The sequence below is a fragment of the Pinus tabuliformis genome, chromosome 3_1, assembly GCF_031772625.1.
Source record: "Pinus tabuliformis cultivar Carrire ecotype Pingquan chromosome 3_1, CPIR1, whole genome shotgun sequence".
NCBI lineage: Eukaryota > Viridiplantae > Streptophyta > Pinopsida > Pinales > Pinaceae > Pinus > Pinus tabuliformis.
Genome location: NC_142301.1, coordinates 563,389,730 through 563,461,818, shown reverse-complemented (window position 1 = coordinate 563,461,818; position 72,089 = coordinate 563,389,730). Strand labels below are relative to the sequence as shown.

Here is a 72,089-nt window from a genome sequence, read left to right as displayed (position 1 = left end):
GTTAAAACTATCGAAAATTCATCCCTTCTGTATTGTTTTATACTTTTTCGGACTTAAGGGATTAGATGACGAAAAAGGAACTTCGGAGTTATCTTTATGTACCTTTTTAGACTCTCTAAAATTGAAAAGGACCGAGTTATCTTTGTCGTTAGACTCGTTAAAATCATTAAATAGCGACAAACTTGTCTTTAGACGAGAACGAGTTTCCCTATCGCTAGGCTCGTTAAAACATAGCGATGGTCTTGCCCGAAGGGCAGGTTATAGAACAAGCATATGTTATCCTCCTCAAGCTTGACAAAAATAAAGAGGTACTGGTCAGAAATGACTGGGGAAAAATTGGGAGAAACAAGAAAACTTTGATGGTAGCAAGTCGCTCTTGAACATGACACTTTTCCTCCATACCACAATCGGGTTGGGTTGTTTCATTCACCGGTCACATCACCATGGTCTCGCCATACTATCCATATTTGGGGTAATGCTACCAATCCATCGCATCAGTGTCGCCATATGTTCAAGAGAAGTCGTTCAGAAGAGTCAACCGTGTCCCATCCACTACCATACATTATCCTTCATCCTTTCATGACCGCCACCCTGAATCATATGTCACAGATCGTTTTCACCTCATCAAAATCATTAGCTCCGTTCCGTGTCACTGATGTGGGATTCATTAAGGCCCTCCTTTGACGGATCGCTTCTTGTCGACATCAGCTCATTATCCAAGAAGTTGATCTAGGAACAAACCCTTCAGTACTTTGAAGCTTGCATGCCTCAATGGCAAGTTTCTCACTTCCGGCGACAGGTATACATCAACGACCTTCGACCGAAAGATTTTGCGTGGTGTTCGACGCCAAGTCCTGTATTCACACCACGTGAACTGTACTGCAGTACCTTGAGGGTCATCATCCTTATCGGTGATTCCTCTCGCGCTTGTTAACAGTTTACATCATTGACTGGTAATCAAGCGATGTCTTTCCATGTTCGACTTCAGAAAATTCTCACATGGATCGACTTGTACATCGAGTGAAGATCGAACGAGATTGAAGACCCTGGATCTAGTTTCATCCATCTGGGCTGCGATATATATTCAGGAAATAAAGACATTGACATGTACAGCATTGCAGCAGATAATCATCCTACAAAAAGGGATGATGATTTCATCAAAATCATTAGTCTACCATCAGACGATTGTCTGTTCTATGTACAGAAAAATGAATTTATAAAGCTGAGCATGGGAATGCCCGACTCAGCTAGATCATGAAAGCAGTATGAAAAATAATGTATTGTATTGTATTGTATTACAGGTCTCCTCCCGGCAATGAATGAACTTCGGATCCCCCTGATAAAGCATTTCGCCCGATAAACAGCCTCATACTTTAGGGGGCAACTGTTATAGACATTTTTGTGCCTTACAGCATTGACCATGAAATGTCCATAATCTAAGGGATCCAAATTCCCTAAACATGTTGTTCCTACCCCTAGAGGAACAAGGCTAACAAACTACAGCAATTCACAGAAGTTCTCCACCAGAAACTGCTCAAAAACAAGTCAATTCAGGATCATGTCAGTGGCTCCACTGACCATCTGCGCTGAATGTCAACTGCAACACTGGCTACCTACGTTGAATGTCAAAGGCAACACTGGCTACCTACGTTGAGCGAGAGTGGACATGTGGCAGGCTCATTCCTCAAGGTGTCAAAACCCAGGAAGCTTCCAAAATGACACTTGCCTCGGGGAATTCGACTGGTGATGAGTAAGAGGTTCCAAATCTCCAAGTGGGAGCAAGAACCTCCAAGTGGAATCAAGAACTGACAGAGAGAGAGGACACTAGTCAGATCTCAAGCTGACTCATCCTCTCTCCAAATATCTATATATGGATCTCTCCTCCATGAGATCTAGAGGGGGGAATGTTGTGATTGCAAAGAATTGCTGCTAGTTTGAGATTTGAATCATTGGGTGCTTAATGCTTTGAAGGGGGTGAAGATAGGAATTTCATTTGCTGGGAAGGAGGTGCTGGATTGGAGCCCTTTGGGTTGTATCTCTTCTCGAACCTTGTTATTCATCAATAAAGCTATCTTGTTTTCTCCTATATGCTGATGTATTCTTGATGTATGATTGCATTAGTGTATTTGATTTATTTCTAATCATGAATCATTTATGAATATGAATATCTGTCTTTGTGTTGTGTTCTTCTCTTGTCACAAGTAGCTGTTCTCTTGTCGCAAGTAGCTGTTATCTTGTGATCTCGCAGGAATCAAGTAGTTGTTCTCTTGAAGCTGGACGAGCGAGGAGGCAAGTAGCTGTGAACACCCAAAGAGAAGAGGATCTGGATCGAGGGACAAACGGAAGACATCGGTAAGTCTATTGATCTCTCTTCTTTCTCAATTCATAAAGGAAGAAATACTTGAATAGTTGTCTCTGTTTGTTGCTAAGGCACTGTCACACCTTAGGTGGATAGGATCGTCCTGCATAGGCATTTTTCCCCACAACACCCTCCTTGGAGGAAGTATTGGTATTTCCTCTAGAAATACATCTTTAAACTACTCCAATACAGGGTATTCATCCAATGATGGTTGCTTGTCATTTTCAAACAATTTTTGCACTTGAACTGTGAATAATTGGTAACCCTTCCTAACATTCTTCTTCATTTGTACAACAAAACTATGTCTGAACAAAAATTTTGTTCATATGCCTTGAATCGTGTATGCTTTTCCTCCATCATCCACGAAGTTAAAGGATTTATCTAGACAATTTAATATTACTTTTTTTGTTCTAACTAGTCCATTCCTATGAGGACATAATAGGATCCTAATGGTAAAATGTATAGGTTGAGGACAATTTGAATTCCATTAATATTTATAGTGTAGTATTTACTGATTTCAGATACTTTTCTTTTATTTCCTATGCCCAACTACACTAACCAAGGTTTATGTTGTTTTTCTCTTCTAACTTTACATTTCTCAATTACAACATGTGATATATAGCTTAAGGTAGATCTTGGATCTATAAGTATAGATACATTGTTGTCAAAGATCTTACCATTCACTTGTATCACCTTTGACTGATGATTTTCCTCCCTTCCATCTAAATTTGCATTGATCCTTGGTATATTATAGGCTACATCATTTATTGTTGAGGCTTCTTGTATTTGATTTAACACAACCTTTTTCTTTAATGGATTTTATGGAAAATCTCTCCACGGGTGACTCTCACCACAACCCCAACATTTTATGGGTGGCCTCACAGATTCAATGAAATTTTTGTTACTTGCAACAGTTCCTCCTTTATTTCCACTATTTTTCTGCTAATTATAATTACTGTTATAATTTCCATCTTGCATACTTTTTGTAACAATGAGATTTTTAAACCCCTTCTTCTTACTGTTGAATTTTTCTGATTTCTTGGACACCCATCCTTTATAGCTTTCTCCCTTTTTCGTACTCCAATTAAAGAATAGTTTTCCTTTCCTAATAGCCTCATCCATTATTTTTGGTTGATCAAATTCAATTATTTCTCTGTATGAGAGAGGTAGACAACTAATAAATAATTGGATTTTTTCTTTTTCTTCTTTCAAGTAAGGGACATACCTAAAGGGACTCATAAATTTATTGAAAAACTCATCAATTGTGAGTTGTTGTTGTTTCAACTCATGAAATTCTCTATCCTTTTCATCAAAGTATCTTTAATTCAAATACTTCTTAAATTCCTTCTTGAACGATTTCCAAGTTAGAATTTTGATTTTGATTACTTTAACAACTTTATTTTCTTCCCATCATAAGGTTTCTTTACCAGTAAATTGCTATGTGGCCAAACTTTCCTTAAGATTTCTTGTAAATTTGTACACTTCAAAATATTTGGACATATTAAGGAGTCACACCTTTGCTCCTTCTTTAGTTTCACCATCAAAATTTTGAGGTCGTATTTTCTTAAACTCTCCCTGTAACTGAGAATATGATTTTTTTTTTCTAGATGAGGAAGTGCTACTTCTTGATTATGTTCCTCTTGCTCACTTGTCTCATTGGTTTCACTACCACTAGAATTTTCTGAATTACTTCTATGTGTAGTGCTAACAAATTTACTTCTACATCTCTTCCTATGATTCTTTCTACTAGCCTTTTCCTTCTCCATTTTTCTTCACAAATACCCATTGATTTCTTCTAGGTCTTATCTTTCTTTAACCGGTCTTTATTGATTTGTTTTAATATCATCCAAGTAAATTTTCAAATTCCTTATTACTTGCAGAAATTTAATATGTTTCCCTTATGCATTACTTGTTCTGCCTCCAACCATTCCTATTTCAGTATCATATTTTGCTTCACTCTAGTTGATCCCACAGAGGTTTGACTGTTAAATTCCCCTGACATTTCTAGTTCTTTCATTCCTCAATACAATTTGTCCATGACAGGTGTAGTAGTTTTGTTTTCCTGGACCTAAGAAAGGCCCAATTTTGTAACTACATCTCTGATACCACTTGTAAAGACACTATAATAATAATAATAATATTTTATTATTATTATTATTATTATTATTATGTACAATTCAATTAGTTTCCATTTTGTTATTATGACTATTCAATGTACAATTCATTTTCATATCTTTAACTATTAAAAAATGCTCTACAATGGAATTTAAATTAATTTAAATTGACACTTTTGTCCAAATGAATACATGGTTTTTTTCGTAAATTAATACTTCACATTTTATTCCTATCATAAAAGTTATCTTCATCCAACTTATTTCATCACCGTGCTTATTTTAGCATTTCTTGCATATGGTATATTTATAAAAAATAAATACTTCCTTTGTTTATATATATATATGTGTGTGTGTGTGTGTGTGTGTGTGTGAAATCATGTCACATTAGATTTCTTATACCTTGTTCAATATAAAATTTTCTTTGTATCTAATACCTTTTTTCAGAGAGAAAAAAACCAATATAGCTTTATATTAAGAGTATATAAAGGTCATCATTACATAATCAAAAGTCAGATAAGGCATAGAAATGCCCAGAATCACTTTCAGAGATAGGATGCAGATAGGGAATTAAGGCAAAAAAGGCCTATCAGTCTTTGCAAAAATAGATGATAGATTAAACAGTTCCCAAAACAAAAAACTCGAATACCAGATACTATAGATGATCAAATACCTTGGATCTAATACCTTGTTCAATATAAAATTTTCATTTTACAAAGAAATTTGAGTTACAAACAATTGTATATTGTTGTTGTCATCGACCTTTCCAATGTTCCTTTTACTCATTTTAAAACGCTAGACCCTATTCCAATTATACAATATCATATACTAATGCAATGGTAATTTTTATTCCATCATTCGAATCTTTGCAAGGTATACATATAACACCCCTATCATGACATTTATCGTTCAATTATGCTTTGTCAATACTTTGGTCATATTTCTATGTGTTTTTCTCATTACATAATTTGGAACTTATATAAACATGGACCTTTATTTTTCCATTTCCAATATGGGATTATTTGGAGATATTATCTGGAATGTTCGACCACTAGACGGGAACTAGTTTCACATTGCCACGTATCCCTTCCTGTATTTTGACCTCATTGACAGTATGTATACATTGTTATCAAAGAACAATGTTCCGTTTGTTTAGGGTTTCCAAAGGAATGAATGGTTTTCAAGACTCGTTTCTCTCCCATTCATTATGCTTTTCTTGTTTGGTCATGTTGTTTCCCGCGGATATAATTTTGTTAGGGTTTCAATGGAACTTACATTCCCTTCGAGGATACATTAAAAATTGTAGTTTTGGGTCATTTTTGTTGGAAAAATGGCCTCTCAAATTTTACAGATTGATAATTGGCTTCAATACCTATTGATAAGAAAGATTCATTAGGGGAGTTTTGAGGTCTAAAATGGGACTCCTAAGGAAATTATAAAATAATAGTGGAAATAATAAAACAAGATTATATTACATCATCAAATTTTAGAGGGAAAAAAGAAAAACTATTTTTTTACTTGTATTTTCAACTTATCTCCCTATGGGTTTACTCAAATTTCAAGTGGAAACACTCGTTGCATGCATAATTTGATTCGTCATCCAAGGAGTACCCATGTTGCATACTTTCAATGGACCCTGCTACATGAAAAATGAGAAATACATGAAAAATGTGATTGCAATCACATTTTTTTCATGTATTTCTCATTTCTCATGTAGCAGGGTCCATCAAAAGTATGGAACATGGATATTCTTTGGATGAGGAATTACATTTTGCATCCAACAAGTACTCCTACTTGAAATTTGATTAAAACATTAGGAGATAAGTTGAAAATATGAGTTAAAAAAGTAGTTTTATTAATTTATTATTTTTTAATCTTTTTACTTTTTGACTCCAAAAATGGTGAATCACCCCCCATGGTTTACATCATCATCTTGAATCCTATTGGTTCTTATAAAGTTTATTTTGGTTATACATTTTTCTCAGGAGGCCCATTTTAGACCTCAAAATTCCCTAATGATGTGATTGTTAAACTCTAGAGCTCAATAACAGAGGTAAATTTATACTTTAAATAGACTCGCACCCATGTGGTATTCTGATTTTCTTCTATTATTCTAAATACTTGGTTTGAGAATATACTAAAGATTTTACATTTCCTTTCTATAGGTCTGTAGGGATATTTATTTGGGTATAACTGATGGAAAAGGATTATGGTTCCAAAACATATGCAACATGTAGGTAAGCAATGTGATTGAACATAAATGATTCTTGAAATTTATGCAACTTGTTCTAGATACAAAATACCCTAGTATTATTTTTGTAATTATGTTTCGCTTGGGGAAACCCTCATATCTGTTGCGTAATAAGTTTTGTATTATTTATAGTTTTCTCCCTGTTAGTGTTCATAGGGGATTTTTGTCTTTATCGAATCTTCTTTTATAGTATCTTACTGGTTGCAATAAATTTGTATGGACTTGGTTAGTTTTTTATATTATCTGAGTTGAATAGTTGAGTCACTAGTATTTTATGTCACTGAACCCTATGGGGTTTCATAGATGAATTGTGACTCTCCCAAACCCTAGGGTTATAAAATTATGACTAGCTATTGTTATTTATAAATATCTTTCTTCAGAGTGTAACTATCGCACGAAAGACAAATATAGTCTCTAGTTGTATATTTTTACTTTTAAGGGTCTGAGTAGTTGTTCTCGTTTTTATGTCTATGACTTGTATATATTATAGCAAAAAACCTTACCATTAACTCTAAAATTTTACAAAAGGTTTCTTTTTAGAATATTTAAGAGTCTTCCCCTCTCCTCTATTTTAGAGATTTTAAAATTGCGGAAGGTTTTTAATAATCCTATTGTCAAATTCTTTTATTTTTCTTCTAATCTATCACCAAAATTCTAATCTATCACCAAAATTCCTAAGTTGAAAAAGGTTATAATTCTAACATTTTTCTGCTTCAGTGACAAGACAAGCAGAACATTGGAGTAGTTTCTTGTATCTATTGGCATAACTTTGTCCCTGGTTTGTGGGTAAATAATATTCCTTATATTACTCTTTATCGTACATTAATTTAAAGATTTCTTGTTACTTGTTCTAGGTAATTGTATTTTTTCTCCTCCTGTGTTAAGTGACAACTTGATATTATGGGATTCCAAAGTTTTTAACACATCACTTCCTCTGCTTCCCAGTTGGCTTACTACACAGTATCTCTTGTGTGTTCCCGAGTGAGACAATTGTTATACAATATAGAAACATTTGTTGTATTTGTTAATCTCATTTTAGTTTCATTTTCTTCATGTCAAGTAATAGGGAAAATGTAATTTCCTTTGAGGAAAATTGTGCTTATGTTATAATACAAGAATTATTGCCTAACAAGGATTCTCTGTACAATTTGTATATAATATTGAATTATTTTTAAATTTTCCTTTTAGTAAGTTCTCCATTAACTGATTGTCTATGTATATTTTCCAATATAACTTATATATGTTTTGTAGATATTCTTCAGTAAGACATAGTTGTGTTACAAGTTGTTAAACCAAATTACTTAATGTATATGCATTCTACACACATATTTAACTTCATTGTCTTTCTTTCTTTCGACTGAATGATTAATTTTCTTACTTTGTCTAATATTGTTGAAGAGATAGAAGTTTACTCTTATTTAAACACCATACCAGTTCCTTTCTTTGTGCTATATAATTGCACTCATAAAAAAAAATTTCTTCTCTTTGTTTTTTTGTTTTAATGTTAGAAATATAATAATATATATATGATTGCATTCCAATGGTTATAACACATCAATATGATTAGAATATATCACTATGTGAGTAAATGTATTTATACAATCTATACTTTCTAGCTGTAGAACAAAGTGTAGATATGATTGTATATCTATCATGAATTATTTATTTTCTTTACATATTCTGGTTTTTTTTTTTAAAACACAAAATGGAGGATGTATCATCCACTTATAAATGCTCCTCTAAACATTATTTTTCTCTTAGCAACAACATTATAAACATAACTACTATTTACTACTTTAATTACAACATTTCAACTTTGTAGTACCACGATGGAATAATCCTTTGCAAGGTTATTTGTGCCTTTAGGTTAATAATTTACTAATAATATCATTTCAATACAATATTTTCTTTTAGAATTCAAAATCCAAATGTCATAATTAGAAACTTAAAAAAATAACCTTCACAATCCCATCTAAAAAACTAATCATTTGTTTTCAATGAACTTGGGACAACAAACACAAATTAACATATGAAAAAGTTGAACATAAAAATTTTCTGAAACATAAAAGTATAAGGTGAGAAGCACCGACTTGAAATAACTCTCCCAACCTTGACACAACAAAATATTCTTGTCCCCCTATGCAATTTAGGTCTGCAAACTTTTTTTTGTATGTCTATTCTCCATTCTTCTCTTTAGTCTCTCCTATTCCATTCTCAAAAAACTTGAGAGAAAAATAGGAGAATTCTTAGATAATATCCATCTGCCACTATTTGGGTGGTTATTAACTTCCTCCACCTCACCAACATGTGGTAGGTAGTTAACTGCACATTTATGAGATTTTGTTTCCCACTTCTGGAGACAACATCTCCTCTTTTAGGAAACATGAAATTGACCAGTAAAATAATTTCATAAATAAATATAATCACCCATATTAGATTCGTAGGACTTTAACAGACAATAACAATTTTTCCAAAATAAAATTGCATCTTTTTTCCTCTTTCATTCATTTGTACTTAGTCATTATGATGCAGGAGCATCCAACTCACCATGACCGGGTGAAGTCTCTGCTAGGTTGGAAGGTTATTTGAGTATCTAGATTGTTTTTTTTTAATTAGTTTATGAGGTCATGAGATAGGATTTTATTTTATTTTTCTCTTAGTTGCTATGTTGGTCAAAGTTAAATGTCAGTTAGGGTTGTTATGGTTCAACAGTAATAAACAGTAGTTTAGAAATTGATCTGTCAACTTAGAAAAGAAAAGAAAAAATTATCTAAATGCATATCTTGTAATGACAACCGAATTGTAGTTACACAACCATATCATTTCTATTCAACTGACAAACAATTGCAGTTTCAATTAACTGTAAATCAACGATGTATAAATATTGCAATGTAAGACAGGGAAAAGGTTCAACAATTTCATAATAAAGAAATAAAACAAAGACAGATCTTATTTCTAACTGTCCATCTGTATCATTGCCTATTTACTGTAATACTGTACTTTTCATTTATCGAATTGTAAGGAACAGTGCTAACAAACAGTGAACGACCACTGTAAGGTCGTGTTTTCTTTGTGTTCTCGTCAAACAAACAAACCACAGCAAATGCATGCAAATGTCCAAATACAGAGCGAAGGACCAACGAGTTGAGCCACAGTCCGAACAGTGAAATACAGTAAGACGACCGAGAGGAAAAAGAACCGGAAACAGAGTGCCGGAGAACCAAAACCACAACAGAGGTATTTCCGAACAATTCTTCATAATTTTCATAAGTAAAAAAATGGATATAACAGAACTATGTTCTCGTTGCTATTGACCAATATATAGATGTGTTACATTCATTCATTCATAACTAAAAACAAGTGTTGCATCCAGAGTGGACAAACCCTAGCCTAGGGTTTGGTAACAGCAACCCCCATAATCCAAATGAACAGTTAACCAGAACAGGAAATACAACCAGACCGAAGCTCCATCTTTGAAAGAGACACAGATCACATACGAAAAGCAAAAACGATAAGCTACAATCCTACAGAAAAACTCAAGACCCTAACAGTGCATCGACGGATTCAAGCACCAGAGCCTACCGACAGAGAGTTGCTGAAAACTGAAACCAGAAGGAGCCCGCATACCCAGGTTGAGCCATTGACCTGCACACATAAACAGAGCACTATCAATACCTTTGTATAGTGATGAACTGAAGTCGAAGCAAACATAGAAACATGTGGGTTCTACACATTACCTGAGTAAGCCAGACCAAGGGTTCGAGGAGCAGAGCCGGTGACAAATCGACAGGGCTGAGACAGAAGGAGCATTTCTGGTCAGTATCAATGCCAGAAAGAGGTCGAATTGAATCAGGGAGAGGATCAATTACCTGTTCTGAGCCGCAAAAGTCTATTATCTTGCTACCTGAATCCAAAGACATCAGAAGTTAAGCCATTTCACACGCAGAACAGAGACCCGAGGCAACGATAATAATAGCAGACGCAACCATACAATAGCAGAGGCAATAAAACAATAACAAGGAGCGATTATCGGATGAGAGACCAGACTCTAAACCCAAACCGTAGCAGAACGACAGGACGAGACCAAAGGAGCTTACCGTGCGAACAGAGTTCGAGCGAGCGCACCTCCAGAGCGAGAATAGATTCGAGCCACAGGAGAAAACCACAAGTAAACACATAACCAAGTTCGGAAGGCTGGTATTCACCCACAGTCATACCCGGAGGAGAACCAGATATTTCCATATTCGCCAAAGCCAGAACCATACAGTATACCCAACAAACCCTCGCAGAAACCTCACAGCGAGACAGAACAATCGCGAATGACCGGGAAGCCAAAGTGTTTTGGCCAAAGAACAAACGGAGGAACCAGGCCCGAGGTTCGTAGGTGGAAATTGAATGCAGCATTAACTACTCCCAGTTGCCAAACAAATATCTACTGACCACATTGCATGCAACCGCCGAACACAATCACCCAAATCTAACACGTCATAAAGTCCAACAATAGGTGTAAAGCCGAGAACTCATGGAAGTGTGGGCCAATGTGGGCTGGGTTACGTCACATTAATTTCCAATTATCCTTTATAAATATATATATATATAATAAATACAAATTCAGTCTTTTCGACATCAACTATACCTCAATCCTTATCAGTAGGTTACTCATAACCAAATATGTCTATCTTTCTAATGTAGTATACTAACTTAAAAATTAAACTTATATATACATATAAATATAATTAAGTTTTTAAGCGGAGGAATATCACACGAAGAGACCCTTTACTGAGAGTTCATATCACTATCTCTAGGTTTTACTCATGGCATGCTCATAAAGGTTGAATAATGACATACAAAATTATTTTTAGACATTTTGACACATTTAGAGATAGACCAAAGGTTTTCAAGAATATTAGAGAAATTCCAAGATAATTCATTGTATATTGCAAGGTTGGTGAGATGCACTTTTCAACATAAGAGGAAGAGGAATGCATGCATTTATTGGAAAAAAAATGTTCATGATTCCTAGATATTTTGAGCATTTGGATGAAAAATTATGAATGCATGATATCCTATTTTGAATCATTTCCATGAAGTAATAACTTTTTAAGAGCTTTTTTAGTTTTTCCATAACTTAATAACCATCTATTCCTAATTTTCCAAGTTGGTTGGCATGCTTTGATTGTTTAAACTGAGTTCACATTTTTTCCCTTTTTATCTTTTTTGCATGCAAGTCACTCAATCAACCAACTCCACTGCATAAAAAAATTGGATAATAACTACCCAAGTTTCCACATGTATAAAACATGAAACATTAGGCATTACTAGAACACCTATATCCAAACAAATGAAATATGCAAAGAATTCCATTCAATGATATAAGCATTTCAAGTGACTGAATGAAACTTATCCCTCCCTTTTTCATTTTCTAGTTGCTTCAAACTAAAATACTACTTATTAAAATGAGATTCATACATATTTCCCACCTATCTTGAGATGGAAGTTATATAGTAACTACTTGGTCTAGTCTCACTGGCATTACTTTGGTGTCCCATTAATTTTAGACTAATCTTTCACCTATTTTTAAGGAAAAGGCATCCTATCCTTTGATTTTCAAGCTCGATCAAGGGATATTTCCAGGTTTTTGAAGGCATTATTTCCGTCTTCTAGGTTTTCATTGATAACTATATTAATGTGATTTTACAATTATATTACTTGATTACAATAACAATGGTGCAAGAATTTTAGTTTCAATATATATTTCTAATTCCATAATGGCAAGAATTGTAGAACAAGTGTGATTCTTTGCTGACCTTTTGTATGTTACAGACTTCTTCATCTCACTTTGTATGATGTGCCAAAACTATAGATATTACCTTCTCAAATGCCTTGGGGATATTATCTATATCAATCTGTAATATCCTTCCAAGAGGTATTAAGTTGAAATTTTTTATTGCAATGGACAGTGTCGAAGCATATGGCTTGAACCACAACGTCACTTTCACTATGAAAAAATGTCATCAATTAATGCATGCACATGACAAAATCCATCGGAACCTTCAAACGGTTAACAAATACCCGCTATCCCTGATAGTTTTCATTCTAAAACTACTCTTTGCATGATGTTTGATATGCATTTTTTCCCATCAATTAACTATTAACTAATATATTTGTTTTTGCTAATTATTGTGAATAGAAGAGTAACATACATGTTGGAATTATTATCTTCAGTCTATCTTCACCATTTTTTTTATTCTTTCCCTATATATGGTGTCCAAAACATATACACAAGGATTTTCTTAGCAATAGTTCATATAAACTAAACATGCATTTTCAACTTAATATTTCGTAATAGAAGCTTTCATATGTGTGAATAATCATAAATCTAATAAAATAGATGTTGTTTTATGATTAGTAAGCTTATGCAAACTTGATTTTGGAAAATAATTTTAGACATTTCATCTTAATATTAAGAGTATGAGGATGAGGTGAGTGGGATATTAGGAAAATCTAATATTTTCTCCCACCCTCACATCACATCATATTTGGTAGATATGTTTTTCCTAATATTTTTCTATCACCACACTCTATAATATGTTTTATTCAGTATTTCTCCTACCTTACCATCATATATGGTAAATATGTTTTAATCAATATTTCTCTAATATTTCTTCCTATCCTAAATTGCATCGGTACTCTCATACAAAAATAATACTATATCAAAGCACATAAACACCAAACTTTAAGAATAAATATAAAATTTAATAAAAACTATATACTTATTTAATGTTTTAAATAATTTTAAAAATGATTTCCATAATTTTAATAATAAAGAGAAGCCAAATTTCAAAAACTCCATTTTGCAAATAAAGACTCTATATTCTAGAAATTTGAAATACATATTCCATCTAAGTCATTAAACCTATTAAACTTATTGATTAAAAGGATTGTCGAAACACTAAAATGAAATAAAAAGAAATAACATATATATAATTAAAAAAATGAATGGTTAATTAGGATTATATTGAGTGGTTGGTGAGAATGGATATTATCTTTCTTATCTAAAGTCAAATCCCCACTAATAAGATAATGAAACTCAAATCGCCACTAATAACATAACGAAACTTAAATCCCCACTAGCAATAAGATGAGATATATAAAAATCAAAAGATTAGTTTTTCTTTGTGATAAAAGATTGATAAATAAAGTTTAAATGTTCTGTTATTTTTTCTAAATTGATTGAGTGTTGCCCTTACTCAGTTTGGGATAGTAATCATTCCTCTTTTTTATATTCATGCTAATTAGGAATAGTGAAAGGTGTATTTTGTTTTTCCTTATCAAACCTTCTCGTTAAAATATGGACGACCACTTATTAAAAGTCAGCCTATGACTAGGCACTTAAGGTTACATAACAACACTCATGTTACATTACAAAATAATTTAATATAAAAGATAAGATATTTCTAATATTGTTTTGAATTCCAATAAAAGTTAATTAATATTTAAGAAAAAAAGGCATAAAAATACTCACTCGTAGTTAAACCATTGAAAAAATAGAAGACCAATTAAAAAAAATGATATTATTAAAATATTTTTACAACTAAATTTTAAACGAAATTGTAATCCAACTAAAAAAGAAAAAAGTTAAAATATTATTAAAAATATATTTAATCGCAATAGAAAACATAATTTTCCATCAATTAGAAATCCTTTAAAAACCAAAATCAACATTCATAAAATAAAAATCCTTATAATTTATTTTTTTAAAGTTGTTTTTGGATGGTAATAGAAAAGATTTATTTACTCTTTCTTGTGTCCCACATTGGAAACCAAACATTAAAGTTAGAAGAGGATTTAGAAAAAATAGAGATCAAAACCATTTGTTGCCCCACTCGAGGGAGACCAACAACCATAGACAAAAACTAATCAATGAGTAGTTCAAAGGTATTTTCTTCTTTTTTCCTTGTGAATGTCAATCCATCCCAAGAAGTTGTTGGGAGCATCTCATATGGAGACAATTGTTGCATTTCCATTAGGAATTTCTATTCTAGGAGGATATGCAATAATGGCTACTTCCGTATTGCTATCCAAGTGATCTGATTCATGATTCATGATGATGTTTATGTCCACTTGTGGATGAAGCCAAGATCATAGTTGTATCTCTCACTTCTCTATCCAAAGGATTAGAATGAAAGTGGGGAAATGGAAAAGGAGGAGTGATCACAGTGTTTGTGGGATGAATTGGCACTACGAGTGTTTAAGCTAAGGTCGAAGAGTTAAATTTGGTTGCAATTTCTTTTTATTGTTGCATGTTATCATGTGTGTGAGATGACTAATTCTTATATCCTTTTGGGTCTTTCCATCTTAATATTTTTCTTGGCATCAAGGGGATGAGAATGCCCTTTAGAAGAAGGAAAATCATTATGGATATGACCTGGTTGTTGACGACGAGACCCATAGCATGAAGTTGTGTTTTTACAATCCATAGGCTATGAAAATGTTATGTCAGTCAAATTGATAAAGATCTTATTAGAAAACCCTTTGCTAAGATCTATTTACAGTTGTGTGTAAAGGTTACAATACCCCTCTCAATCTTATTATTATCTATCTTAATAAAATGACCTAGAGAGTTTCCTATAAAAGCTAAGATATCCAAAGTTAACAAATGAATGGGCATATTAGGAAGTCTTACCCAAATTAGAGTGGCGAGAGCTATCATGGATAAAGGGTTGAATTCATCAAAACATTACTAAAAGGAGAGCCTAGAGCAACTTGAAAACCAAGGTATTTGATAAAAAATCTTTGACGACCCTTCAAAGTTTTGAAATAAATAAAAAAGAATCCTTTTGAATAGAAATATAAATCTATATTTCGGGACTAGGTTTGATTCATCCATTCCTAGAGTTCGGATTTTTATGGCCATAGCCCATTAAAACGACATATTATGGCATTTTTCTCATAGGATAAGCTAAAAATATTGGATTTTGGGTCTTCAACCTCTAGTTCTAGAATATCTTCCTCTTGTTCTACAATGAGGGATGACCTTGTGATAACTTTGGGAGTCTATTGCAAGAGCCCTAGCTTTAGAGCAACTTTAAAGGATCATGGCTCAGAGGAAGAGGTAACACCCTAGCCTTCGGCTCCTACATTCAATGTTGAGACTAATGGGATTAAGATGTCCTTAGCTATACCATAATATTTGAGCAAAATCCCTTCTTGAAGTTGCCTACCCCCATGTAGGAAACACATTGAGATGGAACATATTCCTCTGCGAGAATGTTGGTGGTGCCCACCTGTAGACAAAAGGTTCCCCCTGAGAGAAGTCCCCTTGGAAACCAAAAAGATCAAGTGATCTAAAGCTGTGACATCACCTTAAAGGAGGGAGAACCTTGCTACAAAAAAAAATTTGCTTACAATATAATGGATGTGCATTGTGGAGCTATGGCGACACAATGAGGGAGCTCCTAACCAAGGAAAAACTCATGAAGATGAAAAACCCCCAAAAATAAGGTGGCAACCAAAGACTTTAGTGTTTCCATCATGAAATATGTCGAATTGCCAAAGCTCCCACCAACAAATAGAGGGTACCCCTTAGAGAAAGCCTCACGAAAATAAAAAAGATCGAGTGATCTAAAGTGATGGCATCACCTTAAAGGAGAGAAACACCCTGTTACAAAAAAAATACTCATATTTTAATGGATGTACATTGTGAAGCTATAGCGACATAATAAAGGAGCTTATAACTAAGGAAAAACTCATGAAAATGGAAATCCCTCGGCAACCACCCACCCCCCAAAAAAGAAGGGGAGTTGTCTTTAGTGGGACTTTCCGATGCTCGAATCCAGCAGAAAAAATTGAGGTGAAATCTTGATTTGTGTTATTTAAACTGGTTTTTTTGACTATATATATGGATTCAGCACCCTTAAAAACCCCTAAGGCTCTTCGATTGTGTAGGAGTTACCTATGAAACTTGTGATTTCAATAAGTTCCTGCCAGATTTTAGAGAAAATAGACTAGAAAAACTCACCGAAAAAGCTTCCAAAAAATCACACTAAAAACAACTCAAAAAAAATTTACCAACCAAAAACTTTAGTGTTTCCATCACGGAATATCTTAAATCCCCATGATAATTAAAGTCTTACCCTAAGTGTATTTAGTAATAACAATACCTCTTATAATTTACATAATTGCAAATGACAATATCATAAAATATAATAAGAAAATGTATATATGCATAGACATCATTTATTGAGTCAAAAAAATTAAATAATCCCATTTAATGTTTTTATCTCCACACGTTAATTTAGTGTTAATATCAATTGAAAATGATCCGTTTCATATTTGGTCTCTACACCTCGATTTAGTTTTAATATCAATTTATTATTAATAGATGAAAGTTTATCTTAAATGGTAATAATCGAGGATGACCTTTTTACCTCGGGATCACGGAGAAACTCTCGAGATAATCATAATTATAATTGCAACTTGATGATGACGTAAACCCCTTTTTGCCCTTCCGGGCCCACCGGAACAGACACTACGGAGCCAAAAGTAGATTCCTTGCATGTTGTGAATGATTGCAGCAACTTAGACCGTCGGACGATAGAAATTCCCCTGTTTATATACATCTTAACTTTCAAGATTAGGCAGATATATCTAAGATTGTCAATCCTGCGTGCATTGTATTCCCCTGGATCTAACAGACGCTACAAACTCCGCTTTGTTTAGATGCATATTAGCTTCCAAGATTAGGCAGATTTATTTAGGATTCTCAATCCTGCGTGCATGGTCTTCCCTTGATTCTAAGAGTAAGGTGCGGCTTCCTAAAAATTGGTGGAACAATGGAAAAGGTTGGCTATGGCAAATGGGCCATTTGGATGGCGATCACCGTGCTGTTGAGTTTATTGGCTGATAATGTTATTGCTCAACCAGGTGATTTAAGACTCCACACCAGCACGCTCTTACCGGCAATTTCTGTTTAGTTTCGTTTTGAATTGTCATTGAACGTTTTGTTTTTCAAAGATGCATCACTGATTTGGTGTTCCTACTATTCTTTGGTCGACAAGATATTTCTTTGTATTAATTGAATATTTGGGTGGTAGCAGGATTTCTGAGTGTTGATTGCGCAGGAAAAGAAAATTACACTGACGAAAACAAAATCTCATGGGTCACCGATGCTAATTACATAGACGTCGGTGAGACAGCAGTCACCGGGAACGCAACCTTGCCATCTTACCTGCAAAGACTAAGATTCTTCCCAAAGCCTCTCAACAAGTCTTGCTATCGTTTGCCTGTATCCCCCAATGTGCCTTACCTCTTACGATTATCCTTCGCTCTTGGAAATTACAGTAGATTCTCCGGCTCCTACCCTGAATTTAATCTCAGTATTGAGACATCTGGTATGCTGATTGATTTGGAGTTATCGAATCCCATTCCAGATCCATATATTCATGAAGGAATCTATGTTAGTTCTGGGGAAGTGCTATATGTTTGTTTAATCAGAAGCCGGGACGCGGATGATCCCTTTATCAATGCTATTGAGTTGAGAACCCTCCAAAATGGCATGTATAGCCAAGCGAAATCAGGCACAATGTTGTTTAAGCAAGAAAGGGCAGATCTTGGTGGAAATTCGATAGTGAGGTGAGCATTTTGAGCATTAGACTTTTTACATACTGAAACGAGTTGTTCTATAGTTCAATCTATATACTGCTTGAAGCTCAGTTATCACTTCGTAGAACGGCTTTTTGTGTTTTCCTTTATGGTTTTCATATAATTGATAGAAAGGATTATATGAGATTAAGTGAAACCTCTCACACCGTTACCAAATATGCCTAAAACAAGCGTGATGTAGGTAAGCCAATTTTGATGCACTAATATTGTGCTTTGTACGGTTACTCAAGCAGATATCCTCGAGACAACTTCGACCGCATCTGGAAACCAGATAGGGATTCAAGTGTCGTACGGAATGTAAGTTCGAAAGAGCCCATTTTCTCAGACAGTACCAAAAACCATCCTCCAACTGCTGTCATGCAAACGGCATGGGTCATGAATATCGACGACTTTTGGTTTAAAGTACCAACAGCCCCTTGGGCCAAGTCATTACTGCTGCTATATTTAGCGGAGCTCGAGACGCTCAATACATCCGAATCTACATCTTTTTACGTCACCATAAATGGGGAATACAGGTCTGAAATCATTGTGAGCAATTATTCTGCGTTAGAGCTAGCATTCATATCCAATGAAGCAAACGAGTTCATATTTCACCTCGTGAAGGATCCTAGCTCCACGAATCGTCCTATAATTAACGCTTTTGAGTATTACACGATACATCCTACGCACACGGCAACAAATTCACAGGACAGTAAGTGCCCTCACTAAACTTCTACTCCTAGAATTACTTGTACCATAATTCAACGTGTAACCAAATAGTTCTTATTCTGCAGTTGAAGCTCTTGACGCTATAAAAAGTAAGTATGGCATAAAAGGCTGGATTTCCGATCCTTGTTATTTGATTCCGTGGAATGGATTGGGCTGTGATTACAGTTCTCAGGCCAATAAAATTTCGGAAATGTAAGTTTAATTCTTCGATTTGTTTATAGCTGAAATTGCAGTAGAACTGAAAACTTCTAAGTCAAAATTGCAAGACCTTACAGTAATCCTCCATGTCGCCAGAAATTTGTCGGGAAGGAATCTTAGAGGATCCGTACCAGAGGAAATTTTAGTCAACGTGTAAGTAGACTTTAATTTTGTGTGTAACTCTTCCATCCTGAAATCCTTATACTGAAAAGTTGCAGGGTAACAAATGCAATTATGATACTTAGCCATGTCCTCCTTTGTCCAATAAAGGTAAAGTAAGTTTAAAATTTTATATTTTCAATATATATATATTAGTAGAAACCTCAACAAAGGATTTTGAAACCTTGATTGAAAATATTTGTGCAAAAATTAAAATTGATGTATGTGTGAAGTTCAAAATTTGACAGAAGACTCGTTCATGTGCACCTAATTAGTTGAAATGTGTCCTACCATTCTTCATTTTGTTTTAAAAACTATTAACGGTTCATAAATCTCCCTCCCACCTGTGATTGTGTAAAAAATAGAGTTTGATGGTGCGGCTAGGCAGCATCGCTAGCAATTTGAATATTATATTGGTATGGCATTCACCCATTTGTGTTTGAAAATAAGCAGGTCACTTGAAAATAATAATCTGATCGGACCCTTGCCAGATTTGTCCGGTTTAACCATGTTGGAGAGATTGTAAGTAATTCTTTTAAACAGAAACCCTCCCTGTAAGTCTTTTGTTCTTAACTCAGATAGATTGTCATTTTAAGAGGCTTGGTTCGTTTGTTGTGCAGACATTTACAAAACAACAGCTTGAACGGTAGTCTTCCAAAGTGGTTATTCAACCTCAACAACCTTACAGAATTGTATATCCCGATCCTGCTTCATTTGCCAGTTCCTCTTTAAAATTAACATTAACTGTAATTTCTAATATCGTATAGCCATCATTTGTACCATTATAACAGGTTTATCCAGAACAACAATTTCAGCGGGAGAATTCCAGCGGAATTGTTCGACAAGAATTCATTGAATGTCAAGTAATCAAATATCTTATATTTTACTTCTTTTATTCACCGTAGATTCCCATTCGTATATTTTGAAGTAGTGATTTTTCAGTATTTTCTTTACCAGCAATGCGATACCTCATATCTAGCCTTACTGCTTAAAGTTCATAGTTCACTGCAAATCGTTTTGATTTGTTGCAGATTCACTGGGAACAACTACCTCTGCATTTATAAGGCGGGGGAATGTGTCCAACAAATTCAGGAAACCGGAAGCAATTCAAAGCGTGTTAATCTCGGAATTATCCTCGGAATAACTATAAGTGGAGGTTTAATTGCTTTAGCGATGGGGGCTATTGCCGTATACCGGAGAAAATTGAGGAAAAGACAGCGCCACAATAAAGGTCAGGCAGGAATTTGCAATTTTACGAATATTGTCATATGAGACGTCCTTGGAAACCCGTAGGAGAAATTGTGTAAGACACTGCTTTTATAATTTGTATATTTATCTGGATTGCAGATGACAGTGTAAAGGTGCCACAGCTCGAAAAGTATCCCCGCTTTACGGTTAAGGATATGGCGGAAGCCACAGAAGACTTTAGTCGAGAAATTGGACAAGGGAACTCGGGAAAGGTATTCTATGGTAAGTTGCGGGATGGGAGAGATGTAGCAGTTAAAATGTTCTCAACATTTCAGCAGTTCCTGAATGAGGTACATAATACAAGTTCTGCATTGTCTAATTATACTGACAATAATTTGGTTGCACCCAAAAAATGTACACTAAAATTCATGTGGGTGGCTTTCTTTTATTAACAGGCTGATGTTCTTTCTAGAGCCCAGAATAAGAACTTGATGCCTTTACACGGTTACTGTAGTGAATCAAAATATCTTATGCTTATCTACGAGCACATGTCAGGAGGATCCCTATCGGACAAGCTTCATGGTAAAGATGTTTCGTTGAGTTGCTGAAGTTTAACATTAATTACTACGACAGAATTTTAGAAAAATACTTTAGATTTGATTTTAAATTTATCGTCCAGGTGCCGTTGCAGGAGATTCGAACCTTGATTGGAAAACAAGGCTGAACATAGCTTTAAATGTGGCGCAGGGTAACTTTTTCAGTAATTTAACGCACAGTTATTATTTGTGATTTAAACGCTGTTACAAAAGACAAATCATGTCTAACAATATACATCATCTATTTCTGTGCAAAGGACTCGAATTCATGCACTTGGGTTGCACCCCAAAGATAATTCACAGGGATGTCAAGACCGCCAACATCCTTCTAGACAACAATATGAATGCAAAACTGGCCGATTTTGGTATTTCGAGGATAGCAATGGATGGGGAGGCTTCACATGCTACAACATCTATGGCAAAGGGAACGCCTGGATACATCGATCCAGAGTATATCACACATATAACTTCCACTTTCTTTCAAATATTCTTCTTCACGATTAAAATTATTCGATTACTTAATGAGAGAAGAAGCAATTTCAATTTTGTTTGGGGATGTTTTACAGGTATCTACGCACTAACAAGGTGACTGAGAAGAGTGATGTATATAGCTTTGGAGTCGTTTTGTTTGAAATGATATGCGGCAGAAAAGCCGCAGAAGAGGAATTTAAGCTCGTTAATTGGGTAATCTGAACAACATAAAATAACATTCAATTGCGTATCTCATACTAAGCTTATGTTATGTGAGACTCGTAATAATTATATTTGGATGTATTTACAGGTGACACCTTACGTGAAGGATGAAAAAGCAGGCCCAAAAATCATACACGAAAGGTTGGCCGGAAATTACAACTTGGAATCAATTGATCGTGTTGCAAAACTGGCGCTGAGATGTGTTGACGATACACCAAGCTTGAGGCCAAGCATGACCGATGTAGTGGGAGAGATAAAAGATGCTATCACGCTTGAGAATGAGAATAATGCTCAATTTCCAGATCTGGAGGAGAATGGTATCCAATATGGAGATTCTCAAGCCAGCCCTGCCCGTTCGCGGCACGATTCAGGTAAATCCGAAGATATGGAATGGGTTGACGACAGCTCCGAAGTGCGTCTAGTCTATTAACGTAAGATGAGTGCAAGCTCATTGATAACCATTCAACCAATTGCGTTGACCGGTAAAGCCTGTCGAATCAATCTTCACTTGTTTGCTTTGGCATTTTGCTTCTTTAATGAAGTACGCGCTTGCTAATCTACCCTGATAGTCTACTCCGTAAACAAGAATGTAGAAATTAGCTTGTCATTATTGTAATACGTCCATTTACCGCGTAAACCAGATCAGCATGTACGACTTGAGTTTTTGGTGATGAAGATGCTCTACTAGAACCAAAATTATACCATAGACATTTTCTTCAATAATATTTGTTGAATATTTTATGCAAAATATTTTATACAAATGTCAGTTATGGCAGATGAGGTTGCTTTTGTTTTCGTCTGCCTATTTTAAAGAAAACATTTATCTTAGAAGTTTGTACTGTTTTCCATTTTACAAACCATAAAAGAAAATTCAAAATTTTATTAATGCCAAAATGCAAAGATTGTGCTTTGTTATTCAAAATTTTATTAATGCCAAAATGCAAAGATTGTGCTTTGTTCTCGATTGTGGAGGGAGTATAAGTTGTTTGTATAAATGCCTAGTTTCATTGTCAATGGTTGTATTATCCGTTTTGCTAATTGACATCTTTCTCATTGTTCCACAGAAATTGATATCTTTTTCATTGTTTCACAGAATTATTAAGTAAATATATAGCATATCAACTATGAAAAAATATATCCAGGGACCTAGATGTTTCAAACTCTAGTTGTGTAAATTAAAGTTACCTCATTAATCGACTCAAGTTATGCATATGTAGTGTTAAAAACATGTAACAAATCTATTTATATGTACAAAACAGAATTATTGTTAAAAATTATTCATTTGCATTGAGGAAATGCGAGAAATTGAATTAGATATTAGAACACTTCTCCAGTAGATGCTTTCTTTAGAAAATACACATTGAAAGAATTAATTTTTGTGGTTCAAATAACTATAACCCCAATGCTTGATTAACAATAGCCTCAAGTTTTCTCAGTTCAATTAGTTTTTTAGAAGTTTGTGGAATTGTGAAAATAAGGCCACCCAGGTTTAAATCCCTTTTGGCCATCCTGGTTTATATAGGAGAACATAGTGTAGAAGTTTACCATAGTTACTTGTCTCATAGACTATTAAGTTTTTATGGGATTAAAAAAAAGAAACAATACCCTCAAATTCAATGCTAAGAGTTTTTCTTCTTAATATTGTCTAAATTAAATTAGAATAATGAGAGGTCTCAACTATCCCAACAATAATCAAGAGGGTTGAGGCACAAAAACAAACTAGATAAGAGAGACAGCAAATCTTTGGCAGCAGTTCGTGTAACATGCAATAGCTACATCTATATGAGTCTTAAAGAGTAAGCACTATTCAAGTCAACATATGTCTTTGTCTATTATACCTAAGTACTTTATAAGTAAGTACATCATGAAAGAGGGTTAAAATGTACTACATAACAAGATTGCTACAACTGAGTAAGCATTGTCCAAGTCAACATATTTCTATGTCTATTATATGTAAGTACTTTATAAGTAAGTACATAATGAAAGACGGTTAAAATGGATTACATAACAGGGTTGCTACAACTGCATCATTAAGAAGAATAGAATGAAAGAAACAAAGTAGGACTTGAAACAGGATTAATAGCTAAGTTTTGTGTAAAAAAACAAATTCCATGCGACATACTCAGTTTACCCCTTTATATATTTCAGCATAGTAATTTTACGTATAATGCAAAAAGGAAGAAAACTTCTCTAATTGAGGGATTGTCCTTTGATTCACAACTTTAGAGCTAGAGCTGGGAAAAAAAAATGTGGTGTGCATGTATTTGTTAGGAAGGTGTTATGGTTTTAAGTTTTTGGTTTCACTTGAATTTCTAGGTATTACAAATATGAAAAAGTCTAGAGCTTGACAAACAAGCATGATAAGAAAAATGTCAAATATCCAATATTATTAAGTAAGATTATCATAAAGTGTTAAAGTGTGAATGTATGAAGAAGGAAAAATGTTAGAAAACAAAAAACTACACATAATAAAAAGAATAATGTTAAACAATGTTTATCTCACATAAATAAGTATATTTATTAAAACAAGGTTAAAACAATGTGAAGAGATAACAAAAAGAATGTTTAAATTCATGTTATGAAGGTTAGCGTTGGTACTATGACATATGATAATATTTCAAGTATTAAAGAAGAATAGAAATAATGAGAGGAGAAAATAATTGTAGGAATAAGGGTAGTGATTTTTTCTCTCTATAATAAGTTTTAATTTTTTTGAAAGATAAAACAAAATAGGTATATGATTATTTGTTGTAAAGTTAAATTTAGGTGCAAGATAGCATGAATTGTATGATCACTCTAATATGCATCTAAGAAACATACTTGGATAGAGATTTGTCCAAATATGGTGTATTTGAGATTCTAAGTTTGGAGTGTAATTGTATGTCAATTCTTGCTTGTCCAAACATGGTGTATTTGAGATTTGAGTTTGGAGTGTAATTGTATGTCAATTCTTCCAAGTGAATTAATTATGTATATTCAATTAGTTGCTTTGTTCTTTGACTATTTTGACTATTTGAATAGATGTCAACATTGAAATTACCAATAATAATCACTACTTGTAATTTGGTTATTGCTATCATTTCATTTATTATAAGGACAACAGTAAAAGGAGCAACATATATGTTATAAATCAAATTGGTTGTATTATATAGATATCTCACATTACAAACTCAACTTTTGCATTGCAAAGGTTTTTTGTTTCAAATATGATTATGCGTTTTTTGCAAGGAAGGAAATCAGAACAAAGTATGATGCATTCAAATTGAATATTGTCAATTAGATAGGAAATGTCCGTGTATCTGTTGGTTGCAAATAACCATATTGCTCATAATGTCTTCATCTTTTTGAATATAGTCAAGATGGGCGTGCAAGCTACATGGTAAAGGACACTAATGTAAGTTTATTGGTAATTGCAAAATAATTACAAACAAGATCAACGTTCCATGATGCATTTTCAACCAAGTGTTTCATTTACGTGTCTATTATTTTGCAAAAATGGAAGTTGTGGTGTGTTAATCTCTGAAGCAAGAATAATGAATCCATGGTTTTTCACTTGTGAAAGATATTTGTACACTAAACCATGTGTTCTAAAGTCACTTGGGTCAAATGCAAGTTTTTCTAAAGTCAAATCTCATGCTCTATGCATTATCCTAGTGCATGCTAGTTGTACTTGAAATTGTCTTCTTATCATGCAATGGCTTTTCTAACTAAATGATGGTAATAGCTTTACAACAAGAAGCATCTTTTCCATTTTCTCCAATTGAATAAGCTTTCAATGCTCCATCATCACCATTAATAATGCCATCATTGATGTCATAGTTTCCACCATATAATTCAAAGAGAATATTTAGTTTTACTAGTATTCTCAATAGTAGTATGGTTGTTGTTTCATAAGATACAAAATTTGTTTGATGCTTTCAACCTTGTCAAATGCTTCAAGAACTATTAACTTTGTAGCCACATGTAACAACATTTTTTGATAGTATGATTGCATCTTTATTACAATAAAATAGATATGGAAAAGTGGATCAATTGGTGGTGGCCTATAAGAATGATGATTGATGAATTTTATGTTAACATTTGACTAGGCTTTCAATCTCATTTTGTTTAAAATTAATGAAGAGTTTATTTCTTTTTGATGGATTGGAATATTCAAAAGATAGCATTTTACATTTTCTTGCCAAAAAATATATGGCACTCTCACCTCGTTCAACATTGAGTGTTCAAAGACCATAGTGTCTTTGAGGGGTGCATGATACAATTCACCACACATTATTAAATCTACATTTCTAAAGTATTTTATAGGGGTATGTTTTATTTAAGGAAATTGTTTATCAAGATGGTACAAAAGTGTAGAACCAACAAGATAAACCTTATCCATCAAAGTGTTTCAACAATGTATCTATATTTTCATTATCAAAGGAAAGTTTTCATATTTGTTAAAAGGCATGGGAAAGGCAAAGTGCGATGTGACAACACCAACATTGAAATCTACTTTTCTTGTACACGCTATTATGACTCCTTTCAATGTAAGTGGATCTTATTCAATTCTATTATTGCATATGTACACAAGAGATTCAAAAATTTCTCTTGTAATAAACATATTTCTAGTGTCTACATCTCAAGTAAAAAAAGATATATTGGTTCCTTCCCTTTCCTTTTTTACTCAAGATGTATTTTACTATTGTTGCGTTTTCTTTGTTCCATTGTCTTTTTATGCTATAGAATTCTTTTTCCTCTATATATATATATATATGGTTGTTTTAAAATATGATAGAGTTGATCAACTATGTTTTTATGTGTTTCATTCTATGAAATTAGTGAAGCTTATCATCAATAACATACTCTTCATATTGTCTACTTTTGTTCAAGAAGATGCCATTGGAAATTGAATTTTTTTCTTCCATTACATCTCTATTGAAATCTCCACAATCATTGAGCTCACAATGTTTGGTGTGTCATCAAGGTCACCCCATGCTTTACAACCTATATAAGTGAAGCTTTATTCGTTTTGTCTTATGGTTTATTTTACGCTCAAATAGACAATAATCCAAGTAGAGTACATACGATTAAAATCGTATTCATCAAGCCTATATGGGACATATAAAATCAATTTTTCTCACTAACATGTGTCTCCGTCATTATGTTTGTTATATCTTATGAATATTATAACATCTCGCACATCGTCATGTTTTCATTTCTTTCCCCTTTTTGTATAGCTTGATCTGAACTTTGCTAAAAAAATGTGTTCAATCATTGAATTATGTTCCAAGTAACAATCATTTATTTAAGTGTAGAACACATTCTCTAAATCATCTACTTATTGCTGTAATTTAATAGACACCAATTATTAGGAAAAATATTGATGAACATACATTTTCCTGAAATAGGAGACGAAGGAAGGGACAAAAAATATACACAACCTGGTGTGCAAACATTTTCTGCAAGTTTAGTGAATCTTTTCCAAGTGAGACAATTGTTTGCACAATATCCAAGTATTTTTTATATATTTTTCTCATATATGTTTAAAATTTTCTATCATGGTTTTATTGAGTTTTGTCATATAAGAGCTATAGTATTTGGTTGTTTCATCATAATCAACCACAATTTGATCATCTATGTTTGTTCTGCACATTTTTAGAATATAACGAAAATAATTATTGTCCATATGTCAGTTGCCTTTCTTTTCAGTAAAATCATTGTTCATTTTAAACTAGATTTTATGGCATCAATGTATTTATGCTTTTCAAACTCAAATCTCTCAAAACTATGTCAAATATATATGTTTCAATTTATCTGGTATGTTCAAGTGTTTCAAAAATAAGTTTTCCAATTTTTTTTTTTTTGTAATCTTTAAACTCAGTTGGTTCAAGCATAATTATTTTTTTTTATTTGGGAATGGGAAAAACGAACCTACAATGAACATTTTCTTTCCTAAAATACATTCTATAATGATGATGTTAAATTGTTTTAAGATCATTTGCAACAATCCGTGAATCATTAGCTAATATCTATGTGGAAAGTCCTCTATCTCAACATTTTTATTTTTGCGATAGACCAATGCATTCTTTATCCATAGCAATGGGTGGTGATATTGGCTTCCTATGTTTTGGAGTTTTCTTAAAAAAACTATCTTATAATTTACGAAGATACTTTTTATCATTGGAAACTAGTTGTCATGGGCACCCATTCTATTATTATAGTAACATGATCATGTTAGTGGATCATTTATTAGTAAGGTTTCAAGAATGCTTTTTGTTTTCTCATTGTTAGTGGAACGGTCATTTTTTTCCTTTAGATGTTGTATTGCATTTACTAAAGGTTTCCAATGGTGCTCACCACAACTAAAGGAGACAAAAGAATGTCTACGTTGGACCCAATTGTCATGTCATTGCATAGAAATTCCTACTTAAACCAAGAAAGTAATTTGGGAATGGGTGGGTTTTTCTTAAATCCATGTAGCCAACATCTAATTTAAGAATGTGTCCTAGATTTGTCTTTGAATTAATAGGTTTTGTTAGTAGTTTTCCTCCATTTAGTTCTCCTTTTCTTATGCTTACCCAAATAAAATTGATAACTTGCCTAATTATAATGCATATTTCCTTGTAAAACAAATTTGTGATGTGATATGCAAACTCATGGTCCTTGTGAAATATTCCCCATTGTATAGTTTTTTGAAATATAATTTTTTGCATAATATCATGTAGGTGCTTTTATACATAAAAAAGTGCCATAAAGCTCATTTCCTATGAATATTTGTCGTGGAAATTTTCCAATGCATATAGCCCTCACTAGGGGAAGTTTTTAATTAATTACTTTTAAGATCATAAATACTATGTCATTCTGTGAACCCATGCAATAATGTTTTTGTCACTCGATATTAATTGTTTTCATTGATGTCACTTTCTATTTCAATAATTATCTCAAGTGCAATTTTATCTGTAGCCTTCATAAAAAATCTCCTTCCAATTTCCTTTTATGACAATCATCTCCATCTAATAAATCATGGTTTTGTGTAAGCGATGCAATTCTTTCATGACTAGATGCACCCAAACATAACCATAAGCATAAGTGTTTTTATAACACAACTTTTTTGTATCACCACAACAATTGTATTAGTTCCTTTTATATCACTTGGAAGGGCATGTTGAATCCGAGACATGTTAATGGGAACATTCATTATACTTCTAGTATGGAACATTTGTTGACCTCTATACTTTTGTTCCAACTCCAAAATTTGCATGAAAGGTAAGCACATTGATACTAGTCATTTTTTTAGCTCAATTAGTTTGTTGAAGATGTGGATACACTTATTGCATCTAAATTCTCGAGGGCATGAAAACTTGGGAATTTGACCATGGTCCAAAGACTTTTTATTTGGCTTGCAAATGTATTCATTTTCGAGATTGATATTGTTGTAGTCTTTCAGATGCATGCCTTTAGTTGCAACATGATTTTTTTGTAAATCAACTTGCTAATTTTTTATAACACCCTTTCTAAAGAAAGTTCGATAACAACATGAGAAATCATAGATATGCATATCAACGATTGTTTTTTCAAAGTTTTGTTTAGTGAATGTGATAATGTTGTTTAATGGATACTTCCTCTTCTTATGATGAACTCTAACTACTTTCGCTTTTCCATTGATGTTTTTTTGGTTTAATAAATTAAATTATTGTGTTACAAAACTACCATGCTCTTTGATGTGTTTTTTCCTATAAACATTAATAGGAAGTGTAATCATTTTTGGTTTCGCTCAATGTTGTTTCTAACAATATTTATTTATTTTATTTATTATTTATTTATTTATTTCTCGAAGGGAATTGTCTTCTATTCCATACAATTTGTATTTGTTGAAAGGAATGGTATGCTATTCATAGATATAGTTCCTCTGTGTTCTAATGGTTCAAAATGATATTGCACCAAATTTTATGATTTTAAATAACATTAAATGTGCCTAACTTGGAGTTGTCTAAGTTAAATCAAGTCAAAATGTCTCTTGTGTCTACAGGCCACACACAAATGTGTAGCCCCATAACATAATCCATCTAGGAAAAAAAACTCCACCTTCTATGTATCTTTTGTCGTATTGGAGATACAAAAGAAAAGTATAACCCTTCCAATCCGAAACTCTTGTTTTATTCTTTTAAGTTAAGTTTGAAAAAGTGGTCTATGAATTTAACGTAAAAGAATCATTTAAAAAAAATACGTTTGAGAAAGTCTAGGCCATAATGAGATGCAAGCAAGATACATCATATTCATGTTACGTTAAATGAAAAATTAATTGAAATGAGCTTTCACCACAAGAACCATTGATATTCTATATTTGTTGAAGTCATTGTGATAACATATTGGCCTTTATTTCTGCCCATTGTTGTTTGATGAATGCATGATGCAAATCATATAGATTTCCTGTAGGACTATTTTTTATCAGCCTAATTTTTTTCCCTAGAGTTTGTATTCATCAATCCTTTTACTATTGACCACTTGCTTGAGCTTTGACCTTTATTTTGACCTATTTTTTCCCATAATTGTTGCAACCTGGTGTCTAATAGAGGGATCGTAGCCTTAGGGTCACATGGTGCACCCTAACATCATAGTCATGGCGGTCAAAGTTTCTTAGTTCAATCCCTGCAACCCTAACTCATGTTTTAGAGGTTTACTTTCCTTAAGAGATCAATTCTAAGGCATATGGTATCTATAACCATCCCTTCCCACATTTACACAAATTCACAATCTAATGAGGGTAAACATGAGACGAATATCACTATGACCTGAAGTGAGGTAATAGTGTAGCTATGTACCACTCCTTATGTTGTTCATCTGAAATATGAAGATTAACATGGCTTAGTAAACACTTGAGTTGCTGATCTATATCCCATGAAAACTCGTTAACTCTCTTCTTGATCTCCTTTATTTCGGTCACATACTGAGCTTGCAACTTTGGCTTCCTAAATTCTATATTCAGCACATCCTTCGTCTCAGCTAACGAAGCAACGATTTGAGTCATACTATAGTTGATGTACGAGGTAAGCGTTCTTTCCTGTAGCGTTGTAACTAATTGCACTTTCTTCATTTCATCATCGTTAACCCACTATGCCTTCCACACAACTTCTGCGACGAACCAAAAATGATTGGGATCCTCTAATTCCTGACCTTGAATATAGGAATTTTTATTGTATTCATCATATTGAATAGTGGAGTTGGAGGTGGAGGTGGAGGTGTATCTATATGAGGCAGAGGTGAAGGCAAAGATGGAGTGGAAGGATGTGGAATTCGAGAAGTATCTTGATCTAGTGTCTGCATCACACCTCTGGGTGTACTAGAGCTATTGACTCGAGGGGGCTTAGACCCAGGTTCAGAGTTAGTTGCACTAATTAACAAAACCCTACACTATCGGCCCTTTCAAAAACAACTCGCTTAGCGTAGGCTGTAGCCTCACCTGAGGTAGTATTGGGGGATGCTAGAACCAATTTTTTACATCCAAAAGGCTATGTGATGTGGGGGTCAGGCGTTTCTTAAGTTTGAGACTTGATCTTACCTTTAGCGAACCCTTATCGTCAAAATCCCCAAACTTAAGCAATTTCCAATTAAACAGAGTTATGACTTTCGCCTGAGGGTCTTCATGCATAAATAACATATAACAATACATCCATATCTTTGAGGTGTAATTAAGGCAATCTTAGAGATAAATGGTATTCAACTGAGCATAAATATAGAAAACACATAAGTATATAGTTTGGACATAAAATTGTTTCAAATACTCTTTATTATTCCAAATCTTCAATACATATACTTTTCAGACCCTATGAACTGAACTGCAGAGTTACCAAGGTCTCCACACACACAACACTAGGAGCCTTCCCCTTCACCTCAATACAGAAAAGAACAGTTCAGATTCTAAGCATCAACCATAACATTTAAGCTTAACACTAAGGGACCCCATCCCAACACCTCTTAAAGAAGATAGATAAGATGTAGACCAAAGCTTGTCAAGTTGAGAATGTTAATGTCGAAAATATTTGAAAATTAATTGTATAATACTTGCATGAAAAATAAATTATAGTAATGAGTACATTGTGTGAAATGATGTAAGTTTAAAAAAATAGAATACTATGTGGAATATATCAAAGAATAAATATCTTCATGGAAGATTGTTGGAATGAACCTGATATGTGTGTTTAGAAAGAAGGACTTGTATTAGAAAATTAATAAGTACAAAAATTAAACTACAATTGAAATTGAAAATCATGTAATGGTTTTCCATGGACTTAATATAAATAGTTATAAATACAGTTTGTAAATCACACTCTAAAAGAAGGACTTTACAATAAGGTTGAAATTCCACAAATTATAAATCAATATATGAAAAACATGGATGAATTTAAAAAACCCCATTACCAAGTACAGTTAGCCATACAACCCTGTAATCTAAGGCATAAAATAAAAAACCATGATGCACTTGACCTCAAAACTACTTTTAGAAGAACAAATAAAAATATACTCAATCCTATACACTTAAATCTCTCGACTGGAGTTCTAAAAAATACAAAGGAAACAATACACATTTTACTAAAAACTTTGGTAGTCGAACTGGGTATTAAAGTGCCAAATAGAAGAATTAAAATATCAAAAGAGAATAACCTCTAAAAAAAATCCTTATTATTCCTTGTCTTCGGCATAGCAAGGACTTTAGCGATCGATAGACGTTGATGCAACATTAATTCTCTTTGACCAGCCACTATTTTTAGGTTTAAAAAGGTTTAAATCAGTTTTGTAAAGGAACCATGAGCTTAAACAAATTTTAATGCAAAGTCTCAATTTCGACCTCTTATTGTGGGTAAAAGGGCATGATTTTCTCGATTTTTATTAAAACTTAGGATAATAACTTATAAATTTGAAATCAATGTTAGTTTAATGCTAGTTTGCAACTAGCATTACTTTGAAATCATTTAATGTTAAAGGGAACTTGTGCACCTATACATATCCAAAGTTTTGAAACTTATATGTTTGAAATTGCCACGGTTCAACAACAAGCCACCTGTCTTTCTTCTTGTCGTTTTTCACCTATTCTATGCTCCTACCTCTTCTTCAAGTTTATTCCACCGCCCTCCTGCCCTCTCTTCAATTCTTCAATCCATCACAGGAATTTTACCCCTTCCCCCTCTTCAAGTTCATTCAACCGCCCTCCTTCCCCCTCTTCAATCCATCACAAGGAAGGAATTTTGCAGAAAACCTACACTGGGGAATTTTGGAGAAAACCCGCATACCTACATCGCAATTTTCCATCACATGGAATTTTTCCCTTCCCTCCTCTTCAAGTTCATTCCACCGCCCTCGTGCCCCCTCTTCAATTCTTCTATTTTTTCCCCTTCCCCCTCTTCAAGTTCATTCCACCGCCTTCCTTCCCCCTCTTCAATCCATCACAAGGAGGGAATTTTGCAGAAAAGTACACGGGGGAATTTTGGAGAAAACCTGGATACCTGCATCGCATCGCAATTTTGCAGAAAACTTGCATCAACAAATCTTATTTTTTGCAGAAAACCTACACAGGGGATAATTTTGGAGAAAACCTGCTTACCTGCAATGCAATTTTGCAGAAAACTTGCATCAACAAATCTTATTTGCATACAAAAATGCAGACAAGTGCTAGCCAACTGCTTCAATCAGGTATGATATTTTGTTCAGTGTTGTTCTGAAGGGCCTAGGCTGTAGTAGGAACAAAATTCAATTAACAATACATTATTCCATTCTTCTTTTCATTTAAATAAATGACCCTATCATAAAGTATTTAATTTGAAATGAGACCTAGAATATTTTACATTTCATCATAGTAAACTCTTTGATAGGAATGAAAGTAAGGAACATAACAAAAAATACTTTAAATATTTTATTCCTTCAAAAAAACAAACAGAGAATTAACTGAACATTATTAATCTCTAGAACTATAGCGCTAAACAATATCAATTTAAGCATAAAGGAAATTCTCGGAATTTGAGGCAAAGAATATTTTAGTTCGTTCTCCAAAATTACATTGAGGGCCAGCGCAATTTGAACTTCAACAACACCTAGATCTAGAATATTATGGGTTTGAAGGGCCAACTGTTCCCTCATCACCAGAGGCAGATACATTTTCATAAGTGCCTTCACTTCTTTCCTCTTCCTTTTCGTTGCCTTCTCCATCCTGTTGAGAAGAAAAACTTCCTAGCTTCCTGTATAGAAGACAATATTCTAAAACATGAAGCCAATTAGAAGCAATTAATTATCAAATAAAACTTAAATAACATATATTTGACATGTGCCAATGTTGTAGTTCTTGAATTAATATAGGTATTGTTTTACTGCGCTAGTGCAACTAATAAAATTATATGCGTCCTCGGCATCTAAAACTTTCAATTCAAGGGAATGGTAAAGTAGTTATCTGCATAATAGAGGGTATTATTTTACTACAGTAGTGCAACTAATAAAATTTATGTGTGCCTTTTGTGTCTAAACCTTTCAATTTATAGGAATGCTAAACTAGATGAAAATTTTAGATATGTTGGACCAGTAATTCAAATATATTCACTAGATTTGCAGATGTTGCCTAGATATAGTATGTAACCAAGGAACTTCACATGCAATCTTCACCCTTTCTCCTGTCATCAAGTCCCGGAAGTTGCCCTCATCGCGCAAACAAAGGTGAGCTAGGACGACCTTGCATGCTTTTTACCTTGTTAGCCTTCAGCTGCCCAACCCATAGAAAAGGTAAATTCTCTTCCAACTTTATCACATCATTATCCTTCTAGTGTTGCGCTTCTGACTAGTGCAAATTTGACTCTAAAATTTTTTCAGTCCAATCAATCTTTCAGAGAGAAAATGATCTTGTTTCTCTCCAAAATCCAGAGATAAAATGATCTTGTTTCCTACCAAAATCCGAACCCTAAAGGTTAATATACTGCAATGGTTTTACAGAAGTGAGAAAACCCCTATTTACCTATTCGAATGGTTTCGTATCAATCACATCAACAAAGGTATCTGTTCCCCATGGTAGTGCTATTAATTCTATCTGCCTGTTGTTTAGTCCCAATTGGTATTGGAAATGATTATTGAAAGTTGTTAGACGTAAACAACAACTATTCATCCAAAACAAGCTTTCTTATTAAAGAGAAAAGGGAGTCGGTTCAAACAACTGATTACCACACAATATCGATTTCGTAGGGGGAGAATTCCTATGATCGCTTTAATAAATAAATAGATTGGGAAAGATGAAACAAAACAATCCCACTCACGTAGATATATTTTCCATACTCAAGGCTTTTCCAACCATGACCCCCTTCTTGTTAATTTTTAATTGCAGCGCTCTTCTCCATTGGAAAATTCTTCTTCTCATTTGGAATGCCCTCAATCAACTTATTTACTGTACCTAAAAAATAAATAAAGAATATTCCTCTACGCTCTTTGTCCAGCCTAAGCCCTCTGTCCTACCTAAGCCGCCTCTAATTGCCTTGTCTTCATTAAGCCTTCTTCCTACAGATAAACCGAGCCTAGGATCTATAGATGCCCATGCTAGAGCATAAGCAACAACAGCTAGTTGCAACCTCTAGTTTCAACTGACAACTCCATTGTATACGTGTTTTTCTAATAGAATGTCTAATTGCATGTCAAACATATGGTGTGTTACATGGATTTTTCGGCTTTAACAAGGATTTTTCGGTTTTAATACTTGAGCACTATTTTTTCTTGTTGTTGTATTTTCCAATAATAACATAGATTAATCAAATTTCATTAATTTAAATATTAATTAATTTCAGAGAACTATGTAACTACAATACAAGAATTTTCACATTTTACCAATATATACCGGTACCATCTGAACTCCTATCTACTACAATACAAGAATTTTCACATTTTACCAATATGTACTGGTACTCTCCGAACTCCTATCTACTCCTATCATCTCGCGAATCTGATCCTAACCCAAACACTGCATGGGGCCTTAAGAGTGAAAGTATAGATCTAACTAGATGTTCTTTACATTTACATTGTACATACTTACATCATTTTTATCTTGCCATCTCTCGTTTTAAAAATCTTTGCTAATTTAATTCGTTCTTTCTTCTTGTATTTCTTATTTCTAAATCAATAATTGGTAAATGAGGCAACCCATTAAAGCTATGAATGTGAGTGATGGGTCTCCAATCTTATATAAGTGTGGCAACTACAATTACAAAATAGGAAAGAGAGCATCCAACCTGAATAGTAGGGCAGGCTAAAGGTTGATTCTACCAGCTCCGGATGATTATTTATGAACAACGCTTCTCATGGCATAGAAGCTCGGTAATAGATTGCTGGTAATAAGTGCATATTATAGAACTTATTACTGTCATAGGAAAAAACATCAAAAAAGTACACACTTAGGAATGGGACTGGCTTGGATTCATTCCACTCCCATTGAAATGCTCTAGAACTTACTATTGTTACAATATTAAAAAAACAACACATTTGGGAATGGGGACTCACTGATTCATTAGCATAAATGGTGTTGCTTTTCAGTGATGATGAGATGCACTGTTCAAAGAAAGCTACTTTGTTGGAGAAAGCGCCAGGGTAGTTCTATTGCCCCAAGTGGTGATCTGCATGATGTACACATGAAACTGAGGAGAGTGGTTTAGAGAGCCCACAGGATTTATTTTCCATTGATTTTTGCTTTAAAGATTTCATCATTCCTTTTCCACAAGAAACAAACCCATCGTTGTTTCTGAGGTCAACAGGCGTCCGTAGCCACAACATGCTACTGATAGGTTGTGCAAACAGAGCACACACGGTAGGTTTGATTTTCTGAAGCACAGAGGCAACGATTTATGTTTTAAAAGCGCTATCCAATATGTACACTTTTATCCACAGGAAATTCACAATTTCAACTTATTCACTATAGGCTTTGTTTAATTATTTTTTGTTTTTTGGCATTACAATTATGAGTGAGATTTTGATTTTGTTTATTTTTTTTTCTAAGTAATACTAAACTATTATATTACAGCAAGAGCAGAGTTACATTGTGAAAATTACAACGGGGCCGCGGCCCTGTAAAATTTGTCCGTGGACAGACAATAGACACTTGAGAATTCTTGCTAGAATTGCATAGGACACATGGACAGAGGACACATGGATAAAGACTTAGGGCCACATTCATGCAGCTGACACATGGACATAAACACTTGCAGAACATCGACACAGAACAGAGATAACATAAAACCGACACAATTACATAGAGACAGAGTGACAGACTCATATATAACCGCATAGGAAGCAGACTGAGAAAAATTCTTGCTGTAGAACCTGGAGTGCGAGCTGGGCATGTCAATCTTCGTCAGTGGTCTGCGGCTCATCTTCTGCCTTGCAGCGTGGAGGCTGTAGGATAGCCTTGCCAAGGTTGCGCGCTCCACGGTCGCTTGGGCCAACGCCTGAGTCACCAACAGGCTCTCTCAGGCTCGCTCCCGGGTCATGTAAGGGCCGCATCATCTCAACAGCAGGGAATTCCATATCCACCATGGGAACGATCCCAGGAACACGCGGAGGGTTGGCCCGAGGGTTGTCGTCCTCATCTTCCCAGGGATTGCTACAATGCTCAACAGAGACAATCACAAAGAAAGTAGAATTGGCTAAGGTGCAGGGGAGGCGGTATCTCACCATTGGGTGTTCCGTGTGCCCACAATCCATGCGCGCAGGAGGTTCCCCCAATCTGCCTCTGCCTGGGGGCCTACCCCTCGGCCTTCTGCATTCAGAGGTTTCCTCAATTGAGGAAGAAGTCGAGGGGACTCTGCCACTATATCCACCCCTGCCGCCGCTGCCTCTTCCCCGAGTGCGATGCATGCTGGTCTTATGAGCAGAGCGCTCAATTCCACAGTGAAACAGTGTTGTCGGCCTAGAAATACTGCCAGACCAGGTCTGAGTTTCCCAATTGCCGAGAGCAGTGGCAGCAGAGCCTTGACCCTCTTTCTTAATGTTTGATTGAGAGCTGAGACTCTGTGCCTCCACACCTTCTAACGAAGCCAGAACAGGACCTAACAATGGACGCGGATACGAGCTGAAGCTCTGAGTCCCCTCACCTTCTAACGAAGCCAGAGCAGGAGCTAACGAAAGACGCATACAGAGAGGTGTTACCAAATTCTCAGAGGCGCAATTGGCATGCTTGTGAGCTTGCCAATTGCCCCACTCTTCCGCAGCAACACACCCATATTCACAATCAAAGTTCAGAACCTCCGTCACCTCCGGCGAGAACGAAACAGTTGCAGGAAGGAATGGCGGAAGAATGTCTGGGAGAATGCTGTTATGAAGCGCCATGATGCGCTTCTCAAGACTCGCCTTGAATGTCGACAGGACTCCTCTGTCAACCTTCTTTACTCCCCTCCTTAAATGCTGCAGGGTGGTGGAGTGAATGCGTGTCCTTCCGTCATGCTTGGCTCGTCCGGGCGGACACCTGCCCTTTGGACGAGCCTTGTGTGCCACATGTCTAGCGATCACCCGCATCCGGGGGATTTTGATTTTGTTTATTGACAAACACATTTTGAAGTAAATAAGTAGACTCACTATTTTGAGAAATCCTTAAAATATTTAAATTTTGTAAAATACATAATTTAAATTCTTAATTCGGTTAAGAAAACCAAAACTTAAAAGTGAAACAAATAAGTACACCTTCAGAATTTCAAGGAGGCCAATTGATGATTAGGGACATTCATTCATGGTTTATCCCGTGGATGCATATAGTACTTGTTGTTTAGCCAAAATGGACCATATTAGTGGAAGCATCAAAACGATGCTTTGGTCAAGTGGAGACATGCACAAATCCCAAAAGCCAACTTATAGAGCACATAATCCTGGTTGAGGACCCACATGTGCATGATGTTATTTGAACTCTTCATTTTCAAAGTGGTTGATTGTGAGCTATGTTTCAAAAGTAGTTTATATGGATTCATAAAAAAAAATAAAGATGATATCTTCAAAAACTTTAATCAAATACAATAAAGAATTAATTATTTAAACATATCTCTTACATTATATATAACTCCAAAATTACATTCACGAATTAGTTATTTAAATAATAGGTCTCTTACTTTATATATGTAATTTCCAAAATTGAAACAAATAATTATTTTAGTTTAGGTATGTTTTTACCTTCTAATTATGTATTCGGAAGGTAGCCTCCATTGTTTTTTTTTCTTACCTTCTCATATATGAAACTTTCTTTTATATAAATTTCTAACTTTCCTTTATATAAATTTCTATATAAAATAGTAAGGAAAAACATAATCTTTACACTAATAAACAACCATTTTGGCGTCAACGCTAGTAAAAAAAGACATTATATTTACACTAATAAGTAACCAATCTAACCGTCAACACTAACAGGAATAAACATAATAATTTTCCATGTGTGATCTTGTTGCCTAATGTATTCGTAGTTTTCCATGTGTCACCTTGTTGCCTAACTTGTTTATAAACAACTTTACTAATTATGAAAACAAATATAAACATTCTCCCAACCCGAGAGATTTGCATGCAGCCATATGCCAAGTATTTCCCACTGGCTTTATATCCCTATCCTAATCCCATTCTATAATTTATTCGTGTTGGACAGCTAGCTTTAGTTGATAATTTATTGTTATCAACTAGCGGGGTCAATCCTATATTAAAATGATCTCCCTATCCTAATCCCATTCTATAATTTGTTCGTGTTGAACAGCTAGCTTTAGTTGATAATTTATTGTTATTAACTAGCAGGGTCAATCCTATTTTAAAATTTATTCCCATTCGAGACGACACTTTATCAACTTAGTCTATCACAAACTCCACTCTATGTTGGCTACTATAAGCAGGGACTCCCCACTACATGCAACCCTTGTTTAATATAAATCGAACAAACCCTAATATGGTTTCTAGAAAAAAAACGTTCAAGAAAATGGGTATGGGGACTTTGACTAAAGGAGCCATAAAAAGAAATAAACCCTCATCACTAATTTTTGATATTAGAGAAAACTCAGATATATTCCCAAACAAAAATGTTGTGCGAAAATCCAACCTTTCAAATAAACCCTAATCACTTTCTCAAACTTCATGGAAAACAAGGTAATATTATCATCCCATAATAGTAAGAAAGTAAATAACCCCGTGAGTATAATAAGGGAGCCACTGTCATAGCAGTAGTCCCTACCGGGGTTGAGAAACCATACCTACATAGGTGCACAACTACAACACTAAGTGGGCCCATCTGTCAACAACTCGTCCATAGTGAAATACATCAACATGCATGTTTACCAGATGTAACCAGATGTCACACTTCAACATTTGTTCATATTACCTCATGGCGCGGACACTTGCATTGCATGCATATATAAGAAAATTCAAATTTCTGTCACTGATGATAGAAGAAGGTGTTTCGAGATGAACTGTAACCAGATGCACGAGTATTCAAAAGAGCTATAAAATTATTATACACCAAAAAGTTGCTGAAATTTTTTAATATTGATTGCATGTGTGACTCTTGTGCGGCCTCATCTCTGGATAGATTCAGTGTTATTTGAAACAAATCAAGGACTATTCTGCCCACTAATTAGGGTAGTTCTGAGACATTTACAACAAATATCCATGATCGTAGTGGCATGGTCACGGTGGAGTTAAAGGCTTGATACCAATTGTCTTCTGTGCAAAAATCTTGTGACTGGTATTCTTCCAACCTCCTTTGAAGATTGAGTAGAAGTGATTAAAGGAAAACTTCATAACAGTGCGGCATTATTTTCTAATCTCTGTAGTCATGAATATTCATCCTTGGAGGCCTTCTATCTGAAGCATTTGGCATTGCATTCTCCAGTATTTTGAATTCACGAAGTCTTGAAGGTACAACAGTGAAGTTTTGCTTGTTAAGACATTGTGATCACCCTAAAGCAGTAGCTCTTCTTGAAGTCCAAAATTCTGAGCATAAGGACCTAATTAATTAACCTCTATGGCAATCTTTAGGGCATATATATATTTCTTCCTGTACATGCATCTATTTTTGTGTAGAGTTGACCTCTGGGCATCAATGGAGCAATAAACTTGTTGCCTGTGGTTTGAAGCCTTGAATCAGCAATGCCTACTTGAATATCAGCGTCACTGTTGACAAGGATCTTGGTATCATTTGGGATTGCACACCTCAGATAGGAGTAACTTAACACATGTACGTTTTAATGATCTGAATCATGCTTCTTATGCCCTAGATATTAATGCTTAGAGCTAGGGCTATACATTCCTCCTTGTCATAATTTCTCTTGCATTAATGTAGTTTTATTACATATTGATTTCTTTTACTGCCTATTTGAAGTTCAAAAATCTTGGTGTTATGGGACAAGCTTGGAATAAACTTCGAACCAACTAAATCTGAGAGGTATAACATGTATTACTCCAATGACAAAATTAATGTCATGATTACAATGAATAGATTTTGGTTAGTTAAATGAAGGAATATGCTAATTTTAACGCCAGCATTAAAACCTAACATTTTTTGTTAAATACTTTCCGCATAGGTGCATAACTACAACACTAAGTGGGCTCATCTATCAACCACTCATCCACAGTGAAATAAATCAACATGCATGTTTACCAGATGTAACCAGATGTCTCCAACACGGTTCAAACAGACTTCAACATTTGTTCATATTACCTCATGGCGCGGACACTTGCATTGCATGCATATATAAGAAAATTCAAATTTCTGAGAAAGCCAAAGAAGGAGCTGAAGGCTGATTGCCATTTTTATGGCAGTGATTTCTCGCAAGATAGTTTGTCGAGCGGCCCCTTCGGGTATTTCGACAGTTTGTTTCGAAAAGACGGTATGCTGAGCCTCTATGGCTCTTCGTTGAATTATTCGGATAATGGAGTGCAGTAGGACTGTAAGGCTTTGAAGACATCACCCACGGCTTCCAACGCAGTTAATTGCAGAGAGATCCCCGTGAAGGAAACCCATAGGGTTGTTCGTACCGAGGTATGCTCCCTTTGCTATTTTTGAATAATTGTGCGCATGGAAGGCATTACATGATTTCATCTATGTCCCGTTCATTCGAGTCTTCAGTATTTTATCCTGATCGGTTGCAAGAAAAAGTATCAGTGAAAAACTTGTCCTCGCTCATATTTGTAAACTATGTTTGTTTGCGAATAAAAACATTTTTCTTCTGCAAGTGTTTCAAGAAACATGAACCAAAGGAATGTAAGGAGCAGGCTTCTGCCAATATCACGGGCACCATACAACTAAATCAGTGGATTAGAAAGGGAACTACTATTTTTGAAACTAGGGAAACAAACACAATAAACTCTGAAAGTTGAACTCTAGATCACAAGGGTCTTCTGATAGAACATTTTCGTTAAAATAAAACTTTCATGTAGTACAAAAGAAAGAGAAATTTCCTGAAAATGTGAAGAATGAAAACCTAGGCCTAGAGTCTCCAAACTGTAGTAAATTCAACAACAGATTAGAAGGGTTTTAGATGCAGCATGCCTGGAATACAGGGCCATGCAATGATATGCAATTCAAGCAATGGATTAGTATTATTTGAATTCCTATATCTGAATAGAACCATGAAGACATTTGTAACTGTGCATGAACATGGTAACCACCTGGAGAATGAAAAATCCTGCCCAAGCAAGGCATGAGGCAATTATCAAGAGAGAGCCCTTAGTTCAGTCTTTGCCAGGGACAGCTGAGGCAGACTTTACATATTTGGTATTCCGTTCTGAGTAACAGGTTTCCATAAGTCTCTGAAGACTTACTCCTCTTGTCATACTTCATTTTGGTAAGTCCATTTGAATTAAGTAATTAAGAAATTACAGTTTAACTGAATTTCGAAATTCAAAATTGTTTTTTGAAGAAGCATAACAAAAACAAGCTGCTGTAATCATTTTTATAACTTGTTTAACTGAATTTCGAAATTCAAAATTATTTTTTGAAGAAGCATAGCAAAAAAAACCTACTGTAATCATTTTTATAATGAAAAGTTATGGTTTTTTTAGGTTGATGAAAAGAAATAATTGAATTTCGAAATTGTACCTCTAGGCACAGATTAACCGGATAAGATAGGCGTTGGATGAAGCCGTGGATCGATGAAAAAGTGCAAATTAACTAAAGAAGTGTTCGGTGAAACAGTGGATCAACAAAGAAGTGTAATTAGGCTCTTGTCTTTCTCTGCTTTTCTTTTGCGAATTGAACTGGCTGGCTCTTATGCGAATTGAATTGAACCAACTGTGCTCTGATGTAAATTGAACTTCCTGGCTCTGATGCGAATTGAATTGAACCGATTGTATACAATGTGTTGTAAGCCACACGAGGACACCTCTATCAATGTGACTACATGCAAAAAGACTCACAGACGGTCACCACCTATCTCGTCATGCAGTTCACTACTCTGAACAATCATGTCAGCACGCAACGGTGACAAGTGTAAGCTAGATAAGTTACAAAAACTTTGCATAAAATAACTTCCCGGAACCTTATTACTTTGCATAAAATAACTTGATCGGCCTTTGTTTTAAAACACTTAGGATAAAATAACTTGCACTCACTAAAATCACATGGAGGCAAGAAAAAACTTAGGATAAAATAACTTTCCCTCACTAAAATCACATCGGGGCAAGAGATGCTTGCAATAAGAGGGTGAAATCGAAAGTTTGGTTAAAATTTTTTGGAGCCAAATCACCAGCAATAAAATTTGCTTAAAATTGCTTAAACACTGAAAATTTATGGTCAACAAAAGAACCGATACCTGGTCAACGCTCGATCAAATGCTATAGTCCCTGCTATGCCGGAGTGAGGGACTAATAACCAGTAAAAGAGGAATAGATTAGAAGTACCGGATTTAAGAGTTGGTTCTTCTATAGATTCATACTTGGATTGCTGAAGGAGGTAACCCAGTCAGATGTTACCCTCCTAAAGTTTATGGATATAGAACCCCATAAAAGGGATTGAATAGAAGAATCCTTAGAAAACTTGTTCATGAAGAATAATAGCCTTTGCAAACCTGCACAAATGATGAAAATTGAGGTATCAAGAAAAAAAATCAATTGTAAAGGAAAAACTCAATTTTCAACTGTTGCGGGAATAACATTTAAAGAGAATTACCTTTGTTGAAATGGCTTGACCTCAAGAGGTGGAAGCCAATCAATTTGATAGAAGAAGAGTGAACAAACTCATATCACTAAAGGAAAATAAAATGTCAAACGGAAAGGAAAATATAATTGCTAGAAAGGGTTCATTATTTGTGATTCCAAGAACCCTAGCTGCAAATAGGCAGAATCAATGGAAAACTTCAACAAAATGAATGTTATAAAGAAAAATAGAATATATTCATTAGTAAATCAATGAAAACCCTAATGCTATCCCTATCATCTATAGAACAATTGGTCTGAACCATTAAATTGGGTTAGGTCAATGTGGTTTACGTGGCAATGAAAACGAGCTTCTCGCTCAGGTGTGGAACACTCTAGAATAATTTTCATTGAATTCGATATAAATGTTTTATGTGTGAGTCCAAATAGTACCACATTCAAAATCTTATAAAACACAACACCATTCATACAGCTATGTCTACATTGGGTCAAAGAAACAAGTCGTACTTCATGAGGTTATAAGGTCAGAACTATTAAATATTATAGGTATGGTAGTAGGGTAGGTATAGGAGCTTTTAAATAATCAGCAAGTTCATTTACATTTGCATTTAAATATGTTTACGGACTAATTTACATAGTTTATATAGAAGGTCATGATGTATAATATATTTTCCAAAAAATATCCCACATATAGCAAAAAAATATATAAATAATTGCAAGAAACAACAAATTGATACCCAATTATGATGATGGTATAAATACACAAATATTAACAAATTGATACCCAATTATGATGATGGTATAAATACACAAATATTATATAGTTGAAGAAATAACAATCTGATACCCAATTGTGATGATGGTATAAATACACAAACATTATATAGTCGAGTGCCAAAATCTTGGGTCATATTTGAATATGAAGGAAATGGGAAACAAAAAATATTGACATAACAAACCTATGTGACCTATGTGAGTAATCTTTGGTAAAGGAGACCATTGGTAAGATGTGAAAGGATAAAATGGAAACAAAAAATATTGGCGTAACAAACCTATGTGAGTAATTTTCGGTAAAGGAGACCATTGGTAAGATGTGAAAGGATAAAATCTTTAGTAATGATTTTGAAATAATAGTTACCATATAAACCAAAAGGGTTATAATAAGAATAATGAGAAGAAATACCTTATGGTGTTATGGTGTTCCTAATTACCATATGTATAAACCAATAACCATTAGAGACCATATAAATGTGGAGTTACAATAATGGTTACAACAAATAATTGATGGATTAACTACAAAAATCTAAGATGGGGATATCTCTTTTAGGTATAAGTGAGGGTCTTTATAAGTGGTATCAAACTTGTTGTTACAACCTTGGGCCTCTTATGGGTCCTAAAGTTAAACTAGTGATACCTGTCATGAAGAGGTTACATAAAAGGAACTAAAGAAATTGAAGTATGACTAAAGAATTTAATGGACAACCCTCTATAGGATCGCCAAGGGGTGATGTGGAACATTACATCAAATTAGGAATGGTTGGTGGTGGAGCTAGAAATACATAAACAAATGATTTTGAAACAATTACAAATAAAATACTTACAATATAAATGATGCGTAAACTAATGTGGATATTCCACTAGAAAGTTCGTCACAACATATCTAATAATATTATATTAAAACTCTGAAAATTCTATGTTATTACAGTTTATTAAACTTTAAGATCCGTGGATTTAACTGTAATTAGCACATGCATGCAAATGGAAATTATGCATAAAAGTAGAGAATGACAAAATAAGCACACACACACACACACAAGACACAATATATGATCTATGGGAAACCGTTTCGAGAGAAACCCCACTTGGAAGGTCTGGTCGATTCACTCTCTTTCTATGTATGGAAATATGGTTGCAGGTACAAAGAAGTAATTCTCGTCGCTCATGGGATGCTACAGTTCACACATCCTCTTTGAGTGCTCTACCTCATATCTCTCTTGTCTATCTTTTCTCAGCTATCGAGCAAAATTCTCTTGAAAGAATGAAATGCATCTTCCTCTTAGTGGCCCGGTTATAACATAACTTGGTAACCTACTAGTGGTTAATTTTGACTACAATAACTCTTAACTAGAGTTACAATATAGACTCTTCTAGAGTCCTTTACATCATAGTCATGTGGCTAGCCCATTTTACATGAATAATGGGGGCTAACCGGACATCCTCCCAAATTATAGGTGTGAAAACAGGAAGGTCAACAAGTAAGTGGTATAAATTTGGCATACAAACTCTCATTGATGCGCTTCTTGCGCTGTTGGAAAGATATTTATGTGTATAATATCTTGAGAGGGTGGCACACTAAATAAGAAAATTCTTACCCCAAAAAAACGTTTTTTGGTGCCTCAAATTTCTCGTGGAAGGTTTAAGACCCCGTTTCACCAAATTGTGTCCCGCTAGTAAAAACGGTCATGTGAGCGGATTCTTCCACTTTTTCCAATCCAAATGCATTGATATGGATGAAAAGAAATATAATGATAAAATTTGGATCACACCTCCCTATTTTGGGAGGATTTTGGTCCCCAAAAGCGTTTACTGAATGAGGTGAGGAATCTTTTCCTCCGCCTTCTCTTTGGTATAACATTTAGCTTTGCCTCAAAGTTGTCCCTTCAACCCAGTATTCCAAATGTCATGTTCCCCTTGTATTCTAGTTCTTGACCTCATCTACAAAATTGTATCTTTTGTCACCTCTACCTAAGCACCTGGTGCGAAATCCTCCAAAGAAGGTAGTACTTGTTCCTCTTCTTAATCTAGCATGGAAGACTCATAGAGTTTAAAATTCTCTACATTCACAACTAAGTAAATTTTCATATGGAGTGTTAGTTCCATATAATACTAGTGATTTCCTCATTACTATTGTCATTGTAGCCCTAATTGTTATTGTTGTGCCCTATTGTCCCCATATTGTTATTATTGTGCCCCATACAAGCCCACTATTGTTATTGTTGTGCCCTTATATTATTATTGTTAGGTTGACTTCGATTATATTGTGACCCCTTAGACTCCTATATATAGAAAGGAGTTTTAGTCATTTGTATCATCCAAGAATTGTTCATTTGTGTAATATAAATGAGGTTCCCCCCTCGAAGAGCCTGATTTGTAAGGCATTGATCTTTATTTTCTATATTTTTGTTAGTTGGTTTCATAACATTTGGTATGTGAGATTTGGATTTTAGGTTTTTGCTGCTCCAAATAGGTAATCATGGAATTTTCACTATAATGTTTTTTCTGTGACATTTCAGAAGTTAAAAAAAACCCATTTGAGTCGAAATCGTTCTAAATCTCGGGTCTGAATTTTAGATCTTGTCTCATTATATTTTCGGAGATATGATCTGAGGAAAGTCATCATAACTTTCTCTTTGAGAATCAGATTGAAATTTTGTAAGAAGTTACAGAAAGAGGATGGATTTTAGTTTTTTGTGTATCTTTTTTAGATCCGAAGGACAAAACAGTGACACGTGGCACATTGTACAAGTTCACTCTACTGAAAAATTATATAATCAGGTCATCTTGGGAGATTCAGCATAACTCTTTCTTGGAGAATCCAATTTTGATCAGACTGGTGGCATTGGAAATAGGACTGAGAGGGCTACCGTAGGAAATAATTTCAAACCTTGGAGATCCGCAATTACAAAGATACATCAAATTCAATATTGAGCATCTACAAAGCGAAAAAAGGTGTGTAGTCTTTTTAAAATTTTTGCATAATTTTGGGTTGGAAAATTAGTTTGAAGTTCAAAGGGCATAGTGAAGCATAATTATAATTAACGAATGCCCCGAAGAAAGAAAATGAAAACACCTAGTAAGCAACCTGAAAGCTCTAGCATGACTCATGAAGAAGATGAAGAAATGCAACATGATATATCAAAATTATGATACCAAGTGCAACAAATTTCACTCTCACAAAAGGTAACGGAAGCTAAGATTGATGGTTTAAAGAAAGATGCGGAAGCTAAGATGAATGGTGTGGAAGCTAATATGAATGGCATGCATGTTAGGATGGATGGCGTGGAAGTTAAGATGGATGGCATGGAAGCTAAGATAGATGTCATGGAAGCTAATATGAATGGCATGGATGCAAAAATGGATGGTATAAAAGAAAAACTAAAAGGCGACATGGAAGATTTGAACATAGATTTGACTAAGTTGCTACAAGAAATGCTTACTAATGGTGAAAGGGTAGTAAAGGAAACTCATGATGAGAACAAAAGAAATGTTAATCATGATTTCATAGACTCTAATGTTGGATTGAAGATCCACCATGTTCCAAAGATTGATATGAGGAAGTTTTATGGCAAGGATCCTGTAACATGGATACTACAAATGGAGAAATATTTCGATCTCCATAATGTGCAAAACACACAAAAGGTATGCATTGCAACTTTATATTTGGAACCAAATCATTTTGTATGGTATCGATGGCTTTGCTCTCATAAACAAATTTTCACTTGGGAAATTTTTACGGAAGAAATGATAGCACATTATGAGGATACAAAAAGCAACACTTTTTTAGCCAAATGATAAACCTCAAACAAAAGGGTTCAATGATGGATCACATTGAGGACTCCAAAAATTGAATATAAGAGTAAAATATATTCAAGAGGAGCATAGGATTGATGTGTTCATAGGGACTTTAAAGGATAACATCCAACATGAGGTTCACCTTTGGGAATCTAACTCATTGGAGAAGGCATTCAGGTTGGCAAGAAAAATGGAAAGAAAAATTATGGAAACAAGGAAGCCTACCACTCACAAGTATAAGGATGGAATTGTTGTTTCCCCTAGCCTTCCAGAACCTACAAGGTTGGTAGCCCAACAATTGGAAGAAAAAAGAGAAAAAGGGATTTGTTACAGTTGTGATAGAAAATACACTAAAGGTCATAATTGTGCTAAGAAGAAATTATTTTACATATATTATGAAGAGGAGGAAGAAAAGGAATAAGAAACATCAAAAGAAGAGGATATACACCAAGAACAAACCCTAGAGAAAGAATAAATGGATCCGACCATATCTTGTAATGCATTGGACAAAATTACCACTTCTTAAACTATCAAAATAGAAGGACATATCAAGAAGAAAAAAGTAATAGTTGATTGATTCGGGTAGTACCCATAATTTTATTCATTGTAAGATAGCCAAGGAATTGAATTGCTTCCTATATCCAGCACTAGAGTGTCAAGTGATGGTTGCAAGTGGAGGAACCATAAATTTCTCTAGAAAGTGCCACAATATCAAGCTATCCATGGGAGTATATGTATTGAATAGCCCAATTCTTTCCATTCCAATGGGTGGTGTTGATGTTGTACTAGGAGTCCAATGGCTGCAATCACTGGGTACAATAGCTTTTAATTTTCAAGAACCTTTCATGAAATTTTCTTCAGAAGGAAAGCAAGTTGAATTAAGAGGTATTGTAGGGAAACCATGAAAGATAATGAGCTCTAATGGAATCAAAATTCTTCTAAAGAAAGAACAACGAGGCTTAATTGCACAATTATGTTCGCTATAGGTTCCCACATCGAAATAATCTATTTCTCCATATCTCCAAAAAGCCTTGGGCAAACATTCCAAGGTATTTGAGACTCCCAAAGTTCTAACACCTATTCGTGATCATGATCATGCTATTCATTTTATTCCAGGAAGTGTTCCTCCAAAAATCATGCCTTACAGATATCCCTATGCCCAAAAGAGTGAAATTGAACGTATGGTTGTAGAAATGCTAGAGGCTGGTATAATTCAACCTAGTTAAAGTTCTTTCTCTGCTCTAGTAGTATTGGTGCACGAGAAGGATGGATCATGGCACATGTGTCCAGATTATAGGGAGCTCAACAAGCTCACTATTAAAGATAAATTTCTCATTCCTCTCATTGATGAACTATTGGATGAATTGCATGGATCAATTTACTTCACCATCTTGGATCTTTGTTTAGGATATCATCAAATCAGAATTAATACTGGAGACATTCTGAAAACAACGTTTAGAACTCATGAGGGTCATTATGAATTTTTGGTCATGCCTTTTGGCCTTACCAATGCACCTTCTATATTTCACGGTTTGATGAATTCCATTTTGAAACCCTTCCTTAGAAAATTTATGTTAGTATTTTTTGATGATATACTAATCTATATCAAGTCTTGGAAGAATCATGTTCAACATGTTGATAGGGTGCTCAAACTATTGGAGGAGAAACAATTATATAAAAAAATCTCCAAATGTTTCTTTGGAGCACAAGAGGTGGAATATCTGGGACATATTGTATCTCATGAAGGTTTTAAGGTAGACCCTCGCAAAATTAAAGTCAATAAGGAATGGAAAATCCCCACATCGATAAAGCATCTGCCAGGATTTCTTGGGTTGACAGGGTATCATCGCAACTTTGTTAAGAATTATGGGAGAATAGCAGCACCTCTAACAACATTATTAAAGAAAGATGCATTTTTATGGACTCCAGAAACAACGAAGGCCTTTGAACATCTTAAAGAGGCAATGTGACAAGCACCGGTCTTAGCTATGCTGGACTTCACAAAAACCTTTATTGTGGAATGTGATGCCTTAGGAAATGGAATTGGTGTTGTTTTAATGCAAGAAGAAAGACCCACTGCTTTTGAAAGTCGTCCAATCAAAGGACATTATTTACACATATCTATTTATGAGAAGGAAATGTTGGAAATATTACATACACTTAAGAAATGGCGACCCTATCTAATGGGAAGACACTTCAAGGTATAAATAGATCATGATAGTCTTAAATACTTTTTAGACGAAGGATTATCTTCCGAAGAGAAACAAAAATGGGTCACAAAGATGTTGGGTTATTACTTTGAAATCATATACAAAAAAGGGAAGAAAAATGTCGTGGCAGATGCACTCTTAAGAAAGGATGAGGATGTGGAAACATTACTTTGTTCCATTTCTATTATCCAACCAGATTGGGTAAATGAAGCAAGGGATGAATGGAAGAATGATGAAGAATTGTGGGCATTCATTTAAAAGTTACAACAAGGTCCCAGTACATCTGATACATTTAGCTGGAAAAATGATTCTTATGGTACAAAGATCGCTTATACCTATGTCAGAATTCCCAACTCAAACAAAATATTCTTATGGAATTGCATGCCTCTCCCCTAGGAGGGCACTTAGAATTTTTAAAAACTTACCACAGGGTTAAGAAGGAATTTTTTTGGGATAGCCATGAATCTGATATTCAAAATTTTGTGGCGAAATGTTTGATTTTCCAACAAAAACAAGTTGAAACAATTAAGACCCCGGCTCTATTAAAACCTTTATCCATTCCAAGTAAATGTTGGGAGGAGGTTTCAATGTATTTTATCACAGGTTTACCCAAGTTCAAAGGAAAGAGTGTCATCATGGTGGTAGTTGACAGGCTTACCATGTATGCACACCTTTATGCATTATCTCATCCATTTAAAGCCAATATAGTTTCTACTGCATTTATGAAAACAATTCAAAAGCTACATGGAAACCCAAATATTATTGTAAATGAGAGAGATCCCATTTTCATTGGAAATTTTAGACAGAATTATTTTCTTGTCTTGGTGCTTAGTTAGCTCATAAATCATTTATCATCCTCAATCTGATGGGAAAACTAAGATAGTAAACAAATGTTTGGAAGGATATATTTGTTGCTTTGTATCTGATAAAGAGACACAATGGGTTAAATGGTTGCCTTTTGCTGAATGGTGGTATAACACTTCCTTCCATACTGCAGCAAAAATGGCCCCATTTATTACACTTTATGGATGTCACCCATCATCCATCACATCATATTTAAGAGAAAATTCTAAGGTTCAAGCAGTGGAAAATCACATCGATCATCAACAACAAGTTCTCCAACTCTTAAAGGATAACGTAACTTTGGCACAAAATAGAATGAAACAACGAGTAGATCAACATCATAGTGAAAGAAGTTTTGGTATAGGTGATTGGGTATTTCTATGGCTACAACCATATAAAAAATTTTCCCTCAAGAAAGCTAAGAAGGATAATAAATTATCACCAAAGCATTATGGTCCATACAAGGTGTTGCAAAAGATTGGTACCACGACATACAAATTGGAGCTTCCTGCATCTTCTTGAGTGCACCCAGTTTTCCATGTTTCATGCTTAAAGAAGGTTTGGTGACAAGCTCCTAGTTAAAACAATATTGCCAGAACTTGATGAGGAAGGAAAAATCATATTGGAACCTAAAGCAGTCACAGAAACAAGAACTCGATAGTTGCAAAATCAATCAACTTCGGAGTATCTTGTCAAGTGGAAGAGCTTACCCACTAAAGATTCCACATAGGAGGACAAGAATCTTATACAAAATCATCCAGAATTACTCAAGCGTTGAGGACAACACATTTTTGAAGGAGAGGGGCATGTTAGGTCCCTATAATACTAGTGATTCTCCCATTACAATTGTCATTGTATCCCTTATTGATATTGTTGTGCCCCTATTGTCCCCATATTGTTATTATTATGCCCCATAGAAGCCCACTATTATTATTTTTGTGCGCTTATATTATTATTGTTAGGTCAACTTTGATTATATTATGACCCTTAGATTCCTATATATTGAAAGGAGGTTTTTTCATTTGTATCATCCAAGAATTGTTCATTTGTGTAATGCAAAGGAGGTGGCCCCCTCGAAGAGGCTGATTTCTAATGTGTTGATCTTTCTTTTCTATCTTTTTGTGAGCTGGTTTCATAACATATAGTGGTAAATTGAGTCTATAGTAATTAACGACCACCTTTTCAAGTAGTTCAAAGGGACCAAACCTTAGAGCCTTGATTTTCTTACCAAGACCCTGCAACCTCTCATTGTTCAACTGCAACCATACTCAATCTCCCACCTTGAATGATTTCTCTATCCTGTGTTGATCATGTCTAGCCTTATACTTATCCTACAACTTATGTAGTGTTTAATGTACATATAGATGGATTTTCCTGATCTTCTCTATAAAAATTTTAGCCCTAAAAGAATCTACTAGAAGATATTCCCTCACTCCTTGTTGCCCATATGCAATATCGAAAGGTGAAGGTCACAAATATCCAAAACAAGTCTCAAATGGGGGCTTTCCTATAGAAGTTTGGTTTTCTATGCTATAATAATGTTGTATATATACCATATTTTCATCCCAGGTCCTCATATGCTTCTAGTTGTATCCCCTCGGAAGCTGCACCAAAGTCCTATTAACTACTTTTTCCTTCCCATCTACTTTTGGATGGAATGTTGTAGATCTCTTCAACTTTGTGTCCATCTTCTCCCACAATGTAGTCTAGAATACACTGAGAAATCTTGTTTCCCTATCTAAAATGATGCTCCTTGGTATCCCAAAGTTCACCCAGACCTGTCCAAAGAACAAGTTTGTTGCTTCTTGTTTACTAATGGTCCTTTTATAGGGCATAAAAACACATATCTTGTTGAACCTGTTAACTACGATGAATAGGTAGGCATGTCCCTTCCCAGTTGTTGATAAATCTTCCACAAATTCCATGGAATTTCTTTCCCAAGAATGAGTAGGTACAGGTAAGGGATGATACAAACCATTTTTCCTATTGTACGACTTGCTGGTACAACAAAGCATGCATCCTCTTATGAACCTAGCTACCTTCTCTTACATCTTGGGCCAATACACATACCTCTGCAATTTATCCATGGTCATCCCTACAACAATGTTGCTTACAACCCTAGAGGTGTGATCCTCTCTAATCGGCTGTAAATTCTCACCTTTACGAATGCATAGCTTATCCACCTTGTAGAGTAACCCATCCTAGAGATGGTAGTCAATTGTTATGTCGTCGTCATGCACATAACTCTGACTCTGCAACTGTTGATACACCTCCTTGAAGTCCTCATCCTTTTAATATGCTTCTCTATATGCATCATGGGTGAATGGCTCCATGTGTATAAGAATCCTCAAAGATGTAATTGTTGATGTGGGTGGCCTTGACAATATGTCATCCAACTTGTTTGTGTTTCCCTTCTTATACTTGATCAGCAAATGAAATAATTATAGAAACCACATCCACTTGTAATTCCCAGTATGTTGTAGCTTACTTTGGTCCTTCAAGTATAGGAACAACTCATGATATTTGTGGATTACTATCTCCTTTCCCATCATATAATGATTCCTCTTCTTCACAACTTGCACCATGGCATAAAGCTCCTTGTCATAGGTAGGGTAGTTAAGAACTTACCCATGAAATAGTTTAGAATCGTAACATACATGCCTTCCTCCCTACATCAAGACAACTCCAATAACATACCCACTTGCATTTGTATCCACTTTAAATGGTCGCTACAGGTTTGGTAATGCCAAAACTGGTGCTTGACTAATATTCTTCTTCAGCTCCTCAAAATCCTTCTGGTAATATTTCCACTTTTTTGTTATGGCATGGAGTGGTGCAGCTACCACTAAAAATGAGGCTATGAATTTCCTCAGCTACTATGTTGTGCCAATGAAACTCCTGATCTCAGAAACATTAATAGGTATCGACCATTTCATGATGGCCTCAATATTCGAAGGATCTATCTTCAGTTCTCCTCCACTCATCGCATACCCCAAATACATCAAGGACTGTTGCACAAACTCACACTTCTTGAGATTTGCTAGCAATTAGTGCTTCTTCAATGTTTCAAGCACTTGCATCAAATATGAAATATGCTCCTCACAGGTAGCATTATATACGAGTATATCATCCAAATAGATAATAAAAGCAGAATATATAAAAGTTCGCAACATATCATTCATTAATGTCATAAATGTATCTAGTGCATTACATAGGACAAATGGTATAACTAACCACTCATACAAACCTTTCCTAGTTTTGAAGGCGATCTTCCATGTATCTTCTTCTTTTATTCAAACCTAGTGCAGTGCTTTTCTTGCTACAACCGATCTAGCAAATTATCTATCCTCGGCAGGGGGTATTTGTTGTCGAGTTTGATTTTATTAAAAAATCTATAATCTATACACATATGGCAAGTCCCATCCTTCTTCACCACAATGACTATGGGTGACACACATGGTGATGTACTTAGTCGAATGACACCTTGTTCGAAAAACTGCTACAACTATTTCTTCACCTCACTTGCTTCTATAACAAAGTGCTTATACAACCAAATATTTGGCAATGGAGAGTCTGGTAATAGATGGATCTTGTGCCCCACTTATCTATTAGGTGGTAACATTTTGGGCTCTAGGAACACATCCTTGCATGCCTGTAAAAACTCCTTCAATTCTTATTTATGTTTCTTAGTACACCCTTCTAGTGATGCCTTGCCTCTTATTGACTCCTCTTCACACTAAGTTTCTCTTAAAAATAATAAAACATAATTCTTATTGGAACTATCAATTTCTTGGCTTGGTTGGCACTTATCAATGAAATTTTAGACTTGCCTTTATGCATGTTGGTGATGAAAGATTTTCCATCCTTGATGAACCGATATAGGTTAGCTATCCTCATGAATATTTCATGACACATAGACATGTATGGACTCCCAAACATGACTCCACATAGTACATCAAGGGGAACCACATCTAGGTCTACCTCATCAATAAAATCAACACTAATAACAAATCTAATTTTACATTGTTTTGTTACCTTCAACTCTTTGTCCTTATTTACCCATTTCAATGGATATGGTTTTGGATGATCATGAGCTTCCAGCCCCAACTTCTTGACTAGCTTTGATCCAATGAGATTCACATATCATCCTAAGTCAAACAAAACATCAATATTTGTCTTCTTAACCAGTATCTTTATATGGAAGAGTTTGGTCATTTCTTTCTCTTCTTATTGTTGAAGGCTACTCAGATTGACCTCCTTCTGCATTGATGTAATGATGATATTCTAATCAATGTTTGAGCTACTTTCAACTTGGTTACTTGAATATGCAGCCATGGGATTATTCTTCTTATTATCTTTCTTCTTGTTCTTTAGGTTTAGCTTTGGATGAAATTTCCAACACTTCTCCTTTGTATGGCCATCAATGTTGTAGAAGTTGCAGTGGTTGCTAGGATATTTTCACTAGTGTGTCGTGGCTACTATATTTTTATCTTTTACCCATTTTTACTTCTTCTTCCCCTCCTTAGAAGCTCCATGTTGCTCCTTCTCCTTTGATCGACTTGATTGTGGTCTTTCTAGGCCTATTTTCTCCATATATTGTACCTATACATAAGCCTCATCCAACTAAGTTGGGATTAAACAAAATCACTTTCTCATGTAGATGGAGGTGTAGACCCCCCAAATAATTGAGGAGTACATCTTGTTTCTTCGGAGAGATACCCAACATTATAACCATATTTCTAAATTTCATGGTGTATTATTGCATGCTTTGGATTAGATTTTGCCAGGAGTAATGCCACCAGATCCATTAGTCCTTCACGTACCCAATGGGATAAAACTGTGACTTAATGAGGGTTTTTGAATTTTTCCCACTTAGTCACTGGAGTTTCTCCCTCCAACCTTAAGGTTTCCATGTGGCTCTCCCACCAAGTCAGTGCATGACCCTCCAATTTTAGTCGTGCGAATGAGATTTTCTTTCCTTCGTCAATTTGATGGATCCTGAAATAAACTTCCAATTGCTACAACTAGTGGTTCAACTTCAGAGCATCAATATTGTCATCATATGACTTGATATCAACTTTTTCTTCCATTTTAAGTAGGAATTGGTTTACAACACTCGAACTAGGTTGATATTTTTCAGGTTCTTTCTTTTGTTGGTTCTTTGTGTCTTCTCGACCTTTTGATCCCCCTTATGATTTTTCTTCTACATTCAAACCCCCACCTTCTCCAAATATCCCAAAATTATTTCTTAGGGCCACCATGAGGAATTTTACGTTGCATTTATATCCACGACTTGTTATTTGAGTAGTAAAAACCTCATCTTTGCAGGATCATGAGGTTCATTTACAAATTCATCGGCCATGATTAGGTTTTACGATTTTTTTAAATCTCCAAACAATACCCAAATAAATATTTTCTAACACTAAACGATCCATAAATTGTCCTGGATATTCAACTAGAGAGTTCATCACAACAGATATAATAATATTATATTAAAACTCTGGAAATTCTACACTACTACAGTTTATTAAACTTTAAGATTTGTGGATTTAATAGTAACTAGTGCATGCATGCGAATGGAAATTATGCAGAAAATTAGAGAATGAAAAAATAAGCACACACACACATAGAAGACACAATATATGCTCTTTGGGAAACCTTTCGGAAGAAAACCCAGTTGGAAGGTGAGTCTGCTCCACTCTCTTTCTCTATCTGGAAATATGGTTGGAGGTAAAAAGTAGTAATGCCTATGGCCTGTTGATCCAAATTTAAATAGGAACGCAATAAATTACATATATAACCATAAATACAGAGATGCAATAGAAATAAAACTTCATTTCATTAATATAAAATATTGAAATATGCTTACAAACAGAATGGAAATAAGGCTAGCTTAGACGATTGTAGCTTAACTTTGAGAACACATGTGGTGGCTACGTCCCTCTAAAATGTGTTACAATGAGGGTTGAAGGCCTATTTATTATTGAGAAAGAATGGAAAAACCTAACCCTAGGAGATGAAACGCCAAACTGTGGGCCCCATTGGGGTGAGTTGGTACATCAACCTCATGGGGTCATATCTTTGGCATATGATCTTCGTTTGATGCACATGGTACCTCATTAGAAAGATATATTTGAGGATTACAATCACTAGCAGTGAATATGAAGTTAAATACTTATATTCACCACCGGTGGGTTTCCCAAAAAATGTCGTTTAGGGCCTCAAAATATCTCTGGAAGTTTAGGACCCAAAAAACTACCAAAAATAGTAAATTGTGCTACAATTAGGGAAACTGAAAAAATGAAAGAAACAATGGTGGGGGTCCAAGTGGAATAGGCGGGTGGCCACCAATATCCACCTAGATCACTCTTGGGATGCTACAATGCATAGACCTCTTTGTGCTCTCTACCTCCTATCTCTCCTCGCTATCATTTATAAGCTATGTAACAAAATTCTCTCGAAAGAATGGAATGCCTCTTCCTCCTAGTGGTCCAGTTATAACACGACCTCATAACCTACTAGTGGTTAATTTTGACTACATCAACTCTTCACTAGAGTTACAATATAGACTCTTCTAGAGTATTTTAGATCATAATCACATGGCTAGCCCCTTTTCCATGAATAATGGGGGTTGACGTGGCATCATCCTGAACTATAGGTGTCAAAACAAAAAGCTCAACTTCCGAGACATAGCTTTTTCATATTGACTCTGATTGATGCACTTGTTATGTCATTGGAAATATCTGTGTGTAAAATAGCATCAAATGGTGCCGCATTGAAGTGGCAAATTTTTACCCCCAAAAATGCCATTTGATGCCTCAAAATGCTCTTGAAAAGTTTCAAGCCCCGTTTCTACAAACCGGGTCTCACCGGTAATAATTTTCATGTGAGGTGATTCCTCCAATTTTTCCACTCCAACTACATCAAGATGGATGAAAAACAGTATAATGATCCAATTTGGATCAATAAACCATAAGGATTACCATAATAATAATGAGAAGAGATACCTGATGGTGTTCCTAATTAACATATGTATAAACCATTAACCATTAGAGAGAATATAAATGTGGAGATACAATAATGGTTACAACAAACAGATGGATTAACTGCATAAATTGAAGATAGAGCATTATTATATATATGTATATGTGTATATATATATATATATATATATCTGATGTATAAGTGAGGGTCTTTACAAATGGTATTAGAGTTGTTGTTACAACATTTGGCCTCTTATGGATCTTGAAATTGAATTAGTTATACCTTTCACAAAAAAATTACGTAAAAAGAATTGAATAAATTGAATATGGATGAATAATTTAATGGAACAACCTCTATAGGATCACGAAGGGGTGATGAAAAGCATGACATCAAATTATGAATGGTTCATGGTGGAACCAACAATGCAGAAAGGAAAAACTATGAACTATTGCAAATAATAAGGTTTTTCAAAACAAATCTAGATGATATAAAGGAAAATCAGGAAATGTTGGTCAAGGATAGAGAGGATCAAGAGGATATCAATGGGTATTTGTTAAGGATATTATAAAATAAGAAATTTGATAAAAATACTAACATGAAAATAACTATGAGTAAATCTATTAGCGCGTCAAGCATAACCAATTCAATAACTTCTAGTGACAACTAATCAAATCAATCTAGTGGTCAAGAGAAACATAAATCCACTAGAAACACCTCTTTACCGAGGAAAAGGAGATCATCCTCTCAATTATAGGGAGAATTTAAGAAAATCACACCTCCCAATTTTGATGGTCAATTTGAGGAAGGAGTAGAAGCATGGCTCCTCAATGTGTCTAAATACTTCGAAGTATTCAATTATCCAAGTAATCTTATGGAAATAATGGTAACTTACCAGTTGAAAATTAAGGAAACCTTATGATAGGAAGAAAATAAGTTTGTCAAAATAATCAGAAGCAAGAATCTAACTTGGAAATTGTTTAAGAAAGAATTTGAAAAGAAATATATCACTGAGATATATTTTGATGAAAAGGCTAGGGAGTTTCATGAGCTGAAGTTGGGACAACTTACTATAGATGAGAAGAAGGAGGAGGAAAAAACCCAATTTTTTTCGAGTAATATACCTTTCTCATATAGGGAAAGAATTGGAGTTTGATCAACCTAAAACTATGGATATAACCATTAGGAAAGCTAAACTATGTTTCAATCAAAGGAAGCAAAAAGGAGAAAATTTTAAAGGATGGATATGAAAGAAGCCTTACCAATTTAACAAAAAAAGAAAAGGTTTTAAAAATCCCAAGAATGGAACTAGAATAAGAATTTTAATCAGTAGAAAAGTTTTGGACATAAAGGACGATATGTTATAGGAAACAAAAAATTTAGTGAGTTAGTAAAACCACCTATAAAATGTTGTGGTTGTGGTGAAAACTACCCGTGGGTAGATTTTCCGCAAAATCCATTAAAGAAGAAGATAAATTTAAATAATTTTTAGGAAGCATCCTTTGTAAATGATGTTGCATGTAACATACGTGAAATTATCACTGCATTGGATGGGAGGCAAGCAGATCATTATTCAACCACGGTTGAAGTTCAAGATAAAATCTCTAATAATTTTTTTTTTGTACTCATAGATCCAAGATATACATTAAGTTATGTTTCCCCTATTGTAGTTGAAAAGTGTAAACTTGGAAAAGAAAAAAAATATAAGCCTTGGTTAGTATAGTTGGCCATAAGAACTAAGAGAAAAGTGACTGAAATTAGTAAAAACTACACAATAAATCTGAATGGAATGCAAACTACCCTTAATATGAACATCATACCATTGGGATATTATGATATCCTCATAGTAATGGATTGGTTAGGAGCACATAAAATGATATTAAATTGCCTCGAAAAGTATTTTACCTATGTTGACGATGAAGGAAAATCTTGTATGGTTCAAGGGATTTCAAGAAAAAAAAATGTTAGACAATTTTTTGTTATACAAAAGAATAAATATTCCTGAAAAGGGTGTCATCTATTTATATTCCAAGTACAAGAATTTTCTGAAAATAAATAACAACCATCATTAGAAGAATATCTTATATTAGAACAGTTCAAGGATGTATTTCCAAAAAATAAGAAGACTTCCTCTAAGGAGGGATATTGAATTTACCATTGATATTATACATAGTGTTGTTTTAGTTTCCAAGGCCTCATACAGAATAAGTGTTCTTGAACTAATGGAGTTGAGTATTCAAATATAGGAATTATTGGACAAAAAGTATGTAAGCTATTTGTATCTCCTTTGGAAGCATCAATCTTATTAATGAAAAATAAAGATGGAACATTGAGACTATGCATAGACTATAGACAACTGAATAATATGAACATAACAAATAAGTAGCCCCTGTCAAGAGTAGATGATTTATTTGATCAAGTTAGAGGAGCTTATTTATTCTCTAAAATTGATCTAAGATTAGGGTATCATTAAATCAGGATTAAGGATGTGTATGTTAACCCTATACAAAGATTACCTAGAGACGAATTGTAAAAAAATAGAAAATAAGCAATGATGAGAATATAAAACAAATACATAGATATTTTCCCCTCGATCCCAAAACTGGGACTACGAGATTGATTTTTCATTATGTTCCTTTCAATGTTACAATACATATGTATACATGATGAAGCATTCATGGCCCCCAATCTATTAACCCTCTATTAGAACATAACCATAGTTTCCTTGACTGGATCTACAAAATATCATGGATAGAAGACCATCATGCCAAAAACCATGTGCAAAACCCATGCATAAAACCATAAGTAGGTTTTCCCACCTATTCTATGGTCCAAATTTTTTTTCTCAGGGCACTACCTTAGACCTCGTGCAAGGGGGTTGTGCCCCCGTGCACATGTGACTAGTTGTTGAAAGAATATACCACACACTCAATATTCTCCCACTTGTTGTTTTATTTTCTAAACAGGGGGTTACAGGAGAGCTTAGTCATTGGTCCAGCCCTGCAATGCCTATTTTTTCTATAAACCAAGAAAACTTCTTAATGCTCACATACTTCATCAATGCATCTACAACATTCTTTAAAGTGTCCACCTTTACGAGTAACACCTTTTTTTCCTCAACTATATCTCTCACAAAGTGATACTGAACATAAATGTGCTTTGTATTTGAATGATAAGAAGGGTTATTTTCCAAGAAAATTGCACTTTGGCTGTCACAGTCTATCCTTATAACTTGTTGTACTAACCCCATACTTGAACACAATATATGAAACAAACATAATTCCTTTCTTGCATGAGTGGTTGCCATGTATTCTGCGTCTATAGTTGAAAGTGCCACTACATACAATCTTTTTCCCATCCAGCTGATTGCACCTACAAATAGCCTAAACACCTACCCACTAGTAGATCTTCTCCAATCTGGATCTCTAGTGTAGTCTACATCAACAAAGCCATAGATTTCCAAAACTCTATCCAATCTTGGTCTTCCTTGGTAGCACAAACCATAATCAATAGCGCCATACAGATACTTGAAAACCCACTTCACTGTTGTCCATTTCTACTTCCCTAATTTTGACATAAATCTGCTCAATACTCCCACTACATGTGCAATGTTTGGTCTAGTACATACCATTGCATACATCAGGCTACCGACTGCACTTGCGAATGGAGCATGAGGCATGTCCTCTTCCTCTTCTTGTGTCTTAGGACAATATTCAACAAATAACTTTACACCTACAGGAATCAGAACCTTAACCGGTTTACTATCCTACATATTAAATCTTTGCATTATTGTCTCGACATATTTCCTCTAGTTTAACTAGAGATTCCTCTTTTCCCAGTCTCGTTTAATTTCCATGCCCAAGATATAGTTTCCACTACGAAGATCCTTTATGTCAAATTTGGAGGAAAACTAGGTCTTCCAATTGTGGAAAATTTATTTTTCATTTCCAACCAATAACATATCATCCACATACAAGACTAGATAAAATAAATAACACGGTCACCAAATGATTTAAAATTCACACAGTGATTCGCTTTTCTTCTTGTGAAGCCAAGTCCCTGTATATATATAAGGTGGCAACCAAAGACTTTAGTGTTTCCTTCATGAAATATGTCGAATTGCCAATGCTCCCACCAACAAATAAAGGGTAATCCTCAGAGAAAGCCTCACGAAAATAAAAAAAGATCGAGTGATCTAAAGTGATGGCATCACCTGAAAGGAGAGAAACACCCTATTACAAAAAAAATACTCATATTTTAATTGATGTACATTGTGAAGCTATTGCAACATAATGAAGGAGCTTATAACTAAGGAAAAACTCATGAAAATGAAAATCCCTCGACACCCCCAACCCCCCGCCCCCTCCTGAAAAAGAAAAGGGTGTTGTCTTTAGTGGGACTTTTTGGACTTTCCGGTGCTTATATATAGCATGTATAGCCAAGCGAAATCAGGGACAATGTTGTTTAGGCAAGAAAGGGCAGATCTTGGTGGAAATTCGATAGTGAGGTGAGCATTTTGAGCATTAGACTTTTTAAATACTGAAACGAGTTGTTCTATAGTTCAATCTATACACTGCTTGAAGCTCAGTTATCACTTCGTAGAACGGCTTTTTGTGTTTTCCTTTATGGTTTTCATATAATTGATAGAAAGGATTAATATATGAGATTTAGTGAAACCTCTCACACCGTTACCAAATATGCCTAAAACAAGCGTGATGTAGGTAAGCCAATTTTGATGCACTAATATTGTGCTTTGTACGGTTACTCAAGCAGATATCCTCGAGACAACTTCGACCGCATCTGGAAACCAGATATAGATCTTACTGATTCAAGTATCGTACGGAATGTAAGTTCGAAAGAGCCCATTTTCTCAGACAGTACCAAAAACCATCCTCCAACTGCTGTCATGCAAACGGCATGGGTCATGAATATCGACGACTTTCGGTTTACTCTACCAACAGCCCCTTGGGCCAAGTCATTACTGCTGCTATATTTAGCGGAGCTCGAGACGCTCAATACATCCGAATCTACATCTTTTTACGTCACCATAAATGGGGAATACAGGTCTGAAACCATTTGGCTGGTGAGAAATTATTCTGCGTTAGAGCTAACATTCATATCCAATGAAGCAAACGAGTTCATATTTCACCTCGTGAAGGCTCCTCGCTCCACGAATCGTCCTATAATTAATGCTTTTGAGTATTACACGATACATCCTACGCAGACGGCAACAAATTCACAGGACAGTAAGTGCCCTCACTAAACTTCTACTCGTAGAATTACTTGTACCAGAATTCAACGTGTAACCAAATAGTTCTTATTCTGCAGTTGAAGCTCTTGGCGCTATAAAAAGTAAGTATGGCATAAAAGGCTGGATTTCCGATCCTTGTTATTTGATACCGTGGAATGGATTGCGCTGTGTTAACAGTTCTCTGGCCAATAGAATTTCGGAAATGTAAGTTTAATTCTTCGATTTGTTTGTAGCTGAAATTGCAGTAGTACTAAAAACTTCTAAGTCAAAATTGCAAGACCTTACAGTAATCCTCCATGTCGCCAGAAATTTGTCGGGAAGGAATCTTACAGGATCCGTACCTGAGGAAATTGGACAGTTGACAGCGTTAGTCAACGTGTAAGTAGACTTTAATTTTGTCTTTAACTCTTCCATCCTGAAATCCTTCTACTGAAAAGTTGCAGGGTAACAAATGCAATTATGATACTTAGCCATGTCCAATAAAGTTTAAAATTTTATATTTTCTATATATATATATCTATATATATATATCTATAACCTCAACAAAGGATTTTGAAACCTTGATTGAAAATATTTGTGCAAAAATTAAAATTCATGTATGTGTGAAGTTCGAAATTTGACAGAACAGACTCGTTCATGTGCACCTAATTAGTTGAAATGTGTCCTACCATTCTTCATTTTCTTTTAAAAATTATTAACGGTTCATAAATCTCCCTCCCACCTGTGATTGTGTAAAAAATAGAGTTTGATGATGCGTCTAGGCAGCATCGCTAGCAATTTGAATATTATATTGGTATGGCATTCACCCATTTGTGTTTGAAAATAAGCAGGTCACTTGAAAATAATAATCTGATCGGACCCTTGCCAGATTTGTCCGGTTTAATCATGTTGGAGAGATTGTAAGTACTTCTTTTAAACATAAACCCTCCCTGTAAGTCTTTCGTTCTTAACTCAGATAGATTGTAATTTTATGAGGCTTGGTTCGCTTGTTGTGCAGACATTTACAAAACAACAACTTGAACGGTAGTCTTCCAGACTGGTTATCCAACCTCAACAACCTTAAAGAATTGTATATCCCGATCCTGCTTCAGTTGCCAGTTCCTCTTTAAAATTAACATTAACTGTAATTTCTAATATCATATAGCCATCATTTGTACCATTATAACAGGTTTATCCAGAACAACAATTTCAGCGGAGTAATTCCTGGGCAACTTTTCTACAAGACTTCATTGAATGCCATGTAATCAAATATCTTATATTTTACTTCTTTTATTCGCCATAGATTCCCATTCGTATATTTTGAAGTAGTGATTTTTCAGTATTTTCTTTACCAGCAATGCGATACCTCATATCTAGCCTTACTGCTTAAAGTTCATAGTTCACTGCAAATCGTTTTGTTTGATTTGTTGCAGATTCACTGGGAACCCCCACCTCTGCATTTATAAGGCGGGAGAGTGTGTCGGACAAATTCAGGAAACCAGAAGCAATTCAAAGCGTGTTAACCTCGGAACTATCCTCGGAATAACTATAAGTGGAGGTTTATTTGCTTTAGCGATGTGGGGAGCTATTGCCGTATACCGGAGAAAATTGAGGAAAAGACAGCGCCACAATAAAGGTCAGGCAGGAATTTGCAATTTTACGAGTATTGTAATATGAGACGTCCTAGGAAACCCATATGAGAAATTGCGTAAGACCCTGCTTTTATAATTTGTATATTTATCTGGATTGCAGATGACACTATAGAGGTGCCACAGCTCGAAAATTATCGCCGCTTTACGTTTAAGGATATTGCGGAAGCCACAAAAAACTTTAGTCAAGAAATTGGACAAGGGAACTCGGGAAACGTATTTCATGGTAAGTTGCGGGATGGGACAGAAGTAGCAGTTAAAACGTTCTCAACATTTCCGCAGTTCCGGACTGAGGTACGTAATACAAGTTCTGCATTGTCTAATTATACTGACAATAATTTGGTTGCACCCAAAAAATGTACACTAAAATTCATGTGGGTGGCTTTCTTTCATTAACAGGCTGATGTTCTTTCCAAAGCCCAGAATAAGAACTTGATGCCTTTACACGGTTACTGTAGTGAATTGAAAAATCCTATGCTTATCTACGAGCTCATGTCAGGAGGATCCCTATCGGACAAGCTTCATGGTAAAGATGTTTCGTTGAGTTGCTGAAGTTTAACATTAATTACTACGACAGAATTTTAGAAAAATACTTTAGATTTGATTTTAGATTTATCGTCCAGGTGCTGTTGCAGGACATTCGAACCTTGATTGGAAAACAAGGCTGAACATAGCTTTAAATGTGGCGCAGGGTAACTCTTTCAGTAATTTAACGCACAGTTATTATTTGTGATTTAAACGCTGTTACAAAGGACAAATCATGTCTAACAATATACATCATCTATTTCTGTGCAAAGGACTCGAATTCATGCACGCGGGTTGCACCCCAAAGATAATTCACAGGGATGTCAAGACCGCCAACATCCTTCTAGACAACAATATGAATGCAAAACTGGCCGATTTTGGTATTTCGAAGATAGCAAAGGATGGGCAGGCTTCACATGCTACAACATCTATGGCAAAGGGAACGCCTGGATACATCGATCCAGAGTATATCACACATATAACTTCCACTTTCTTTCAAATATTCTTCTTCATCATTAAAATTATTCGATTACTTAATGAGAGAAGAAGCAATTTCAATTGAGTTTGGGGATGTTTTACAGGTATCGACGCACTAACAAGGTGACTGAGAAGAGTGATGTATATAGCTTTGGAGTCGTTTTGTTTGAAATGATATGCGGCAGAAAAGCCGCAAATGAAAGTCTGCTTGAAGAGGAATTTAACCTCGTTAATTGGGTAATCTGAACAACATAAAATAACATTCAATTGCATTTTCTGCCAAAGACTAAGCGTATCTCATACTAAGCTTATGTTATGTGAGACTCGTAATAGTTATATTTGGATATATTTACAGGTGACACCTTACGTGAAGGATGAAAAAGCAGTCCCAAAAATCATAGACAAGAGGTTGGCCGGAAATGACGACTTGGAATCAATTGTTCGTGTTGCAAAACTGGCGCTGAGATGTGTTGACGATACACCGAGCTTGAGGCTAAGCATGACCGATGTAGTGGGAGAGATAAAAGATGCCTGAGAAAGAGAATAATGCTCAATTGCCGGATCTGAAGGAGCATGGTATCCAATATGGAGATTCTCAAGCCATCCCTGTCCGTTCGCGGCAGGATTCAGGTAAATCCAAGGATATGGAATGGGTTGACGACAGCTCCGAAGTGCGTCCATTAAAGTAAGATGAGTGCAAGCTCATTGATAACCATTCAACCAATTACGTTGACCGGTAAAGCCTGTCGAATCAATCTTCACTTGTTTGCTTTGGCATTTGGCTTCTTTAATGAAGTACGCGCCTGCTAATCTACCCTCGTGAATTGAACATTCTACTCCGTAAACAAGAGTTTAGAAATTAGCTTGTCATTATTGTAATACGTCCATTTACCGCGTAAACCAGATCAGCATGTACGACTTGAGTTTTTGGTGATGAAGATGCTCTACTAGAACCAAGATTATACCATAGACATTTTCTTCAATAATATTTGTTGAATATTTTATGCACATGTCAGTTATGGAAGACGATGTTGCTTTTGTTTTGGTCTGCCTATTTTAAAGAAAACATTTGTCTTAATAGTTTGTACTGTTTTCCATTTTACAAACTGTAAAAGAAAATGCAAAATTTTATTAATGCCAAAATGCCTAGATTGTGCTTTGTTCTCGATTGCGGAGGGAGTATGAGTTGTTTGTATAAATGCCTAGTTTTATTGTCAACTGTTGTATTATCCGTTTTGCTAATTGACATCTTTCTCATTGTTTCACAGAAATTGATATCTTTTTCAGTGTTTCACAGAATTATTAAGTAAATATATAGCATATCAATTATGAAAAAATATATCCACGGACCTAGATGTTTTAAACTCTGATTGTGTAAATTAAACTTATCTCATCAGTCGATTCAATGCAGAAATCTATTCAATGCATATGTAGTGTTAAAAACATGTAACAAATCTATTTATATGTACAAAACAGAATTATTGTTCAAATTTATTCATTTGCATTAAGGAAATGCAAGAATTTGAATTAGATATTAAACACTACTCCATTAGATGCTTTCTTTAGAAAATACACATTGAAAGAATTAATTTTTGTAGTTCAAATAACTATAACCCCATTGCTTGATTAACAATAGCCTCAATTTGTCTCAGCGCAATTAGGTTTTTTTAGAAGTTTGTGGAATTGTGAAAATAAGGCAACCCAGGTTTAAATCCCCTTTAGCCAGCTTGGAAAAAAAAAACAATACCCTCAAATTCAATGCTAAGAGTTTCTCTTCTTAATATTGTCTAAATTAAATTAGAGTAATTAGAGGTCTCAACTATCCCAATAATAATCAAGAAGGTTGAGGCACAAAAATAAACTAGATAAGAGAGACTGCAAATCATTGGTAGCAGTGAGTGTAACATTCAATAGGTGTAACATTCAATAGCTACATCTATATGAGTCTTAAAGAGTAAGCATTATTCAAGTCAACATATGTCTATGTCTATTACGTACTTTATAAGTAGGTACATAATGAAAGATAGTTAAGATGGACTACATAACACGATTGCTACCACTGAGTAAGCATTGTTCATGTCAACATATTTCTATGTCTATTATATGTAAGTACTTTATAAGTATGTACATAATGAAAGACGGTTAAAATGGACTACATAACACAGTTGCTACAACTGCATTATTAAGAAGAATAGAATGAAAGAAACAAAGCATGACTTGAAAAAGGTTTAATAGCTAAGTTTTGTGTAAAAAAACAAATACCATGCACAAAGACATACTCAGTTTATCACTAGTTATATTTGAGCAGAGTAGTTTTATGTATAATGCAAAAAGGAAGAAAGCTTCTCCAATTGAGGGATTGTCCTTTGATTCATAACTTTTAGAGCTAGAGTTAGGAAAAAAAATGTGGTGTGCATGTATTTGTTAGGAAGGTGTTATGGTTTTAAGTTGTTGGTTCCACTTGAACCTCTAGGTATTACAAATACGATAAAATCTAGAGCTTCACAAACAAGCACGATGAGAAAGATGCCAAATATCCAATATTATTAAGTAAGATTATATTAAAGTGTGAATGTATGAAGAAGGCAAAATGTTAGAAAAAAAGCTACAAATAATAAAAAAAATAATGTCAAACATTGTTTATCTCACATAAATAAGTGTATTGCTTAAAAGAAGGTTAAAACAATGTGAAGAGATAAAAAAACTAATGTTTAAATTCATGGACCTAATAGGAAATCATTTCACTCAGGGATGTTAAAGGATTGGGAGCGGAACCTGAACGAGGATCGAAGTTAACGCTAGGGTTTTGCATTAGGGTTCCATGGCGGGACGCGCAGGGGGAGTGCTGCTCTCTCCTATAGTCAGGTAGTCACAGAAGGAGGCAAGGAAGCAGGAGGGAAGCATTTCAAAAAACCGTTGGAAAAGATTTCAGAAGCAAAAGGCAAGGAGACAGTTGGAAGAAACGAACCCCAGGGTTAGGAAGGGAATCAACAGGAAACAAGTAAAGAAACAGGGAAGGGAGGCGGCAGTGGAAAAACGACTTCCACAAGAACCAAGGGAGTCTGCAAACCCAAATCGAGCATCATTCCCCGGGTCATATTGAGTGATTCAGCGATTCAAGTGCACAAGGATCATATGAAAGAACATGTGATTATCTGCAAGTTCATGGGGTTATGGCCAACGGAAATGGCATTACACATCTAGATTAGAAGCCATTGGAAGCCAAAGGGAGAAATACATTTACATCTGGGTTCTAAGGGCTTCTTCACGGTGGTGTTCGCGAACCTAGAAGACAAAGATAGAGTGTTTGAAGGGGAGCCATATTTCTATGTTGTGGCAGGACTCTACATGCGACCATGGATGATGAACTTTGTCCCAGAACGTGAAACATTTACATTTGTACCAGTTTGGACCAGACAATACTCACTACAAGCTGAGGAATTTTCTGAAGATATCAGAGGGAACTCTCAAAGGTAAATATACCTCCTTTGCCCGAATATGTGTGGAAATGGATCTATCTGGAGCCCTTCGGGAAGCAATAATTTTAGAGGTATATGATGAAGAGTGGGTGCAGACGGTGGACTATGAGCACATACCTCTTAGGTGCCGTAAATGTCATGAACATGGCCATCTATTTAGAGACTGCCCAACAAACAGTATGGAAGGCAATGGGAAAACCTCTTTGGATAGAGATTACGAGGGTTTTACCAAGGTTGGGGCCAAAGGAAAGGGGGGTAAACGGCCACACAAGAAAAGTAGTGAAGACAGAAATACAAGACACAATAGTTTCAAAATCCTAGAGGAAGTAGAGGAGAATGTGGAGATAGTCTAGGACAGGGAGAACGCATCTAAGGAGCAGGAAACAGAAGCTGAAATGGAGGATATCACAATAAACAACCAACTGAAGGAGGATCTTCCAAGCGGCATGGAGATTAGTAAAGACTATGAGATGACTCCAATTGAAGCAGGAACAGAGGACCATGAACTACAGGAGATTCTAGACAGGGAAAATCTGGATCTAGAACTATTTTTGGAACAAGGCAGGAACAAAGGAGTGGACTCCTTGCCAAAAGAAGACTATGATCAAGTTTAACAGCTCTTTCTATGGAGGGCACAATCGAAGGGAACTGGTGTCAAGAGAAACCACGAAATCCAGGAGCAGAGTGGGGTTAAAATGATGGAGAACTTACAGGCACAATCTCCAAAGAACTCAAGAAGGAAAAGAGGAAGGAAAAGACAGAATGAACTGCTAAACAAATGTGGAAAACTACTGATTAACTCAGGTAAGATGAAAGATTTTACCAGCTACTCCTTTACCAACCTTTCTTAATGAAGCTCACAACTTGGAACATTAGAGGCTTAGGTAGTAGAAGGAAACAAAGGAATCTAAGTAACAGAATAAAAGGAGAAAAACTAGATATGGTCTTTATTCAGGAGACCAAATGTTCAATGGAGAAAATAAGAGAAATTCATAATAAATGGTTAATCAAGTATGAGTATTTAGAGGTTAAGGCAAATAACTTGGCAGGTGGGATTCTCACACTGTGGGATCCACAGAAATTTGGAATCCTGGATGCTGAAGCATCCAGGAACTATCTATCTTTGGTGTGCAGTCCTGTAGGTGATAAAGAGATATACATGATAACAAATGTTTATGGACCTCAGAAGCAAGCGGATAAACTCAAGCTTCTTACCTCCCTGGAAGATCTAAGAGCACGATATCCCAATATGCCTTGGATAGTTGTAGGTGATTTCAATATGATAAGATCTCTTTCAGAAAAAATAGGAGGCACCAAATAGCTAGGTAGAGACTCTAAAACCTTCTAAGATTTCATCATGAACATGGGACTAGTGGACACCGAGACAATAAATGGAACCTTCACGTGGAATAACAAAAGGGGAGGGGCTTCTCAAGTGGCTTCAAAACTTGATAGATTTATCGTTTCTGAGGATCTCCTCCTCACAGGACCAGCCATCACAGCATCCATTCTACCCTTTGGGGGTTCGGATCATTGGCTAGTTCAGCTAGAAGCTACCTTTATGGGCACTCCAAGGAACATGCCCTTCAGATTTGAGAATGACTAGCTCTCACACCCCAAATTCACTAGTAACATTGATAAATGGTGGAAAGAGGATCTAAATATTCAGGGTACTAAAATGTACATGCTCCAGCAGAGACTAAAATATATTAAATCCAAACTTAAAGCTTGGAACAAAAAGGAATTTGGCAATATCCTCAAGGCTAGAATTGAGACTAAACAGAAACTCCAGGATATCAATCAGATCAATATCACAGAGGGCTTCAATGAAGAGAGGCAAAAGCTAACCAACTCTTTGCAGGAAGAATGGGAGGATCGATGCTTACAAGAGGAAACTTTCTGGAGACAGAAATCCAGGATTCAATGGATCAAAGAGGGAGAAAGAAATACTAAGTTCTTCCACAAGTCCACTATGGCCCACAGGGCACATAATAGAATCACAAAGATTAAGGATTCTCAGGGTGTTGAGCTTGTCTCCCACAAGGACATGGAATCAAATCTAGTACAACACTTCTCTAATATTGCA

The 72,089-nt window shown here is 35.1% G+C and overlaps 3 protein-coding genes across 4 annotated transcripts; 2 read left to right on the top strand and 1 right to left on the bottom strand.

The window, feature by feature from the left end:
* Positions 1-10,089: 10,089 nt before the first annotated feature.
* LOC149188243 (uncharacterized) lies at positions 10,090-11,158 on the bottom strand. The gene is made up of 3 exons (XM_089412962.1): positions 10,819-11,158; positions 10,459-10,625; positions 10,090-10,366 (listed from the first exon to the last, which is right to left on the bottom strand). The coding sequence occupies exons 1-3, from the start codon at positions 11,123-11,125 to the stop codon at positions 10,286-10,288; spliced, it is 555 nt and encodes a 184-aa protein (XP_089269088.1). The 5' UTR covers positions 11,126-11,158; the 3' UTR covers positions 10,090-10,285.
* Positions 11,159-17,443: 6,285 nt separating this feature from the next.
* On the top strand, positions 17,444-67,059 carry LOC149188241 (putative LRR receptor-like serine/threonine-protein kinase At1g67720). Its single transcript, XM_089409902.1, has 15 exons — positions 17,444-17,647; positions 17,821-18,355; positions 63,417-63,889; positions 63,972-64,098; positions 64,201-64,272; positions 64,725-64,793; positions 64,892-64,963; positions 65,063-65,134; positions 65,307-65,509; positions 65,626-65,816; positions 65,922-66,048; positions 66,146-66,214; positions 66,320-66,512; positions 66,629-66,761; positions 66,880-67,059. Exons 1-15 carry the CDS (start codon positions 17,557-17,559, stop codon positions 67,057-67,059), a joined length of 2,607 nt encoding a protein of 868 aa, XP_089266028.1. The 5' UTR covers positions 17,444-17,556.
* Positions 19,653-22,661, top strand: LOC149188242 (putative LRR receptor-like serine/threonine-protein kinase At1g67720). Of its 2 annotated transcripts, none has more exons than XM_089411616.1 (10): positions 19,653-19,972; positions 20,071-20,142; positions 20,242-20,313; positions 20,482-20,681; positions 20,798-20,988; positions 21,094-21,220; positions 21,330-21,386; positions 21,492-21,684; positions 21,801-21,918; positions 22,016-22,661. In XM_089411616.1, exons 1-10 carry the CDS (start codon positions 19,869-19,871, stop codon positions 22,355-22,357), a joined length of 1,476 nt encoding a protein of 491 aa, XP_089267742.1. In that variant the 5' UTR covers positions 19,653-19,868; the 3' UTR covers positions 22,358-22,661. The 2 variants fall into 2 exon arrangements, with proteins under 2 accessions (XP_089267742.1, XP_089267741.1); XM_089411615.1 differs by having other exon boundaries at positions 19,664-19,972; positions 21,318-21,386.
* Positions 67,060-72,089: the final 5,030 nt, after the last annotated feature.

Coding starts and splice junctions, on each gene's coding strand:
- LOC149188242 (XM_089411615.1), top strand. CDS start 19,869: ATGGCATTCACCCATTTGTGTTTGAAAATAAGCAGGTCACTTGAAAAT. Junction 20,143..20,241: donor CTCAACAACCTTACAGAATT/GTATATCCCGAT, acceptor CCATTATAACAG/GTTTATCCAGAACAACAATT. Junction 20,989..21,093: donor TTCAGCAGTTCCTGAATGAG/GTACATAATACA, acceptor TTTTATTAACAG/GCTGATGTTCTTTCTAGAGC.
- LOC149188241 (XM_089409902.1), top strand. CDS start 17,557: ATGGAAAAGGTTGGCTATGGCAAATGGGCCATTTGGATGGCGATCACC. Junction 64,794..64,891: donor TTAATCATGTTGGAGAGATT/GTAAGTACTTCT, acceptor CTTGTTGTGCAG/ACATTTACAAAACAACAACT. Junction 64,964..65,062: donor CTCAACAACCTTAAAGAATT/GTATATCCCGAT, acceptor CCATTATAACAG/GTTTATCCAGAACAACAATT.
- LOC149188243 (XM_089412962.1), bottom strand. CDS start 11,125: ATGCTGCATTCAATTTCCACCTACGAACCTCGGGCCTGGTTCCTCCGT. Junction 10,626..10,818: donor GCTCGAACTCTGTTCGCACG/GTAAGCTCCTTT, acceptor CTTTGGATTCAG/GTAGCAAGATAATAGACTTT. Junction 10,367..10,458: donor CCTTGGTCTGGCTTACTCAG/GTAATGTGTAGA, acceptor TTATGTGTGCAG/GTCAATGGCTCAACCTGGGT.